This window comes from Homalodisca vitripennis, chromosome 8 (assembly GCF_021130785.1).
Source record: "Homalodisca vitripennis isolate AUS2020 chromosome 8, UT_GWSS_2.1, whole genome shotgun sequence".
Taxonomy (NCBI): Eukaryota; Metazoa; Arthropoda; class Insecta; order Hemiptera; family Cicadellidae; genus Homalodisca; species Homalodisca vitripennis.
In genome coordinates this window covers 102,648,725-102,720,813 of record NC_060214.1, presented here as the reverse complement: position 1 = coordinate 102,720,813, position 72,089 = coordinate 102,648,725, and the positions used below count along the sequence as shown (strand labels likewise).

Genomic DNA, 72,089 nt, shown 5'->3' with positions numbered 1-72,089 from the left:
TTTTTATTTTACCTTAGTTTAAAAATTGAACTTGCAACTAAAATAATACAATTTTTAATAAAAGTGTTCACATGTTATTGAAATAGGACTTGTACATTCAAAATTCTGAGTAGGAAAATTTCAGCAATTTCATTGTGAAAATAGATATATGTGTTACAAGGTTTTGCATATAATTATTATGGGTTTGACAGTAGAAAAAACACAAAATGGAGTTTTATATTCATTGTTGCTAGATGTATTTACATATGCATTATTCTTTTTATTGAAATAGGCTTTGCTGCATGAAGAAAAGTAATTTATATATTTCAACTAGTGACTAACTAAATGTAATTTTTTTTAACAGTAGCACTTTGGAAACTACTGTGTCATTAAAAATGATGAGACACTTCCTGTATAAACCCTTTGAATGCCATAGGGTCTTGAGGGAGTCCCAATAATAATGGGTTATTCCAAGGGTTTTGATCCCTCCTTATGTATGTGACAGATTCTTAACAAGATATTTATTATTCTATTTATCATATACTGGCTGAGATTAATAACTTTGCCATACTGAGTGGTATTGACTAATGGTACTGAGACTGATACAGTAGTACTGTATGTCTGTCAAAATAAATGTATTAAAGTATTCAAATAAAAGTGTACATTCACTTTTTAACGTGTTATTCTCTCTAAACATCATCATATGTTGAATCCCCAAAAGTAGTTATAGTCTACAACATTAGGGACATGGTATATTTAAATATGCATGAGGATGTTTTGTATCAATTATCAGGTGCTCATGCTTTATTTACTGATCGGATTGATTTTCCCAAGATCGTTATGTAATTTATTTACTATTTTATCATTTTTATTCAATCTCAGCCTCAAATGATATTTTTATTACTACTAAAAGTGAAAAATGACAAGTTTTTTGTTGGTTGGTACAGTACATTGTTCCATTTTGAATTGGAAATTTGTAACTGTCTCAAACAAAAACAATACTCTTGTAAAGTTATTCCAAACTTTTCTCATCATGCATAAAACATTATTGGCTGGCATATGTACACCTTTTCAATATACATCAAAATATATAATGCTATGCAATTGCATGTTATATTGAAGCTTTAGTAATAAAGATCAGATCATGAATCTGAAGTGTTCACAGATGCTGTGAACTATGGTAAATATTTACTAGTCATTTCACATTATTTAACCTCAATGGTTCTTTTTTACCTTTGATTATGTTGTTTTTCTGATTTTTTACTGTTTTCATATAACACTTTTATCACACTTCTTTCCCTTTTTTAACCACTGTCATTGCACTATCAGTGTTCGTGTCATCATCATGCAAAGCCAATCGACTATTTATGCATCGGATATTTCCATGGTACAATAAGCACTAGAAATAAAACACTCCAGGGTGGGTGACATATTATGACAACACCACATGGTAGCTATCTGCATTGTGCAACTAAAACGTACTCATCAAGGTGAAAAAGAGGATGCTCATGAAAGAGGACCTAGAAAGTGCTGACATCTAGTAGAGAACACCAGAACTACTTGCACGACACAGTTGTCATAGAAATGCTTCTTGTGCAATGTTACAGCAGACAACATAATAAAACAGAAACAATATAACAATCTGTTATATTACATCAGAGGTATACTTTTACGCAATTACTACAACAATAGTGCTTCAAAAACCATGAAGAGGTTCATGTTTTTCCACGTGGAAAATGCTTAGAAAGCGTGTAGAAAAACAACAGAAAACAGTGCATAAAGCCTAAAAAGAAAACCTTTAAAAAGATGGTGATGAACAAAAAACATCTCTCAAGATCAAACGTATCAGCAACAGACCAAACTTCTGGAAGGGTATGATCACAAATGTGTAAGAGAGCTAAATATTACAATTTACCTTACCGTAACGTCTTAGATAAAAATAATCCTTCAAATATGTTACTAATAGTGTAATTGTTGGTTTTGAGAGCCTAAAAATTTGTTGTGAAAATGCAAGTATACTACTATAACAAATTATTAAAGGTGATTTTAGATAACATAGGAAAAGTAAATTATACTATTGAAACTATTGGTTAGGACCACTAGTAATACATCACTTTGTAGAATATGAATGGTCAATTAAATATTTTTACTTATTACTGATGGTATTTATCTACGAAATTTTAAACTAAATTCCACTTTTTGCTGGTTTTTAACACATCCATAACCCAACAAAAACAAAATTATATTTTGGTATACAAATCAATGTACAATACATTTTTTATATAGTATTTTCACTCTGTTAATAGCTAAAGAGTTAGTTGTACTTTGACTGCAGTATTGTTTACAAATTATACTCAAATAAAATTCATTCTTAACAGTTGATGACATTTTTCCATTTAGCGGTAATTTTACTCTCAACTTTGTTGAAAAGAGTTTTCATATTCTCTTTGTTGTGCATCACGCTCATACCGTCATAAGTACTGTAAATAACATGTTGATTTTAAAATTTGCAAATTATAAGATATTCCGAAAATGGACAATGAAACACGTTTAGAACGAATTAGGTCAAAATTGAACAACTTTTATAAAACGGGGGTCATCATGGTACCCCACAAAGAGATGTCTTTTTGGTGTAGACAGCACAAACTTTTCATGACCTTTTTGTCCTTGCATATAGATTTTCATAATAACTGTAAGTTGCTATTATTAGTTTTTATACCCCGACATCCCTAGTCATGTCTTGAGTTTTTTAACTCCCCTCCAAAGTAAGTTGGAGGGTTAAAAACTGTTTATTAATTTTCAAAAAATAGATATTAAAACAATTTTATTTTTAATTTGACAAATTTTTTTTAGGACAACCCACCTAAGGGAGTAGTAAAGGAGGATAAAATGTACATTGTATACCTACTGTTGGCCATAGCAATACGCCTGAAAAATTTCAAAAAGTTGAATCATGGGCTAATCCCCAGAGTCTGAGGTTCAACAATATAACTATTATTATAAATTAACTAATATTTTTCTTTTATATACGTAAAGATTGCAGAATGGGAGTTTTAATATGTGATTTTGTATTATTTTTTAGCTTTCAAACATTTGGGTTCATGAGACCCTCTTGAGTTTTTTATATTTTTCTAATAGGTACTATCTTGAGGGATGTTTTATATTATTCGCCATCAGGGGCTGCCAGCGCCAAAAGCCCGTACTGAGCTGCAGCAGCATTTTAGGTGCTGACTGGTAAGTCCATTCAACAAGAGTTATTTTTATTGTTTTAACATTTCTGAAACTTGTTTTGTTCTAAGCCTGCCTATTCACTTTCTAACATTATTCCTTTTGTAAAAGAAACTATGAATGGAACGGGTCAATGGTGACAAAAAAAAAAAACTTCCTCAAGATAGTACCTATTAAAAAATTTCCAAATTCTAAAGGATCTAATCAGCTTGAGAGCTAGTCATGGCCAGGTCAGCAGTAGACTTACTTGGCAATAGGGATTGTTAGGCTGCAGAATAAGTGGCCACCACGAATCGTATCATCGATATTTCCAGTTATCTAAACTACCCAACAGCCAAATTTTGATATAAGTATTAGAAATTAAAGTATAGTTCAGCTATATTTTTTAATAGCTAAAAACTTAATTATATAATGATGAATTGAATATTGTCCATGTGTATTTATTATATGTAACAAGCAAAACATTGTAAAACTTAGTTACTATTTTGAAGTATAATGAGCAGCTTAGATTAGTGAAAGAGCAATGTTTGTTTATGTAGATTCAAAGATTCAAAATTTCTTTATTTACATAATCGTTAAGATTAGTAATGGCGTCAAATACAAAGTTACTAACTATTACAGTGTAGAACATTAATTAACATATTATAAAACATGTAATGTTACATGATCAGTGATTATTACTTGACACAAATGTTAAAACTGTTAAACATTAAAAATAAAGCAGTGTTAAATGAATACAATCTGGCTGCATATGAAACTTCTACAGAGAAAAATGTACATATGAAATAGAATGAAAAAATCTAAAGTTAACATTGACGATACAAAATGAAACAAGTTGGAGTTAAAAATGGACATGTCAAAGTTTGTGTTAAAATGCTCTATCAAAGTGGTAAAATAATTTCAAGTTAGTGCTAGTTGAAATGTTGTTTCCAGTTATAGAACTCTGCTAGGCTGTAGAAGGGTCGGTCCTGAAGCCAACTCTTCAGGCGGCGTGGAAACTTTTGTACTTCTGTCTTCTTAAGGTCTTCTGGTAGAGAGTTCCACATTTTGGCGCCAGTGTAGCTGGGTTTCTTCTCAGTCCTACTAAGATGATGCACAGGAAGGCAGTAGTTGGTTGCGTGCCTGGTGTTATAGTGGTGGATCTGTGCTCCATTTCTTGCCGCGTCTGGCGCCTTGATGTGTATATAAGTCACAACTTCTAGAATGTAGATGCTTATGACTGTGAGGATCTTCAGGCTCTTGAAAGTGTCTCTGCATGTTTCTCTTGGTTGAAGGTTCCCTAGAATTCTGATTGCTCTTTTTTGTTTTAGGAAGACACGTTGTAGGTTAGTGTTAGTTGTTCCTCCCCATACAGCTATTCCATAGCGTATGTGTGACTCAAAGAGTGCATAGTATGCAGTCTTGGTAGTTGTGGTGTCACTTATACTTCTCACTCTTCTCAGCACATACAGTCCTGTGCTAAGTTTCTTGCAGAGTAAGTTGATATGTTGTGTCCACGATAAGTCTTCGTCAATTGTAACTCCAAGGTATTTGGTGGAGCTAACTTCATCAAGTTCTGGTATTCGTGTGACAACTTCTCTGTTTCTTCCTAGTACTAGTTGTTTTGTTTTCTTTTCATTGAGGACAAGGTCATTATTGTGGCAGTATTGGATTGCCATATTTATGGCTGTGAAGGAATCAATTTCTAGTTGTTCTGTGTTTTCTCTGCCAAGTAATAACACTGTATCATCTGCGTACATTAAACAGTTGCAATAGAGCTCAAGGAGTTTAGGAAAGTCGTTTGTAAAGAGTATGTATAGAACAGGGCCTAGAACCGAACCTTGAGGGACTCCTCTTGTGATCTTCTTCGGATGTGATCTTACTAATTCTAGTTTTCCATTGTTATAGTGTTTTATCTCCACCAGTTGTTTTCGGTCTGTTAAATAGCTTTTAAACCACTCTTTTGTTGTTCCCCGAATTCCTAGTGATGACAGCTTTTTAAGGAGATGTTTGTGGTCAAGACAATCAAAAGCTTTACTATAGTCAAGCAGAATAGCAGTAGTTGTATTTCCTTCTTCCTGTTGGTCAATGATGAATTCCACCAGACTAATCAAAGCAGTGGTTGTGGATTTTCCAGGTATAAAACCATGTTGGTATTTTGTCAGAAGTTGATTGTTTGTTAGGTGTTTTAAAAGACGAGATAGAACTATTTTTTCAAAAACTTTTGATATGGTTGGAATTAAGGATATCGGTCTATAATTAGATGGTTGTGCTGTACATCCTTGTTTGTGTTTTGGATATACTTTTGAAAGTTTCAAAGCTGATGGAAAGGTTCCAGTAGAGAATGATTTGTTAGCAATATGAACTAAAGGCTCTATAAGGTCGTCTTTACACAATTTTAATAGCCTAGAGGAGACTTCATCATAACCTGAGGAAGTTTTTGGTTTAAGTTCATTGATAATTTTGGAAATTTCCTCTGGATCAGTTGGGCTTAGGATTAAGTTGGGAATATTTCCCTGTGGGATTGGTTCTGTTAAGTGGTTAGTATTTGGGTTTTTACTTGCTATTGTTTGATCGGCTGCATTAATAAAGTAGGTGTTTAAGTGGTCTACCATTTCCAATGGTTCAGATACTATGTTTCCATTTATGTTGAGATGTGTTAAGGCACTGTTGTCTGATTTTGCTTTTCTTTCTAGATTAATAAAATTCCATATTGATTTTGTTTTGTTTTCAGCCGTTGCAATTGTTGATATTGTGTTTTGTTTCCTCAAGAGACGTAGTTGGAGATCGTATTCCTTCTTTAATAATATGGCAGTTTGCCTATGTTCCTCCCTACCTGTAGTATTATAGATGTTTTGTGCTTTGAGGAAGTCCTTTTTCAACTGGTATGCTGTGGGGTCAGACAGAGCATAATTCTTTTTCCTTCTTCCTTGTCTTGATTTTATTTTTGGACATGCTTCGTTAAGGGCGGTAAGAAGGGTGCTACTAAATTTAGTGTAGGCTTCATCAGCTTCGTCGGTATGTATGAATTGTTTAAAAATACTGGTCAGGTTTGTTTTAAGGATTCATACAGAGTTCTGAAATCAAGGTATAAATGCAATGTAAGGCAAGCCAAGCGAGCTCATTATGGTAATAAAGTTAAGAATGCTATAGATAAACCTAAAGCAATCTGGTCAATTGTAAAAGAAACCTTAGGTGCTAATGAATGTTCCTCTGTTAATAAGGTTGATGTAAATTTAACTAGTAGTGGTTTTAATAATTTTTTCGTAAGTAAAGTTGAGTCTATTGTCCAAGAAGTGCCTCAGCAAATACATGATATGTCATACTATCTTGATAAGTTAAGATTAACAAGTGTCATTAAAGGTAATAATGTAAATTCAACTTTTTCATTTGGCTGTGTTAGTGTTGAACAGGTTCATAAAGCTATTTTATCTTTGAGTAATAGTTCATGTTTAGATGTATACAATCTCAACTCTCATGTTTTAAAATTGGCATCACCATTTATTGCTGAAATTTTGTCATACTTGTTTAATATCTGTATTGAAGGGTGTATTGTCCCACAATGTCTTAAGTTAGTGAAGGTTGTTCCCTTGCATAAGAAGGGCTCAACAGGTGACTATGTTAATTATCGTCCCGTGTCAATAGTACATGTTGTATCTAAGGTTATTGAAGTTCTTTTAAATAACCAAGTAATTAAGTATTTTGAACATAATAATCTTTTTTCCAATAGTCAGTATGGCTTTAGACCAGGGAAGAGTACCAGTATGGCGTTAGTCGATTATGTGAAGGAGTGTACAATTAATGTAGACGCAAGAAAATTTGTGGTTGGTAGTTTTTACGATATGTCGAAGGCCTTTGACACTATTGATCATGTGATACTTTTAAATAAACTCAAATTTTATGGATTTGATGAAAAGTCTGTTAAACTTGTTCATTCATATTTATCTGATAGGTTTCAATCAGTGTTTTATAATGGTTGCTTCTCTCAATACTTGGAAGTAATTACAGGTGTGCCACAAGGGTCAATATTAGGACCAACTATGTTTATTGTTTATATTAATGACTTGCCCTCTGCCCTTAATAATGTTTGTGTATCATCTTTTATGTATGCAGATGACTTAGCAATACAAATTAGTTGTTCAAATATAAATCTAGTAAATCAAATAATGTCTCATTTTAATTCTGTAGCTGAGGATTGGACTGCGGCCAATGGTTTATGTCTAAATAAAGATAAAACTCAATGTATTAAATTTAGTTTGAGTAACTCTATTGATGTCAATGATGTTAAGTTTTTGGGTGTGTTGTTGCAGTCAAATATTAAATGGGAGGCTCATATTGTAAATGTCTGTAATAAGATTTCTAAAGGTACCTTTATGATTATAAGACTGAAACAATATGTAACTCTAGATGTATTATTGTCAGTATATTATGCATACATACAAAGTCATTTATCTTATGGAATCATTGTTTGGGGCTGTGATAGTAATATAAAAAAACTTTTAATCTTGCAAAAGAGAGTTTTAAGAATTATGTGCAATGCTAGCTGTAGGACTCACTGTAAGCCTTTATTAAAAGATTTAGGTATTCTGACTGTTACATCATTGTATATACTACAGTTATTATTGTATGTTAGTTTTAAGAATTATGTGCAATGCTAGCTGTAGGACTCACTGTAAGCCTTTATTAAAAGATTTAGGTATTCTGACTGTTACATCATTGTATATACTACAGTTATTATTGTATGTTAGTTTTAAGAATTATGTGCAATGCTAGCTGTAGGACTCACTGTAAGCCTTTATTAAAAGATTTAGGTATTCTGACTGTTACATCATTGTATATACTACAGTTATTATTGTATGTTAGTTTTAAGAATTATGTGCAATGCTAGCTGTAGGACTCACTGTAAGCCTTTATTTAAAGATTTAGGTATTCTGACTGTTACATCATTGTATATACTACAGTTATTATTGTATGTTAGGATAAATTTAAATGTTTTACCTACAAATAGTTCAATTCATGATCATGATACTAGACAAAGAAACTTGCTTAGAATCAGGCAATGCAATTACCAAGCAACCATTAAATCAACATATGAAATGGGGATTAAAATTTATAATATGTTACCTAGGGAAATTAAATGCTTAGATGACAATAAATTTAAAATTAAGCTTAAGTCATTGTTGATTGAATTAAGTATCTATGATGTAAAAGAGTTCATTTTATATTGTACTAATTATTAAATACATTTATTAGTATCACTGTTTAAATATTGACGATGTCATACATGTATACAATGTGTTTATGGCAATAAAGAATTTTACTTTGACTTTGAAGTAGGCCTATAAACATGTCTGACAGCTTAAGGAAAATGACGCATGTTCATTGCTATTATACTTGTGAACATTACTCGAATATCATACAAATTATTTTACTTTGCTTAAATTAATTTTAAACAATACTATTATTTAATTAATTTAAAATATGTGGAAATAATTAATTGTACAAAAATTATAGTTAGACTGTTCTTGTAGTTTAAAGTATTTCTAATTAATAATTTAGTGTTAGCTCGATTGTCATAGTGGCCACATATTGTACTGCAGCCGATTATTATCCTCGGTTATCAACAAATACCACAGGGTAAGATAAGTGGATCCAATTTTTTCTATATAGATATAACAAACAATACTGAATAATTACACCCATCGATATAATCAACCGATACAATTAATTTTAATAATAACTGAAAACATCTTAGCTGATAGTTCTAACTTCTTCCTTTTGAGCTTCCTAAAATCTGAAAGCTTTAAATTATATGCACATACTAAATACATTTTCAGGTTATACACACAATTTGTATATTTAATATCACAAAAGCGACTTCATCTAAATAAAAAAATAGTTAACCTTAGAAAAATAAACGGAATAGCGCTGAAAGATAACTTAATTAAATTTTTTTCTAGGTTTCAAAATCTTTGATTTCTTATATTCTCTTTATTATTTAAATAACATTCTTCCTACCAAATGGCCCAAATGTTTGATTAATGGTTATAATTCTTTATTATTCATGGCTTTATGTAATTGTATACATTAAATTATTTTTTCTCAAAAATCCAATATGATTTTTATTTAGTATTTTTAATATGTTAATAGTTCTGTTATACGATATATAAATTACTGATGATTATACCAAGTGATATAAGAACTGGGTCCGCTTGTACTCTGCCCAATACCTTCTTTTTTTCAACTTTTATTAAAATTTCATTACAGGTTTTCTCCTGTGAAGCAATGATTAACCGTTTTCGAAACGTTGTTGAAGCATCTTCTCTAGAAAACCGTACTTCTCTTCTGCATAAATACTCACAGAGATGATCTGCAAGTAGGTTGGCTGATATGCAACTTTTTAAACTTTGTTTCACAGTTCTCCACAAGTTCGACTGTCTGTTATTATCTATAAAAGAAAATACGTTTATGATACGAAAAAGTATTTATAGTTGATACAAGTTAGTTACTGGTTCTAAAATTAGTATTGGTTAGTTATATCGAAAGTTATAATTGAGTAATATCATTTGTCAATATCGATATAAGAAACCACGTCCGCTTATCTTACTCTAACCAAAACATATCTTAAAATGAAAAACATTGTGTGTGATAAGTTAATTGCCTCTATATGACTAATTGTACATATCACACGTTAAGTGTTGTCAATCTGGCAACAATATAATAAGCGGCCACCACTTCAATTGAATCATCGATATTTATTATTATCTAAACAACCGAAACCAAAATGTCAAGCCAAATTACTTAAATAGGTATTTTAAATTACAAAATAATTCAACTGTTTTTAACTCTAAAATGTATTAATTTAATGATAAATAAAAAGATTACCTAGGTTATGTGTATTTAAAAAATTAACAAAAAAAGCAGTGTACATAACATTTAGTTACTTTTTACTATTTTTAAGGATAAACATATTAACAACTTGTGACACAAATAACACATGGGGTAGACTTTAATAAGTGGCCTACACTCGTTATTTGATTGTTATTATCGAATGGTTCGATTGTTTTTATCCGAAGGATAATTCAATATTACAATTTATTTAACTTAGCATATGATTTTAATTTATTAGTTATAGTAATTTTAATGTATACAATAAACAACAAGAAGTAACTTATATTTTGAGACTTTGAATTTTGTAAATTGCGATGAATATGAGGAAAATATGTCAGATATTTATTTACGAGATTGGTTTACATGGCTTCAATATGTGGTTTTGACTGCTGGTAACACATGGGAGAATTCTATCCTCCATTACACAAAAGTGGTTACTTATTGATATCTAGCTGGGCAAACTATGAATATTGTAAGGTTTCTTCAATATCTAAGTCTAGGTCATAGTTGGTTTTATTGTTTTGTAATGTTATTGTAAAATTTATGTATTTAAAATTGTAATGTAGATATTTCTTATTATTACGGTAATTTATTATAAATCTTATTGTGTATGATTCTCACATACACCGAAGTTGGATAATATATTGAATTGTTCGATAACAGCAATCCAATAATGAGTGTAGGCCGCTTATTAAAGTCTCCCCAACACATGTAGGGTAGGGTACGATAAGCGGACCCGGTTTTTTATATCGAAGAATGTAGTCTTCGAAACCTAATATTCGCATTTCAAATCCTAGACTCTCAATCGATATAAAAGTATCTATAGTCCTCAATAACAATCATATGCTTTAAATAAAAATATGAATTTAATATTTTGTAGTGATCAAACACATGTTGAAGCCACAAAAACAATATATTTTATTTATGTCATCATCTTTCAAAGCAATGTGTTGTGGTTTTCTAAAATTGACTGCCATTTTTATTAATTAAAATTACTTATGTAAAATTGAAATATTACCCTACGTGTATTATTTTACAGTGTTTACAGCTGTTGATATAGACTATTAAAGTTAATAATTCAAAATAATTAATCAGTATCGATTGATTATATCGATGGTTATGATTAATTAATATCGCTTGCCAATTTCGATATAAAAAACGGGGTCCGCTTATCGTACCCTACCCCACATGTATACATCACCATTGTACATGTGACCATAACTCAAATAACATACGAATGATTTTATTTTAATACCGATAATTAATTGTATACAACTATTATTAGAATGCTTTTTTATACAACAGTTTAGGTATTTCTAATCAGTAATTTACACAGTGATTCGATTATAGTGGTGACCGCTTACTACACTGTAGCCATCAATCCTACAACTTAAGTTTATATTTTGGGCTCAAAATATTGAAAACGCACTCATTCATACATATTTATTGTATAAGTAATCATACAAGTATTTACAAGCATTTATGATTTGTTTTAATTTACAATTTTGGACCACTCCAATGAGCTAAAAATCGTATTTTCGGTCAACTTCAACATAATCATATATCTAAGTGTTACGCCTACATCAATTTAAATGATGATTTCTGTGTCTCCAAGTTCTTCATCTGAAGGTAGGTAAACAGTTGATGGGTCAACATAATTTGGATCAATCAAAGGTAATCCAAGCTGTTCTCTCCTTCTAAGCTCCAAATAAGCTTCCCTTAGAGCCCAATCACGCATACTGGTACTGGGTTTGTAATATAAATAAAATCCTGACAATACGAAACCAATTGTTATATATGTGAAGAACATGGCATGCATACGATTGTGTTCCTCTTCTTCAGTTTTTCCGGAAAACCCATAATCATAAAAGAATTTCTTTTTCGTAGCGACTGCAGTCTTTTTATCCTCAGCCTGAACTGCAGTTGGTTCAACAGCCGTAGTCGTATCGTTCTTCTTGTTCGAAGTTGATATGGCACGTACATTAGATAGGCACTGCGGTACACTTGATATTCTTCTAAGAACATTAAACTTACATACTCGACTTAATGAAGACATATTTAAAAGTAGCACAAACACTAATTACAGTGAACTTGAGAAATAAACACTTCGGTGCATACAGCAGCAGAAGTCAACTAGGTTGAAGGAAGGCTGAATGAAAGACAAAAACACGTCTAAACAGCTGTGAAAAGTGCCAGGCCGTCTTGATTCATTACAGCATTGCGTAGTCCTAAACTACACCAAAAACTAATATGTATCATTGACGATATAATTGAAATTGTATTCACTTATAAATGTGAATTTTTCTAATATTTATACTTTGATGGCTTTTTTAAAATATTTAAATATATATGTAGGTGGTATTAAGACGTTATGTCATGTATAAATTATGTCAACGAGTAAAGATTGAAGTAATTTATAAATAAATAATACACACTTTATATACAATAAATATACACTTCATTTAATATACATTAACAACCTTCGTATACCTATAAAAAATTCTCTAGGACAAATGTTTTTTCATGTATTCGTTTTAACAATTTATATATGGCCACCACAAATCGGACCTATTTGTAACATATGTTGTATTAAATATCACACAACTCATTTCATATCAAACAATATGGAAGCAAGCACATGATATTGCACCCTTAATGCCCTTAATTACGCAAGCACCTCGGTGCTTCGTAACATCAAAACCCTCTGTTTATAAGTAAGTAGGAACAATATGCTGTGTCCATTTTGCTTCTGGATGGTATTACGTTATACACTTTTTATTATAATCAACCAGATCACATAGATTGAGGCATGTTACAAAAATTATACTTGAGATACGTCACGAATATCTAAAAATAGCATTACATACTCTGTAGAACCCTCATCACCATCACTTTTTGTTGTTTTTTCCAGTTAGTATAACATTGTATGTACTTCTACATAACTATATAGGCAAAAATCTGTAACTTCTCAATTATTATTTTCTGTAATACGCAATCAAATGGTTTGGTAGCAAAAGTCAAAACAATATTAAGAAGATATTGTAATATATCATCGGATACTTATTTCACTGGCCAGCTCACTCAAGTAGTAACAGTCGACCTAAAGTCCATGCTCAGAGGTTATATTTCCCTCAAATAAATTTACAAACAACTCTTAATTTATTTTTTCAGACTTTTTCTAATTGGCGAAATTAATCAATATTGCAAGCCGAAAGTTGGATAGATAAATGAAATCGCCTTTTCGGGACTTGAGCAGTTTGGGTTTGTAATTTAACTAAGTAATTTATGTTTGGTCAACAGTATAAGGAAACATATCTAAACTTTCCCCTATTGTTATATTATTTGTTAAATTATAAGAGCCATCCCTTAATTACGCAACTTTAAAACAGGACTTTTTAGAAACCCCTCTCCACTCTTGTAACGGTAACACAAACCCTTTTCAATAAATACGTACTGATGCTACCAACACATCCCCCTAATGTATGTTATTCTAACAATTATGATATACCAAAGGCAAATTTAAACACCAACGCGAAATATAATTTATTAATATAAAACTACAATTCCTCAAATTTAAAACATTGTTCTGAAATGGGTTAATTTTTCATTTATGTACTTTTTAGTACTTTAAAATAAATTTTTGATACAGATTTTCTCTGTCTGGATTTTTTAACATTTTAACTTCAATCTAAATGCAACCTTAACGTAACAAGGCAATCACTATATCATTACACGGCATGGGACTCGTTGTACTATTAAAGCCGTATATATGAACCGAAAACCGCAATTTTGCCCAGCCTAACTTAACGTAAGTACAGTACACTAGCAGATGTTTTGGCACTTAATATGCGCCAAATTTCGGTGTGTCAAACTAAAAGGGTGTTTTTTAGGAAAGCGGAACGATCATCCATTTTGATTTTGTCAGTTAGTTTCGAAATAGATGAAAAAGAAATCGTTTGTGTCGGTGCACGACATTTGCTGAGTTGTCTTCACGATGTGGTTAGGTTTTGATCTGCATAGCTTCAGTCTTACATCAGGCCTTTCATTTTTATTGCTGTATTTCTTATAGCTGACATTGTACTAAGCTGAACGTTGCTCCTCTTCCACAGTACACTTCAATGTATCGAACATAATATTTTACAAATAAAACTACATCACAAAAAAAAAAAAAAAATAACATTAATTTTAGTACACATAAAGCAGCTATGGTGGCAAGGGCTGATTCGATGCGAATGTTGAGTTTAGCTCCAGTTCACCTTCCTCTTACGTGCATCATCTGAAATCTGATGATGTTTCAAACTTTACTCCTGAAATCGTCTGAATGTTCGTCTGAAGTGATCCACAAATTAATTGGCGACGAAGAACGAAGTAGTGATGCAATCTAAGTGAAGAGGTATTCTCATTGTCTCATCAGGTGCACAATTGAGTACACTACGATGTTTTCTGATACGATCCTAAAGCACGGTAGAGTCTTCAGCCCGGCATTTGACGTCATGACGTTGGGTTTTTTCTCTATGCCATGTACACATTCATTATTAAAAAAAACTCTCCCTGTTGAGGCACGTGGTTGACAAGTAAACAAAAATATTGTTAGACTATAGATTCATTTTATAAGTAATTTACTAGAAAAGTTGTGTGAAGTGAGGATAGGAAAGAAAGCATTGAGGTAAGACAGCCTACTAACAATATGTTTGTTTGATATTTTGTTAATAAATAAAATTAGTACTTATTACATTTTAGTTACTTTTAAACGGTACTTAAAGATTTTAGGTAGGTTTATGTTATATTGATATTTGGGTTAACCGTGTTACTAATAAATTGGTCTAGGTTAGGCTAGTTTCTGTTTATACTTTCTTTGATAAGATGCAATTATCAGTTTCAAAAGACATGTTTTTGACAGACTTCCACAATAACACTAAGGTAGAATAGAATGAAAAATAATTTTTATTGCACATATTCTTGTAGAAGGGAGCAAAGATAATAAATATTTGTTACAATTGTGTATTTGTTGGTGTTTTGTCAAAAATAGTGTGTCATCTATTGAACAAACTCTTCAATAGTATAGGTTGGACACTCCAGCAGCCAGTTTTTAAGGAAGTTTTGAAGGTTTTCTCTAGAAATCCTAGGGATTCGGGTAGAATATTGAAGAACATTGCTTCTCAATATGAAGGTTTCTTCTCAAATAGGCTGAGATGTAGGGGTTTTTAAAGTATCAATGATTGTCATAAGCTTATTTAAAAACCATTTCCGCTTAACTTATTGTACTCTGCCCACTCTTTGTGTTTTGTTGTCCCCATTACCCATTTTGTATTACAGTTCCATGAATTTGGTTACAACAATGGAGTTACTTTCTACAAATGTATTAGATAGTTTAACCTGGATACAATATTTGTATTGGTGCTCTGTTTGATTGTGTTAGAATGAAAAGTTCAGATATTGTGTCATTTTTAGTTAGACATAGAATTTTACATTTCTTTTCTTTGTGGCATCCATTGTTGTCAATATCCTCCTCTTCATTAGATAATCTGTGAGATATAATCTGTATATATATATATATATATATATATGTGTGTGTGTGTGTGTGTGTGTGTGTGTGCGCGTGCACACATGTGTGTGTGTTTTTCTCTCTGCTTCAGTAATATTTGCTATTTTTTTTATGTTATTGTTTCTTGTGTGGGCCAGTTGTCTCCCGGATATGCCACTTTTCCAAAGTCAGATCACGTTGGACTAACTGAGCACTCGAATTTTGGTATTATCTTGAGAATGTTTCTTTTTTTGCCAGAAGTGCCTGCACTGATGGCCAAGGGTGTTTCGGATCGGTACCATTACGACGTAATTTCAGTTATTATTTAGGTTTACATTCTTTGGGTATGGTACGATAAGCGGACCCGATTTTTTATATCGAAGTTGACAAACAATATTACTTAATCATAACCATCGCTATTATCAATTGATACTGATTAATTATTTTGAACAATTTACTTAAATAATCTGTATCAACACCTGTAAACACTATCAAATAATACAAATAAGGTAATATTCAGTTTTACATAAGTAATATTTTTTTATTACAAATAGCAGTCAATTTTAGAAAACTACAAGACATTGCTTTGAAAGATGTTAAGAAATGTTTTTCGTGAGTTCAACATGTTGGACTCGTACTGAAAAACTCATTATGTGAAATTTGTGGGAAAGAAACAACTGTAACTGTGAGAGGAGCAAATATAATTGTTTGCAGTTTTCCTAATAATTTGTTTGATCACTGTAAATATTAAATTCATATTTTTATTTAAAACATATGATTGTTATTGAGGACTATAGATAACTTTATATCGATTGATAGTCTAGGATTTGAGATGCGAATATTAGGTATCGATGATTACATTCTTAGATATAAAAAACGGGGTCCGCTTATTATACCCTACCCCATTCTTTTAATATCTATTGTACTACATCCCTATACCTTTATTTTTTTGTTTTAAGTTGAAATTTTAACAAATAGACTTGTTCAGTTGCAGAAATTGTCTACAAAGAATAGTTGTGTTTTGAAATTGCTTCTTCCAGAAAACGTGAGTTTTGAAATTTTTCGATTAAATTTTTAATTTCTGGCCGCATAATTGATAGCATTTGTAAATTGTCATGAAATTATCGTTCAAATTTTTTAAAAATGTATTGCTTAAAAAGACCATGCATAGGGGATAAAACTTCGACATCAATGATATTTTCGGATTTTTCATTAAGAGTTTTATCTATTTCTTCTATCATTTCAGACTTAGTTTTGTCGTTAGTTTCAATAGACAATTTTTCAGCTATTAAGTGAATTTTTTCATCATTAAATAATTTCAGATCTTTTTTATTTTCCTTAAAGCCTTTCTTTAATTCTCGTAATTTTTCTATACTATATACATGTTTTGGTGATCAACAATTTGATTTTCTCTAGCCCAATTCCTTAAATAATCTAGCTCCTTTTCAGAAATATCTTTATTTTTGAGATAATTTTTTGATTTGTAATGTCTTGTATAGTGTTGTTTGAAAATTTTGGTACTTTGGGATTATACCGACCACACCCAGACATGAATTGTTATTTGACATTTTGTTTCTACTGATTACTAGATTAGTGTAGAACAATATTTCGTCAATAAAAAACAGGTATTGTCTTATCGCAAACCCCTCCCCATCCTCAGACAGAGGTCAAAGTCGAGCGGTCTAGTACATAGGCCCTAACGTGATTGCAGAGTCTCGCCGCCCGTTCAGCTGGTGCGTTGCTTTGTTGTACTTCTGTGCTTTACCCCTACATTTCTCCAAACACAAAAATTCAACAAAAACAAACATTATCAAACAAAAACTAAACTCTTTGTTGAAAAAAACTCACAAAACTTGTTCTTATTCTTGATCACACTCCGCCACCCAAAATGCGAGTGCCTCCAGCCACCTTTGGTGCTGCCGAAGCCCGCGCTGATGTCAACGACAGAAAAACATCCCTCGAGGTAGTACCTATCAGTAAAATATCAAATTCTAGAGGGGCTGATCAGAAATATAAATTGAATTGTAATGGAAAGGCAATTATGTACCGTGCAAAATTGAAATAATCATGTGATGCTGCGTGGTCTGCCGTAATCGGGATTCTCGAGAAAGATAAGATAACAGCGACAACAATACCGATCACAATACCTGGAAATGCTTGTTGATTGGTGGAATGTTAGTTCTGTTAGTCAACTACATCGTTTTATAACGTTGTAAGTTCATTGAAAAAAGTTTAAGCGTTGGGGGTATATAATGGAATCTGATCCCATTAACAATTGATAATCGTAAGTTTGTAATTTTGTAATTAAAGTTGTTTTTTCGTTCTATTATGTTTGTTTCTATAAATTTATATTTTTGTGTTCTTCATACTGGTGTGATCGGTATAATCCCAAAGTACCAAAATTTCTTTTTTACAAAAAGGGCATGTTATTTTACTTCGCTCCATTCTTCTATTTATAAAGAAAATATTTCTTAACTAAGAATTTGAGAAGTTTGTCTATTTAGTAAAATATTTATTTATTTAAGAAACATTATCAACTTTTAAGCTAAACGTTCACAATAATTAGAGATAATTCAGTAGATTTAAAAACGTATGTACATTAAAAAACCGTGATTTTGGCCTCAAAACACAGTTCTACTTCTAAAAAACACAAGAAAAACCAATTAGGATTCTTAGTTCCTTGAAGGCTGCTCAACGTGTGCCCAATGGTTTTAGTCCTTTTTGCTTTGTTGTTTTTCTCTATTGACTATGGCTTTCATGGATGTTGGCAAATTCTTCTTTAAATGCATTCTTTCAGCATCAGAAGGAGTAGCTAAAATAAGTTAAGTTTCTGGAGTGGAAAGAGGAGTGCCATTTTTTAGGAATAAGGTAGAAAAATGTTGTGGTAGTAAAAGGGTTAATTATTTCAACTACCTTTAATGTAAGAAAAAAATCTGACATAGGTTTGTAGATCTTCTGTGACGTACCGACTGCAAAAGAACTGATGTCAATGCAGTATAAAGTTTATTTCTGTATATTTATCATTGTAATATTTTTTTTATGTTTCAGGTTACTAAACTTAAATATGGAGATTGAACAAGAAAGGAGAGTCTTGGCAAGACTAAAATCCGAGACTGGGGATGTGACAGGAAATCTGCTGGATTTGCCATTATATGTGAATGTTGAACACCTCACATTAATCTGTAACAGTCTTTTGCAACAGGTAAGAGTCACGTATCTTAGTTTATTCCTAGTAATTTATTCCTAAAACTGGTATGGAAATTTCTATACTTTGGTATTATTTGTATACCATTAATTTTGGGAGAGTTTTACTTACAGGGACCTAAAAACTACATTATTAGAAAGACTAGTACTTGACTTACTGTGAAAATTACATGACATGAGGATCGGTTCTTGATTTCAGACTCCTAAAAGGAAGATGCCGGCGAAAAGTAGCCACTCCCTCCCTATATACTTCATGTTATTAAGGTATATAAGTAGGTTTAGAATAGATTATCATAAATATGATACTTCTAGTACCGAAGTTAATGATAACCTTTACAAGTGATTTGTGATTTGAGCTTGAATTTGGGTACTATCTCAATGGATGTTTTTCCTTTTTTCACCAGAAGTGCAGTGTGGTGCTGAAGCCTGTGCTGATGGCCAGGGGCATTTCTGAACAGTACTTTCCTGACCTCATTTCACGTCCTAGATCGTCCAACTTTTCCAACGTCAGATCACGTGATCTGAGGATGGGTAAGTACTGATCGGAAATGGTCCTGGCCATCAGTGCGGGCTTTGGTGACATCTCACACCACACTTCGGGCTAAAAAAGAAAAATATACCTCGAGATAGTACCTAAATTCAAGCTCAGATGAAATGACTGTTTGTAATGTCGACTTGAACTTTAGATAGTTGATGTGGACAGAGTGGCCTCCTTCTCGCCAACATCGCTTCCTTTTGGAAGGGAGAAAACAAGAACTGATTGTCATAATAATGTGTCATTTTTACAGTAAGTAAAATAAAGTCTGTTCTTTCTAAAAGGTTTTTTAGGTCCTGGTAAGAAAAACTGTTAAAATATAGGCTAGTGGCCTCCGGATAATAGCAAAATACTGAACTTTTTTGTAAATCTGCATTATTTTAAGCTTACTGGTAGTTTTTTTCCAAAAAAATTGTTTTAGCCTCAACTAAAGCTCAATCTTAATAAAATTAAGTATTAAAATATTCAAAAGTAATCATGCTTAGTATTTCTGTTTGAAAATTTATAAAGATTCAGATAGTTGACTCTTCTGTATGGTGGTTTCTTTGAGAACATGTAAACAAGGAGTTTCATCCTCTCATTTTTATATGGGAAAATTTCATGTGGGAACGACTTTAGGTATATCACGGAATGCATGATTCTTTTTCTGAACTAGGACAATTATCTCAAAACACGTGTTTTTAAATTCTTCAGTCCCGTATGAGTTTCTAAAACTTTGTTTGCACTGTTTCAGTATGCAACTAGTTGCAAATATTTTCTTGTTTTGTTATTATTAAGTTTTGATTTTAAAAAACTACTACGATGTTTTTGTTTTATAAAGTAGGTTATGTTGATTGTCATGAACTGATTTAGTTAATGTAGTACCGTATAGTTTAAAGATGTGTTTTGTAAAAAAGAGTAAACTTTATATGGTAAATGTTTTGAAATTACCATATATCTAATTCTTTTTTTGTGTGTAAAATGTCAAAAAAATGTTGATTTGAAACAAAACATAGACTTACTTAACTGTATTTAAAAGTTCCCTGTAAGTATAGACAAGAAAATATGCAGGGTTTTTCACACAAGGAGCCTTATATTATAATTAATATTCTTGTTTAAATAGTTCTCAAAAAATAATGTGGATAGACAGGTCATGATGTGGTGTGAACACCCCGACTGGGATAAAACCATTTCCTATTAACATTGGAACATTAGCATTGAACAATTTAGTTGCAACCATTTACATGTCTAAATAAAGTTCATATGTGTTTAACTTTAAGCAAATAATTTGTTTGCAGGAGGAGAGTACAGTTTACGCGTTCTACGTGAATGATAAAGAGTTGACAAAGAGCCTAGACAGTGTGTTGGACCTGAACAGCCTTAACACCGAAAGTGTGGTTGATATTGTGTATCAACAACAGGCTGTGTTCAAGGTCAGAGCTGTCACCAGGTGCACAAGGTAAGGGAGACGATTAGATCGAATAGATATATCCTTATAGACATCCTATAGACATTTGTCTGCAGCTGTCATAAAGAAACATTTTATTGTTTGGTGTCAGCTTTTGTTATGTTTCAAGTTATAAAGTTTTAAGTTGTGATTTTCAAACAGTATATAGACATAGAGTGTGGAGAAAATCCTGCTAAGAATAAATACAAATTTTAAAGCTTAAAGCTGTATTAGCAATAATTATTCAAGTGAAATGTAATAAAATAACTCACTTAATTTTTATAGCTCACAGAAAGATGTTTTTGATAACAACATGAAAACTTGAGTTTAACTGTTAAATACATCATACTAAAAATAACACAGACTAAAAAAGTCTTTTTGATTGATAGAAAAGAATTTGTAAAACTAATATTAATTTTAATAAAACTATGCTGTTCAGTGCGTTGATTGTTCTTGACGTCTGTGGTTATCCAGTTTCATTTTCAAGATTGCCAAATCCCAACCGAAAACCAGAACCAGTTGCTTGGGCAATGATTGTACCACCAGTCAAGGTTTAGCTTCTATCTCTGAATGGGTCTGTGAAGCTGACCTGAACTGTCATTCCAGCTCTGATAAGGGAACAAACTTCGCCGGGTTGACTTGGAGTTGATAAGAGCTATCTGACAAATAACTGGATCGATAAACCAGGGTCCTATAGGTCAGTTGGAAAGATCATTGCCAGTATCTGATATCGCCAGATCAAATCTCAGCATAGTTGTTATATTTTTGCTCTACCCTTATAAATATATATTGAGTACATTACTATTCATGATATTTTGTGTTATATCAGAACTAACACATAAGTACTTGATTATACGAAAATGTATAATAATAATCCTTCGATTTGGTTTCACAAGAAAGTCACGTGCGACTTGTTGTGGTTTCATCAAACAGCAATAGTAGGTATCCCAAGTGAGCTGGTTTCACAAGAAAGTCACGTGCGACTGTTGTGGTTTCATCAAACAGCAATTGTAGGTATCCCAAGTGAGCTGGTTTCACAAGAAAGTCATGTGCGACTGTTGTAGGTTTCATCAAACAGCAATTGTAGGTATGAGCTGTCTGCATGTTCAAGACATCTATTCGGGATGGCTGTGTGGCACGAAAACTATTAAAATAAAACCTCTCTCTAAAATCACACATTGAAGTGTGATGAAAAAGTATTTGTAAATATAAAAGGTCATCATGGAACAAATGAACAAGAAGAAAACATTCTTTTTTGCGAAGAAGAAAATATTTTTTAGTATAAACTAGTATAAGTATAACAACTGGTATTAGTAGCAAAGTAGCAATAATAACAGATAAAATAAAATCTGCTCATGCTTATGCTCAGAAGGAAGCTGACGAGTACTGCATCAGAAATCAAGAGGACATTTATTATTATGATCTGGAAAATAAAAATGAGGATAGTTTAAAAAACAGTGTTATAGATATCTCTAAACATAATTAATCAGCTTTAATTCGAAAAAATGGGAGCAGCCGAAAAAGAAAATTAAGATTTACTTGACGAAATATGTGAATTGAAAAAGAAAATGGACTACTTAAAAAATGGAAACAGCTAGAGAGATTGAAGTAACAATCAAAATAAAGCAGAAGGTGAGATTTATCTGACTCAAAAAATACTGGTTAATATCAACAAGCAAGCTGAAATGGAAAAAACCTGTGATGGCCCCTGAAAAATTCGGTTACTCTGTATCAAATTAAAAAAAAAAAAAACTTGTAGAAAAATTAAGAGAAAACGAAATTGCAGTTATAAAACTCAATGATAAGATTGAAGAAAATAGAATGTGAAATAGGATAATGAAGATTACATAATAATTACTGTAAAGGGGAAAAATTACTCTCCAGAAAAAAATTAGACCACCAACCTTCATCATCCCAACTGAAAACAAGTTGGCTTCGTTTGAAATGACATGAAAAATGATAATAATGTGAATCATAATGCTTAATTGCTTAGTCTACATATTTTTTCAGTGGCTTTTGTTTTCCTAGTTCACTTCCTGGCCATGCGGAAGCTGTAATATCTGTAAAGTTCAGTCCGAATGGCAAGCAGTTGGCCAGTGGTTCAGGTGATACAACAGTTCGTTTCTGGGATGTTGATACTCAGACGCCCCATCATACGTGCAGTGGTACGTATATGTTTGTTGTATGTTGTAGGTACTGACCTCACGTTATTCAATCTTTTTTTATTCGCTCTATGTACAATTTGCAGTAGAACATATACTAATGCTGTTAACTGAAAGTTTTCTAAAATATTCTTAAAACAACATTACGTCAATTAACTTTGTTGCTATGTATAACACAAAAATATTTAATTGACAATCGTTTGTAACTGTACAGGTATGTGTAATTAAATAGTAAGGTGAGCGTGCTTGTGCATGTTCTTTTTTACTCATGCTCATGCACACAAACTTTTGTGTACAGGCCAACGAGAGGGGTTACGCAGGGGGCGAAATCCCCGGGGTTCAGGTAGTGTCCGGCATCTATAGAGTGTATTTTATGAGATTATATTATGATTTTACTATTATATAGAATGAAAAATAAACATTTCAGGTTTTTTATGAAGGATTTGATAAGAGTTTTTATCATTCTTTTAAAATTCACAATAGCATAAAAAGTTATAATATTGCGAAACAGAGGAAGTTATTCTGATCGGCGAGTGAGTCAAAATATAAAAGCTAAGCGATGTGGGGCTGGAAAACCTAGAGACATTTCATAGAACAGCAGCGTGTGGGACTCGTACCAGTACTGCTAAGGTTTACTGATCTTGGATTTATAAATAATTCAATCCAAACTGGCTAGAGACATTTGTTTTGAGGCTATATTTAAACGTTTGGTAAAATAGAAGTCAGAAAAACATTGATTTAAGTGCAGATTGATAGTGTTTTTTTATGAAAATGCCTCTAGTTAACCAGGGATGCTACAGGTCAGGGAAATCAGGGAAGTCAGGGAAAAAAAAACAGGACTGGAAATCAGGGAAAAGTCAGGGAATTTTGACGTTGGTCAGGGAAAAATATAAAATCCCTTTACACAAATAAACTTACTGCCGCCTCGCCGAGTCCAAGCCTGCAGACAATTTTGTGATTTTAAAAGTTGATGTTTAAGTTATGTACCTTCTTTAGCTCTGTAATTTCTATGTGCTACTAATTACTTATGGTGCAGTGTTCTAAAGTATTTTACTTCTGTGTTGTAAAAGATCATTTAAGTCAATCTTTTTGTACGTATTAAACTGTGTTCACTTTATTTTTTGCTTTTTTATATTTGCCAACCTGTTAGCCTCAACACCCGCTTTTTTTCTACCCATTAATTGCCAAAAACCCTGGGGATTGCGTCGAAAAAAGTCAGGGAAAATGAAAAATTTGGTCTGGAAATCAGGGAAAAGTCAGGGAATTTCATTATTGGACTCCTGTAGCAACCCTGTTAACCTAAATATTGGAATTACTACTCCCAACTTAATTAATTCTGTTACAACTACACTTTTTTACAATAATAAAAAAATCCCATCAAAATAATATTTGCTTGACATATCAAAATGTAGAAATCTTTCAAAACTATCATTGCTGAGTTTTGATGAGGAAGCATTAGAATTGCTGTTTTGTCTTGTTGTCGAAGAGGTTGGCATTAATGATATGTCCGAGGTTACCGGGCAGACCTGACCCTTGACATTCCCCTCCCACTAAGTTGCCCACTCGATCATGGAATCCTGTATTGTTGCTTCCAATAGGCATACCTTCTTAATTAGAATAATATTTTATACTTACTATGCTCAGCAATTACATCTTATTAGATTTAATTTTCAATCCCTTTTTATTAAGTTGTATAAATTAAAACAGTTTTGTCCTATCACCATTAAACTGTAAACTAAAGCTGTATTAATGTAATTATTTCATGAAACATCAATTTTAAAAACTTTAATGAGGTTTCAGGTTTTTTTAGAAAGTACTATACAAAGAACTTGTGTTCATTTATGACACATTCCTAAAATTGGTTAATTTTTTATGGGAAAACAAATTATTAGTTAATTTATTGATATATCTGAAGATACACTATTTTGTATTAGTTTGTAATGAACCATGCAAACAATTTGTGGAGATAAATACATGAAACATTTTTTAAATCATGTTTTGTTTATTACAGTTAAGCATTATTCATAAAATTCCATATGACGTTTTCATCTTCAAAACGTTAGCCTTCAGGTAAACTAAAAATATTTGTAATGATCTCACTGGTCCTAATGGTTCGGTCCATAGAAATGCTGAGACTCTCGTATGGTCCAGGTGGATAGAGGAGGCCAGAAAGTTAGCATTTCACACTGAAATATATCCCTTGGCCAATGGGTAAAGCAGCTTTTAAGCCTCACAAGAAGCTTATGGATTGAGGAAGATTCTGTTTCAGTCTGCGTGTGATGATTATAGGTCACAGAAACTGGGTGCTGTGCATCGCTTGGTCTCCTGACTCACAGCGCCTCGTCTCTGCCTGCAAGAACGGAGTCATCCTATGCTGGGATGCAGCTACTGGCAAGCAGCTGGGTTCTCCCATGACAGGACACAAACAGTGGGTCACTGACCTTACCTGGCAGCCTTACCACGATGGTGAGTCACACTGTGGATATTACCATGTATACATCACAGTTAAAGTGCACAATGCACTGCACAGTCATTGCCTCTAAATTCAAATGTTATGGATTGAATCTAATCGTAAAAGTTCAGAGCATTAAATAACAAGACAGCTGTTTTCTTGCAGATCCGGAATGTCGCATGTTCGCCAGCAGCTCCAAAGATGGCGACGTGCGAGTCTGGGATTCAGTGCTTTGCCGCTGTGTGCGTGTCCTGACAAGTCACACCCGCTGCGTGTCTGCGCTGCGCTGGGGTGGCAGTGGCCTCATCTACTCCGCCTCCCAGGACCGCACCATCAAGGTCTGGAGAGCTGCTGATGTGAGTTGAGAAGATGAAAAAAAATGGTTTTAATGTAAAAAAAATAATAGAATTAAAATGATAAACATAAATTATGTGAAAGTGTTGTCATTGTTCTGCTTAAAAGTCAGTATTTGATTCAGGGAACAAAGTCAGGAGAAATCCAATAGCCGGAAGCTGTCTCAAAGATGGGTACTTGTCTAATGGTTTTAATAAGGATAGATTATATCTCTGCCATTATCCATCAGCTGTGGCACTAGCCACTGTTAAAATCAACAAGTTAGTATCAGTAAATAATCCATAATGAAGCTTGTGTAGGGATATAAGATGCTCTTTCAATGGAAACTGCATTCATTCAATCTTTTCTAAAACCCTTGGTGTGACACAAATTAGTCTGAAATTAAAGAGATTTCAGAAACCTCTTTTTCAAATCTGAATGATTACTCCAATTTTCCAACTGGAAAGTAACTGTTCTGTCTCAGCGATTTCAGATATACCTTTGATAATGAGTGCACAATATACTGTCAATAATTCCACAGCTCGAACAAATGTTTAGGTTTTTTATGGCAAAATAAGTGGCTTCAATCCATAAAGAAGGAATGTCATCAATTGACATAATATCAAATGTTATGGAATAATTGGTGTTGACAGCTGGAACAAAAGAAAAATCTTTCAAATACTGATTAACATTTTCAGGAATTTGTTGTTTTAGATTTCAAGACACTCAACAGTTCTACAAATATTGGCTTCTGCAGCATTCCAGTTTTACTTCTCAAATCAAACTATACCTAAAAGACACCCATCTTTTCACACTGCTTAAAGTTTCTGTGAGCAGAAAGTTTCTGCTTTGGCAAAATGATTTAAAATATAGAGAGAGCTTAATAGAGCTGTGAGAGATTCAAGTAATCTATAAATCGTAAAGTTATGGTTCAGTTTAATACATTTTTTTACTTTGTTTGTTGTAAACATTATATGAATATAAAATCTGCTTTGTGTACTTTATTGATGCTAATTAATAGTAAAACAATGGTAACTTAAGTTGTCACCGTTTGGCAGGGGGTGATGTGTCGAACACTAGAGGGGCATGCACACTGGGTCAACACACTGGCTTTGTCTACAGACTACTGCGTACACAAGCAGTCCCTGGACCCACTGATTCGGCTGACAGTAAGTTGTCCGCTTTTCTGTAAATAAGGTTTGTTGTTGTAGAAAAGTGTACGTATTATCTATTGATGATTCATGTGAAGATGACAGCTAGAGGAACATTATTTTAATTATTGTTTTTAGCTGTTTTTATTTTTAACTTTCATGCTATTAATTATTCCACTCTTTACCATTCATTACCAGCAGCGACATTTTATCAAGTAACATATGGCCCTTTACAATATTTTTTACCACAAATTAATCTGGTATAGATTTAATTGTCCTTAAAGCTTTCTTTTGCCAAATAAAAATTCTATCTGCATGACTGCTACTACCCCAAAGTGTAATTCCATATAGAAGATGAGAATTAAAAAAGGCATAGTAGGCTGTAATCAACATGGATAAGTTAACAACATTTCTAGTTTTCTTAACAAGTAGTTAACCCTAGATAACTTTTTACACAGACTATTAATATGCAAGCCCCAACTTAACCTGATGTCTTGATGAATGCCAAGTAATTTAACAGGCTTACTACTTTAAATTCAAATTTTTCCCAATTCAGAAAATGATTTTTTCAGTTTTACTATTATTTACCATACCATCAATCCATTTGATCTAAACCATTCCAGAGCCATATCCATAGAATTATTTTGTTTAGTTATCAAATTATCTAAAGTTTTGTCACAGTTTTTGTCAAAGTTTTGTATCATCCGCATAATATAATACAGTTGGACATGGCATGTTAAATGAAAATAGTTTACAGTAACTATAATAAAAAGAAAGGTCCTAATACTGACCCCTTGTGGAACTCCTTTCTCTGTAATTTAAAAATCTAATATTTTCTTTATTTGTTACTATTTGTTTTCTTCCACTTACATATGATTTTATTAAATTGATTTCTTTATTTTTAATTCTATAGTTTTGCAGTTTATCAATGAGTAGGATATGTGAAATACAATTGAATGATTTTGTTAAGTCAATCAAGTTAGCAGAGGAGATTAGTTTATTTTCAACTTTTTCTCAATCAATCAATCAATCAAAATCTTTATTACAATTTCTTTAAGAAATGTACATTCCTAATACCTTTTCTACAATATTTTGTGACAGGTCAAATTACGACATTTAAATATTCGCGGGGAATTAGCAGACGGTGAACCAAATGACTGTGACGCAAGTAAATCACATGTTATTGGAATTGAGATTTATTTAATTAATAGTAGAGAAATATGTTAAACTTTATACGGGAACAAATTCAAATAATTAAACTGAGCTAAACATAACCAAAATTTTGTGTTTACTAAAAGCACCAAATAAAACTACGCAAAAAAGCCAATTGTGGGATAAAATGACTTGCGTATTGATGACATCAGAAAGCACATGTTGCAAAAATTTTAATAAAAAGCGATAGAAAAATAGTTAAAGAAAATAGAAAGAAAGACTTAAATTGATCAATTATAGTGAGTAAAATTCGATAATTATGAGAAAAAAATTAACTTATATTCAAACATGAAGACGCTAATTTGAACGGGAGAGGGGTTGAGCATTGTTTGAGACAGTACGCAAGGTTTTGGCCCCAGAATCTTCCTTCTGTTTGGAGAGCTGAAGCAGAGAGGTCATCAGTCTTGTAGATCCACCTGGCAGTGATGCAATACGGAATTGTGCAATAGTGTATTAAAAGTTATAACCGGGCGATGGGATATTGTTTTGAGTGAAAAAATTAACAACAAAGCAAAGTGAGTACAATTAGTTGTTTGTATTACATCAAAATAAATTAACGTATCAAAGTGATTTGCTTTGTTTTAATATGATTGACTATCCCATCTGCGAAGAAGTGTGAGCCTTCAATGCAGTGATATTTAATTTGCACTATCATTTAACCTATTTAAAAACCTGAGATGAATATAGGCCTAGTCCTAGTGACATATAACGTATACTTTCACTAACACTCAGTATACTTCCAACAACACTACATACAATTTCCACAGCATAGGACACATCGACGTGGGAATTGGAAGTTTGAACATTTTTTAAACACCGATTCGGAGAAAAATGACACAGCCAACGTGGGACTACAACACTCTTTAAAACTGATCATATTCAATTGTCTAGAGCCTTGATTGTGTTAAGACCTTTTAAAAATCCAAACTGTTTTTTTGCAAATGTACTCGTTTTCATAAAAATAATCATTTAGTTGCTCTTTAATGCACCATTCAAATATTTTACTAAAAATAGGAATAAGAGAAATCAGCCGGTAACTTGAGGGGTTACATTTTTTCACCCTTTTTTATATACTGGAACAATTTTTGTTATTTTTAAGTTTTGGGGAAAAAATACCTTCATCCAACTTTCTGTTGAAAAGTAGAAGGAGTGGTTCAATAATTAAATTGATTATTTCTTTTACTATTTTGTTAAAAAATCCATAGAAATCCTCACTCTTTGATGTACTTAGTGATGAAACACACTTTAATATACTGCCTTCGGTAATTCTCTTCCAGGTAAAAGGTCTAATCTCTCTATTACAATTCATTATTAAGTATTTGTTTGAATAATAAGCTGCTTCATCACTTGACATTCCTTGAGTCAGTGTTGCAATAGAGCCTACAAAGTACTCATTAAAATCATTGGCCTTTATATTAATATCAGAATATTTTTTTTTATTGTTTGGACTCCCTAATTATATTCCAAGCTACCTTGCATCTATTACTTGAATTTTTTTATATAGTTCTCGTTAAACTTTCTTTTCTCTTCATCTACTTTTTGTTTATACTTTTTTATATTCTTTATATATATATATATATATATATATATATATATATATATATATATATATTTCTACGTACATAATAATTTTCATTCATTATAGGGGATAATAAACTCACATTTAAATAAATTACAGTTAACTTAAACAATTTACAGATAAAAAACATAAGAGAGTAATTATTAAAAACGATTTACATTTTATTTATGTAAAAAAATGTAATTGTATCTAATAAACTTGTCAATTGTAGTTTTTAAAAATGTCAATATCTCTTTTATGTTAGTTTAAAAAAATTTCTTTTCTTAGAAGAAGAGGTAACTAAAATTAAGAAGCCAACATATTGCATGCTTGAACCAGACAGTATTGTACGTATCAAAGTAACTTTTAATTCAAGTGATTATAGAACATTGAATGTCAAACCTGTTTCAATTTTATAGTTGTGAATAGCATAGTTAAAAGTGATACACAGGTGCACTTAAAAAAAAATAATGTGTTTACAGAAGCCAGTCTTCAGAAACTCGCCCGTTTCCGGTATGACAATGTGGTCAAGGGATTTGGAGAGTATCTAGTCTCCGGCTCTGACGACTTTACCCTCTTCCTCTGGACTCCAGAGAAAGATAAAAAGTCAATTGGTAAGTATGTGCTGTATGCATATAAGTGTTTATATGGGAGCTGAGAGTCTAATTCACAATTGCACCCACAAAAAATTAAAATGTATAAAAGCAGGCTCCGCAAAAGAGAAATGTTTCACTCAATCTTCCAATAGTCAAGAAATCTTTATTGTTTTTAAGCATTTAAGACAGTGCAATGGACAAAAATCACTTTTTCTTATAAGTAAAATGGTCTACTCCTGTCACAGCTTTAATATTCCATCCGTAAAACAAGTGTAATAATTTAGACATTAACAAAATTAGGTAAAAGTGTTAGATACATGATGATAACGATAATAACACCACAATTTGCCCATAAAAAAAATTAAATATGGTGTTAGTAGCATATCGTTAAATTGATATATAACATACATTATATACAATATAAATTAAATGGTAAATAAAAAACAATACAAAAAATAAAATAAATCTAACAATAAATAATAACAGGAGATATAAGTATCAACAAATTCACAATTATTAAAAACTTAAAGCACTACTATCATAGGTTATGTAGTCTTTTTAAGAATAAATTGTATTATCAACAAATCAATTACTTACAACATTTTAAAATCTAATAATAGACACATGCCATGATTTATGAGGAAGTTTACTACTAAGTTTTAACCACTACAACAAGATCACTATAAAACTGCTCATTGTTCTGATAATTCTGTAAATTTACAGGATTATTTTTTTAATTACCAATATTATATTTTAAAAAGAAAATATGCACTATTATATATTATTTATTCAGAACATTCCAAATAGTTTAAATATAACCTTAAAAATGACTTACTTACTATGCAGTTTAAAATGTTGTACTACACTTGGTACAATGTGAAAAAGATATTGAAAGTTAATATTTAACCTCACTTTTCCAAATCACTAAATAAAAACTACATACTGTGAAACATTAAATTAATTTTTAAATTATGAATCTATTTTTTAAGTGTTTTTTTTTAACAATATGTATAAGTTTCAGAAAAATATTTATGATATGAAAAAATGTATATAAAAAATAGAACTAAAGGACTAAGCAGAAAATGTCTTTAGTGTGGAATAGCTGCTGCTGTTTGAACGGTTCTTTTTTTGGCTGCTGCTGTTAGAATAGCATAGTTGCTGAATAAAGAGACAATACTAATTTCCATTGGTGTCGATTATAACGCATTTGGTGAAGTATGGACACAGTTATAGCCAGCTGTTTACAATACTATAAAATTGGCAATTTGTGAACTATAACGTTCATTAGCGTAATTTGCTAGCAACATTAATTCAATGAACCAGTGCAGGGTTTAAAACACTTAAGGATGAGTTTGAAAAAATATTTGCGTATCTGATAGAAAGGAGGTGACAAAATCATGCTTACTTTTAAGAAACATTGTGACTACAGCTTTTGCCTTTGGAAAGAACTCTTTGTCAAGCAAACAATTTTGTTTATACAACAGTAAAAAGAATCAACTCTTTATCCTTGGAGTGTAAAGTCTGAGACTATATATTTGAATTGAATTTGTGTTCCACAACTCCAGAGAAATGAGCATTAAAAGTCGGTTCTTGCAAATAATTATCTGTTTGTAAATAGGACAAAAATTAAATTAAATAGTCAGCAACAGTCAATTTGATTACTTAAGGTCAAATTATGTTCTCTTATCCTATAACTTAGATACAGGGTGGAGCGCGGTAATTTGCTTTTTTGCACTGCAGGCTGTGGCGGCACTGTTGATCGAAGAGAGGGGAGAGTGGGCGTGGCTTATAGTGGCTGACGGGAGATTTGTATTCCTCCGCGTTTCCAGTTGCCATCATGCAGTGGACACGAGAGGAGAGGTCGTTTTGTGTTGAAGCGTATTTTTCAAATGCCCACTCGATCATTGCAGTGCAGCGTGCTTTTCGTTTACGATTCGCTGTTCCTCCATGCGGACGTGTTCCTGGTCGGAAATCAATTGTAAATTGGGTAACTGCATTCAGAACAGCAGGGAATGTGTCATGTGTACGAAGGGGAACTCAGAGAAGGATTACAACACCGGAAAACATCGATAGAGTTAGAGCAGCAGTACTGCAATCTCCAAAATGCTCTGCTCGGAAGCAATCACTTGCTCTTGGCATTTCAAGACGTTCTCTCCACCGGATTCTTCATGATGAACTGAGATTTCACCCGTATAAAATGTGCGTAGTCCATCAATTGTCAGCACGGGACTATTTGACACAGCGTACTTCTTGTGAAGACATGCTTGCAACTATACCACGTGACGCAATTGTGTTCTTTTCTGATGAGGCACATTTTCACCTCAGAGGGTGTGTCAACAAGCAAAACATGCGCTACTGGAGTGAAACAAACCCCAGAGAAGTCCACCAGAGACCTCTGCATTCGGACCGCGTCACTGTGTGGTGCGCCATATCACGAGTAGGCATCATTGGCCCTTAATTTTTTCAGGATAACAGTCGTGCCATAACTGTGAACTCCGAACGGTACTTGACTATGATACAGGATTTTTTTCAGCCGGCTCTTGAGGCAATGCAATTAGAGGATACATGGTTCCAACAGGATGGTGCCACTGCACACACAGCGAGGGTTACCATGAATTGTTTGAGGCAAATGTTTCCTGAACGGCTTATCTCTTTGAGGGGTGATGTGAACTGGCCAGAACATGGTAGGTTCACCAGACTTAGCCCCATGCGATTTTTTCCTTTGGGGTTACCTGAAGTCGAAGGTGTATATCAACCGTCCCAACACCTTGGAAGACCTAAGGAACAATATTGAGGCAGAAATTGGCAGAATACCAGTCGACATGCTTGTTAGAGTTAATGAAAACTTTAGAAAACGTATGCAGCAGTGTGTGGGTGCCGAAGGTCGACGTTTGCCAGATAAATTATTTAAAACCATTTAATTTAAAAATTCCCTTACTGTTCAATATAATTAAAATAAAAAATAATTTTTTCTAAGGTTCATAATTTTTTTATTTCATTTCCAAATCAGCAAATTACCGCGCTCCACCCTATAGTTGAATCTTCTCTTATTGATAAAGCATTATGTATTTACTGTTTATATAATAATATTGTATAAGTATTCTTTTTCTTACTGATGAGTCTATTGTAATTCCTGCAAAGAAAGTAACTTATCTAATGCATGATTATATTACAGCCAGGATGACAGGACACCAGCAGCTGATTAACTGTGTGGCGTTCTCCCCTGATGGTAGGACCATTGCCTCTGCGTCTTTCGATAAATCCATCAGGCTGTGGGATGGCAGGACTGGGAAGTAAGTGTAAATGTGATTATTTTGTAGGTAATCTTTCACAATTTTTAGCGTTAATCCATTACTGATAACTGAAAAAATACTCTGTTACAAAACGTAAACAATGACCTTGTAAATATTATTGATTGCTTTTTATTTTGCTTGTACATATTAAATCTTGTCTGCTAGAATGTGTAAGTTCATTCAACTTTAAATTTACAGGTATTATTACCTGTATTATTTGTAAAATTGGATTATAATTTTTGTCTATAATGGCTTAAATTTAATTTAAATATATAAAGTTATTATAAACAATTCAGTTTGGTTACCCGAATAATTAGGTTTATAATTTAGTCTACTGCATGAGTTCAATTGTTACTACATACTATAAACACTTTCTTATACTTTGATAGATATTAACCCTTTAAATGCCTCTGAAATTGTTTAAAGGAAATTACATCAACAAACTATTAATTTTAAACCTATGTTTTCGCTTATTTTATAAAGTTAACTTTTTCATTTTGATACTACCAAAGGATTGTAAAAGTATGTAAACACATTTTTTTGAAATTGTTTGTGATATTTTAATATACAAAAACTTATATAGGTATCTAAATAAGCCTATTTGTTACAATTCTATACAACTTGACCTGTATAATTTTGTTGTATTTCCTTTGTCCAATTGTAAGTCCTGGAAAAATTTAAAATATAAACAATGTGAAAGTTTGTAATAAATAAATATATATATATACACACACACAGTATATAAATGCAATAACTTACTCTGTGTGATACACATAAAAAATCATTCGCATAAAAAAAATGTTTCTTATAACTTTTTATTGCTATTGAATAGTTGAAGTCCTTTTCAATATAAATAAAAGTACTAATATGTATATTTATTGTTAATTTAATCAATTTAATCCCTTCTTACTTTAGAAATTGATATTTCCAAATGAGTATAAATTGAATACACTTGTAATATTGGATCAAATATTTTATCAATAACTCAGGTTAAGTTGCCAAATCATCCTAGTGTCTAACTTGTTTTCCATATGGCTAATCACCACATTTCTGGTGTAGACTGTCTGTAGTTGTAAGTGTAAATTAAGTGTCTTTAAAAGTGTAAATTAAAGTAACAAAACTAGATAAATATCCTATTAACCAATTCATATTTATTCACAAAAATTTCACTTGTTTTCATTTAAACTAATATTTAAGACCGCAATAATATTATTATTATGTGTGGCACAAAATGTTCAAGTTCTAACATTTTATCACATGACTAACAGGTATTAAATTCTTTCCAGGTTCCTCACCACTCTGAGAGGTCATGTACAGGCAGTGTACATGGTGGCATGGTCGTCAGACTCAAGACTTCTGGTCAGTGGAAGTGCTGATTCTACACTGAAAGGTATCTTATTAATCCTCTTAAGATTTTCAAAGAAATTTTGGTTATGGTTTTGCAGGAAAACTTGCAACAACGTCTGTTTTTAAGTTTCGCCACTAAACATTTTTGTTATTAATAAAGTATGCCATTAACTATATGGCTTACGTTTTAGGTATTAAATTGTGGTTAACAGTTAAACATAGTTTTAGTTATGAAAACAATTGTATTTGTTATTTTTAAACTTATGATGACATACTATATGAAGAAAATGTTCCTTATTGGTTGAAATATTTCTTGTGTTTTAGTAAGACATGCTGTCTGTATAGATATGTTTTATTGTGAGTTTAGATATTGTACTGGAAATGTAAATGTATTAGAGTTTTTAAAGACCACTGCTTTAAATGTGTAAACCTGTGTTTCTCGTATTTTGTGACACCACTGGTGAGTTTCTTGCACAAATTGTGTTACAGAATTAGATAACTAACACAGTTTTGAGTTACCAAGTAAAACACAAATTCAACTGGTATTGAGATGAAAAAGCATCATCTTAAACATAAAAGAAACAGCTGCCCCACAGCAAGATCCTTGATAATAAGACATGAAAGAGGCCTTTAGTAAAACAAAATCTTTCTTGGTAGACAAAGCATTAATTGGAACTGGCGGACAACATTTATCAGTTAGGAATATCTTAATTGGACCAAGAAATGACAAGGAAGTCCTAAATATTATATTGAATATGAACTCCTTTTTCAGTCAAATTCTAGTTATCATTAAATTATTTACATCTGTGCTATTTTCAAATATTATTTACCATCTTTGAACTCTTCTGAGGGTATTGTGTTCAGTTAGGGTATATTTCACATCACAATGGATGAAGTTGTGGCAGAATTGTGCAGGTTTGAAGTAAAACAAGTTACATAAAGAATGACAAAAAGTTTAAACACCGGCTGGAGTTAAACACCTCCTAGACCAATTCTAGGAGTCTTTCTGACCTCATCATTGCATCAACATTCTAATAACAAAGAAAGTTACCTTAGCTCCATATCCAATCACATAGTCCTCAGATTTGTATCCAACTCAGGGTTCATGAGTTTTGATTGTTGAGGTTTACATAAAGAATGATAAAAGGTTGAAACTCCAACTGTAGGAATCTTTCTGACATTATCATTACCTCAAAATTTAAATATTAAAGATGGTTACCTTTGTTTGCTCCATATCCAATCATATTGTCCCCAGATTCTACTTCTGTTTCCAACTCAGGGTTTTTGAGTTCTGATTACACTGTGGACGAGCGTAGTTGTGGAGAAAGAAAATTTTCTTGCTGAGTTTTCCCCAACACTTGTTTTGTATTGTGTATATCAAGTTTCAATGTTTTGCAATACCTCTCTGAGACAGTTTGGCCATGTTCAAGGAAATCGATAAGAATCACTCCCTGAGCATCTAAAAATACAGTGGCCATGATTTTTCTTGCTGACAGCATTTGCAGACACTTCCTTGGTTTCTTGGGTGAATGCGTGTGTCTAAGCACTGTCCATCGACTGCCATTTTGTTGTTAAGAAAACTTGCTTTACCCAAGTCTCGTTGCCAATTACGTTACAATCAATGACTTGGTTTCCACTTTTGTCGTAGTTTTCCAAACATATCAGTGCTGTAGTCTATCTCTGTTTTTTGTGGCCTTCCGTTATGATTTTTAGAACCCACACGGCCCAAAATTATTGTAACCAAATTTACCATCCACAGTTTTATGAACAAAACTCTGTGAAATTGAGGGTAAATGTTCCGAGAGTTCCGTAACTGTGAAATGACAGTTTTCATGGATTGTTTTGTTGGTTTTCACCACCAGTTCATCACTCACAAGACTAGGCCTACCATTGCAATGCTCATGGTGAACACTGGTTAATCCATTTAAAAAAATAAATGCACCACTCAGCTTTCACTAATTATTTCTTCATCATATACTTTATAAATCTGGTGATAAATTTAAATTAGTTTGTAATTTTTTGGGTACTTTGGGATTATACCAACCACACCAGTATGAAGAACACAAAAATATAAATTTATAGAAACAAACATGATAGAACGAAAAAAACAACTCTTTAAATTACAAACTTACAAGCATTTCCAGGTATTGTGATCGGTATTGTTGTCGCTGTTATCTTATCTTTCTCGAGAATCCCGATTACGGCAGGCCGCGCGGCATCACATGATTTGCACGGTACATAATTGTCTTTCCATTACAATTAAATTTATATTTCTGATCAGCCCCTCTAGAATTTTATATTTTACTGATAGGTACTATCTCGAGGGATGTTTTTCTTTCGTTGACATCAGCGCGGGGCAGCACCGAAGGTATTCTACGGCCATCAGCGGCCTTCGGTGCTGCCCCGCGCTGATGGCCAGAGGCACTCGCATTTTGGGTGGCGGAGTGTGATCAAGAATAAAAACAAGTTTTGAGTGTTTTTTCAATAAAAAGTTTAGTTTTAGTTTGGTAATGTTTGTTTTTATTGAATTTTTGTGTTTGGAGAAATGTAGAGGTAAAACACGAAAGTACAACAAAGCGACGCACCAGCTGAACGAGCGGCAAGACTCTGCAATCACGTTATCTACTAGACCGCTCGACTTTGACCTCTGTCTGAGGATGGGGAGGGGTTTGCGATAAGACAATATTCCTGTTTTATATTGACAAAATATTGTTCTACGCTAATCTAGTAATCAGTAGAAGCAAAATGTCAAATAACGATTCATGTCTGGGTGTGGTCGGTATAATCCCAAAGTACCATTTTTTGGCCAGCAAAACCCTTATCACAGATCACACTTCAAAACTTCCGAGATTTTCAGTTGTAGAGATTTCAACAGTCCACTGTATAAAAAGTATGATAGTCACGATGCACAATCTACCATGCCTGGATGCGTACTGAATGTAGGAACACTCTGACACCAAGATGGCGGCACTAGTCCCACCCCTTAGCTGCACCATGTCAAAACGTCTGTTACTTCCTGGACAGTGATTGTAGTTTCAATTTGAGAATCACAAAATATATGTCAAATTTAAAAACAGTATTGCTGGTTAACTCATTTTATAGTACTGTACGAGAGAAAAATGTAATCTCGAGATATAAATGGCTTTTAGAACATCTGACCCTATAGACTTTGTATTATGAAGGTTTGCTGTAATGTTTAATGAATAGTTGAATAAATATTGGGTTATTTAATTTTTAACTGACTAACATCAGATAGTAATTATTTAATTCGTGCTCAGTGTGGAACATGAAGACTCGCAAGCTAGACCAGGACCTACCAGGACATGCTGATGAAGTGTTTGCTGTAGATTGGGCACCTGATGGCCTCAAGGTGGCTTCAGGCGGAAAGGACAAAGTCCTCAGGCTGTGAGTATTTATAGTAATCAATCAACTTCATTTTATTCAGAGGGATCACAATTGTATTGTAGAGAGTGAAAGGTGCGGGGGGAATAATCGGAACTGATTCTTTGTTGCCCTAATTTATGCAGTCTTACAAGTAGTTAATTAAAACTGTTTACTTGAATCTCTTGCCTTAGCGCTACTAGACTTGTTAAGCTCGCATAGGAATTTAGTATTCCAGTTAGTTTGGAAAAGCAATATACAGTGAAGTCTCATTGAAGCAACAGTTCACGGCAACATCTGACAACCAGGACTAGTACTAATACAGATGAGCCTAGTACAACACTAGCAGTTTCTGTTGGCTAGTTACTAATCCCAGTGAGACATTTAAGTTATTGATAGAGGTGGGTCAGATGCAACTGGAACCACCCAATTGCGCAATGCTCTGCAACGAATGTCTGCCGTTACAACACAGGTTCCAATACAGCTGCCGTAGCAACATACGTGACCCAATACTTTGCAACAAGTCACGAGAGACTATGATTTTTATTCTCGCCTTATTCCTTCTCTATCCAAATACTACTAGTTATCAATTGAAAATTCATTTTTATTTAAGATTTTTTTAAATAAGTAACAATGTTTTATAGCTTTATAGCCATTTTTCAAAGAAAACATGGATAATAATCTTGTTACTGTTCATTTTTTGCTGGTTTGATTTAATTACATTAAGAAATATTTATATTTGTTGCTTATTTTGTATAAATTTATGTTAAGAAACCAGTTCAAATTAGTTACATTACAATCTTACATGTCAATGATTGTTGCATTGTTTTACAATTTACACAATTAGAGAGTAAGAAACGAAGTGCAAGTTTTCTGGTATACAATCAGAAATAGATAAAACTTATTAAATTATTTTGAGTTTGAAATGAATATGAAACTAAAAATGAAAAAAAGGATTGAAAGCCAGGAATTGTTACTACTTGATAGGAAAACCAGCTTCAAAAGTGTCTTTTAGGGTCCACTGATTAAAAGAACATACAAATAAAATACACATTTTTCCACATATTTAGAAATTTTCAATTGCACTGCAGTCTTTCTCTAGTAAAGAGCATTCTAGTTGTCTATTCACTTTGGGTTGTAGAGTCACTGTGGGAAGCAGGGATGCTAATTCACTTTTTTCTAAACACTTGCATTGTGTTACTGTTGACAATGTATGAGCAGGGCCATACTCAGCTTTGGCGGGGCCTGAAAAAAGTATTTGGCGGCCAGGTTCCGTCATGCCCCGCACACCTTTTCATCGACATCGACACGGTTAAATAGGCTTGTGGCGAGGCGTGGACTGAGGGCTGGTCCTGGTAAAATTGTCTAAAAAAACCTTCTGAGTACAGGCCTGTGTATGAGTACTATATTATGTATCTGTAGAAACTTTTAGCCTGCTGAAGGGAGGGAGCGGAGGGAGGGACTTATCTCAGGTTTAGGTTGGGAGGATTTCTTGATTGTGTTACCCATTGGTATGCTAGCTCCAATATAATAGAGGGGGGATTAGATTCTGCTGATTTTCCTATCAACTAGTAACAATAAAAATGAAAAATTTATATATTATATATATTTTGTCATTTTGAGAGTACAAAAACTAATCAAAAATCGTTCCCAGGTTTCTTTACTGAGTTTGAAACAGGTAACTAACTAATAAGGATCTCACTATGTAATTTTTATAGTAGAGCATTAGTGCAGGTTGAACCATTTAAAATCATTTAAGCCTGGGCTGAAGATAAAAAGCTCAAATTTTAAATTGTTACATCCGCACATATTTTTTTATATTATTCACAATTATATAGGAATTGAAAACATGTTATGAAGATTAATAATATAAATCATTGGCAGTCAGATGTTCTACCACATTGTATTGGATAGTTCGGTGGCTTTGCCTGGGCATTTTTCATTTATGACAATCAAATAATAAATAAAGCAATAATATACACTCGAACAAATAAAACTTACAATTGGGTTGTTTTTATTTTATGTAGCCTAAAACAATGGACACGATAAAATTGTTCACCTAGCTATAAACAACTACATTACTATTCACACAATTTTTCAGATCACCCATGGACTCCTTGTACTCACAGTCAGTTTGGGATTTTTAAATAGCTTCTTTAAGTATTATGTTGTCTTGTAACTGTTGACACATATAGAGACAGTAAGGACCACATATCATGTAATAATGGTTTGTTAATAGTTCAATTTTTATGTGTAAAAAATTATGTGTACAGGACTACATAATTTTTCTTTTAAAAAAATACAAAAAATTTCTGTTAGTAAAAAAAAAAACAATGTTATGTTTTCAGGTGGCAGCACTAGAAGCATAATTTCAAGAAACGCCATGAGATGGAGGAACATATTTTATATGCATATTTTAAAAATTAATTGACTGTTAATTAAAAAAAGTACAGAATGTTTAAGAAAGTATTTAATTTTCCTGTATCTATCCATGAGGGTTGGTTGTAGTGAAACGACCTTAAGTTTTACCCCATTAAGAACTACCCCATTTCAACTTCAAACACTTTTACGTTCTTATTTTTGGTCGTAGAATTATAAAGATCACAAATAACAATTAATATACATCCAAATTCTTTTTTTAACTTTTCATGTAGAGTGTATTCTTTTTGAATATTTATATTATTAAATACAAAACATTTGTGATTTTTTCTGAATAACCAATAAGAATAACTTAAGAACTAAAATGTGCTTAGGTTTGTACGAGGGCTGTTCAGAAAGTAACCTCCGGTTGGTCACAGTGCGGGTAGTGGAGGGGAGTAGCGCGCCATCTGTGCATTCACGCACTAAGCAGGTCAGTCGGCATCAAGCTGTAGTCGAGTGTGAACATCGTACCTGCGCTAGTTTAGTTTTTGTGGCAGTTTGAAATGTGTGCTGCAATAGAAAATACCGCCAAATGTGAAGTGCGTGCTGTTATACGGTTTTTTACAGCCAAAGGATACTCTGCAGCAGCTATTCATCGTGAGCTTTGTGCCGTGTACGGACCACAAGTTATGAGTGAAGGAGTTGTCCGTGAATGGGTACGTTTATTTAAAAGTGGACGAGAAAAACGTTCATGATGAAGAGAGGAGTGGTAGACCATCCTTGGTGACTGACGAACTCGTTCAGACAGTTGATGCAAAAGTTCGTGAAAATCGACGTTTCACAATGGCGGAGTTGTCTACTGATTTTCCACAGATTTCTAAGACTCTTTTGTACGAGATAGTGACAGCAAGATTGGGTTACCGTAAGTTATGTGCACGATGGGTGCCCAAAATTCTTACCGACCACCACAAAACTCAAAGAATGGCCTCTGCATTAGACTTTCTGTCACGTTATGCGGACGAAGGAGAACCATTGTTAAACAGAATCGTGACCGGTGACGAAACCTGGATTAAGTACGTAAACCCTGAGACAAAAGAACAATCAAAGATGTGGGCACATTCAGATTCGCCTACCAAACCAAAAAAAGCCCGGCAAGATTTTTCTGCCAGAAAACTGATGGCAACGGTGTTTTGGGATGCCAAAGGGGTGTTGTTGATTGAATTCATGGAACGTGGGACGACCATTAATCAAGACGTGTACTGTGAAACACTAAAAACATTACGACGGGCTATACAGAACAAACGCCGTGGTATGCTGACTTCCGGTATCGTTTTTTTGCACGATAACGCCCGTCCTCACTCTGCTTGCAGAACAACAGCCCTTCTTAAGTCCTTCAAGTGGGACGTTTTCAACCATCCACCTTACAGCCCAGATCTGGCGCCAAGCGACTATCACCTCTTCATGCATATGAAAGAAATGGCTCGGGTCCCAGCGGTTTGATGACGACGAAGAGCTCAAAGATGCGGTCACAGGCTGGCTCAAGGCACAGGCGGGTGATTTTTATGCAGAAGGAATTTCAAAGCTTGTGAAGAGATACGATAAGTGCCTCAATCGTGATGGAGACTATGTCGAAAAATAGTGCAAAGATGTAGTTGTAAGATGTATATATTAAAATATTTTTACTTAACTTGGTGTATTTTTTTCAATCGACCGGAGGTTACTTTCTGAACAGCCCTCGTATTAATAATATCTTTAAATTAAGATAGATTTAAACTAACAAACATTTCATTCTTATATATTAAGATATTTAAGGTATTAATATATTGTAGCAAACAATAAAAAAAGTGTACAATTTTATGCAATAAGAAAATTGTTAGATGCGAGTTGTATATTTACTTTAACAGATGCATCGTGACAGTGATGGCTTTTAGAGTTATGCGTTCAAGCTGCATGTAACGATTTTCTTTTTTTGTACGTTTTGGTTATGCGGTGAACAAACAAGACAGTTGTTAATTTTGTTTTTCTCATAATTTGTGTAGTTGTTTAAGTCCTCTGTTACAATATGTGTTTATAAGTTAAAACATTTCATCATTGTTAATAGTGGTTTGAAAGTTTTGGCTGGCAGCTCCCATTAACCAAATTTAGTGACAGTAAAATGTCATCGTTGCACTTGGCGTAAGGGTTAAATACAGTAATACTATTTTTACTATTTTACGGTTTTATAATAGACTAGATAATCGGAAGTTTTTGACTGGGAAAACCGGTGAAAAACCGGGAATTTGAAAAAAGGTTTTGAGTGTCCACCCTGTTTGTGTTGATGGTAATCAAACAAAGCCATTTAGTGTGTTATATTGTTAGTTACAAAAAATACAGGAATCGATATCGATTTCAGAATCAAGAATCAAAACCATAATTTTGTGATACTGGAATCAAATTTTGTTATCATCCTAATTATAATGTTGATGGTGCGTGAAAATAAAAAAAATACAGTAGGCCTACATAGGGAAATATTGGACAGAACTGTGGTAAGGAGAGCCCAAAATTCAATAATATAGAAATAAAACTGCTCTAATCACCATTGTCTCTATAGTTTTAACAAAGTTACAAATTGTCTTTATTTTTCTCAGCCAAAATAAATGTTTGCAGCATTTTTATTAAGATGAAAAACTAAAACTAATTTGTCTGTGAAGACTGGCCTCATTAGTAACCATTAATTGGTACATGGGGCTTTCTAACGACCAGAACAAAATTAATGTTCAAAAAAATTAAGGGCATTGTATATTTATATTTTAAACATGCTTACAAATTCTGGTTATTGTGTAGTTTGGGTCTAATTTAAGTGGTAACAATAGGAAGGAAGGAGAACAAATTTTTTTATTGCATTCTAGCTGTTTCCCGCGGCTTCACACGCTTTTTGTAAGCTTTGCCTGTGTATGAGCACGTTCTGGTTCAAGTGAATTAAATTTTCAAAACTGATGTAGAGTTTATCTTGTTGCCGTGATCAAGAAAATCTGTCAAAAGTGTATGTTTATAGCCATTGTACAAGTACATGTACTTTATTATAAAGTGGTCTAACACTCAAGCTTTAAGTTCAACCAGAAATTTATTTTAAAGACAAATATACATCATAACTTAGCGCCTTCAAATAGTGTTTGGCCATTTAATATACATAACTGTCTCGTAATTGCAGTTTATAGTGTGCAGGTGCTTTAAAACTTTTATCTTTTGCAGTGCCGCTTGGTGGTGAGTTACATCAATGGGCATAGCTTATAAACCTTCTCCGTGAAAAAATACATATACATACAAATTTTCATAATGATCAGTCAAATAGTTTACGATTCTATAAAGGACATACAGACAAACATTCTTTTATATATATATAGATAAAACATAATTTCATAAACTGATGTTTTTATTTTCAGTTAAGCTGTATAACAAAGCAAACATACATTTGTACTTGGTAGATTTCATTTAAATCTATATATAATATAAATTAAATAACAAAATGTCAAATGAAATAGTACTTAGATTATAGCAAGCCAGAATAATAATGTTGTCATGAAAGACTCGTTGTATTTTGTAGCTAAATATGTGTCACTTGACCTTGTTGAGCGAGGTTGTCATATCCATTGTTCTCTTGATCTGTGAGACGAATGTTCCATTCACCTAGAAAAGTAATTAAGGTAAAGTTAATTATTGACTTTTACTTAAACAATAGTAACTATGGTGTATGGAATAACTGGAGGTAAGTTGTAGTGAGCTTTATATCTTAAACATAAATCCATATTGGGTCAATTTTGTTTACAAATATCAGCCTATTGCAGTTGTCCTCATCATAGAACTTAAGGAAAATTTCTATATATCTTTACCAAAAATGTCTCTCAGTGCCCAAAACCACCCTCGATTTCAAAGTTTATATTATTATATATTGTTTATTACTATTATGTATTATTATTAATTATATAATTATAATATTATATTTATTTATTTATAATTTTATGGCCTACATTGGACCACTTTAGTCACTTTATATTTTCTAGTCTTTCTTCTTTTATCCACCCAATATTTCTTCATCCTTTCCGAGCGTAATTTCCTTTCCTCCTCCGGAACCACTCTTCCTATTCGTTGTTTGTTTCTTTTCAGCTGTAGTGTAGAGTATTTGTCATTCAATATCTTCAATGTGTTTGTCTTGTGTTTTAAATCCTCTACTGTAATTTGTAACTCTCTCATATCTTCTTTTAATTCTGTGATCCATTTAATGTCACTTTTACTATACCACAGTTTTTCTACTATTTTCCTGCTAATTCTATTTTCAGGTGTTCTTAACAAATGCCCCAGGAATGATATTCGTTTCTTTTTAATTATACTTGTAATGGGTTCTATATTTTTGTAGACTGTTTCATTGGAAGCTAGTCTCCAAACTCCGTCTACTTGATAGTTTTTGTTTAAGCAAGTTCTGACTATTCTTCTCTCCATCTTAAGAACCTTATCTATTGCAATAGTATTTGTTGTTTTAAATAATGTTTCACATTCGTATGTAATTTGTGGCAGAGCAACTGTTTTGTAGTGTCTTAATTTTGTATTTATTGAAAGACATTTTTTATTATACGTATTCTTAGTAGCATGTTTAATCTTAGTTAGTTTGTCTATTTTACTTTGCCAAGATGGTTTTTCATTCAGGTTATAAGTGATTACTTCTCCTAAGTATTTAAATTTCTGCACAATTTTTATATTGTGGTTGTCCAACCTTATTTTATTTGCAAGTGGAGGCTGCGTTAATAAAACTTCTGTTTTTTCAAACGATATCTTTAAACCAATTTTCTGAGCTATATCTTGTAAAGATTTAATTTGCTGTTTTGTTTCCTGAATGTCAGTGGCCAAAAGAGCTAAGTCATCAGCAAACCCCAGACAGTTCAGATTAATGTTGTCCCTTTGATATCCAATCTTTATGTTTTTTTGGTTATTTCTTTCCCATTCCCTCATGACGTACTCTAATGCACAGTTAAAAAGAAGCGGTGATAATTTTTGATAATCTGGAAGGTAATCAGCTGGAGCAAACAAGACCAAAAAGACAACAATGAAATTTCCAGCTGACAGATACAGTTGTTTTATCAACTCAGTCACTTAGAAGTCTTCAAGCCCTAATTTTGCAAGTAGTTTCAGTAGTGCTAGTTTATTTTGCTATGGCGCTTTCCGAGAGAGAAAGAATAACTTTATTAATGATGCGCGGGTTTGGTGACCGTATTAGATCATGTAATGAAGTAAGGCATCTGTTTAATGATACTTTTCCCAGATAAGGAAGGTAATAACCTTACCTGCTGATAAGGAATTTCCAGATAAACAATGCGATATCAGCGTTCTACAATCGATTGGGATATTGTCAGCAAACTGAAGGCAAACACTTTGAACATTTGTTATAACTGTTTTGGTAAGTGATTTGAAGTAAAAGAAGTAAAATAAAAGATTAAGTGTCTCAGTTTTCTCTAACAACCAGAATGTTTGCATTTGAAAAATTCTGTATTTTATAATCTTTGAGTGTCCGCCATTTTGTAATGCGTCAACTGTTTTACGTCAGATTTTCGCCAAAATGTTTCAATTTAAAAGAGCTTTAATTTGATGTACGACTCGACCTATGCTTCTATTTAAGAATTTTCACCAGCCCCTAGCAGGACGACCCCCATAAGCAGGATATCATGGTGAAATACATAAAATAATAGTTTTATATGAGCAAAAGCTTGATGTAAATTTTGGTTCTTATATTGTAATTAGTTCAAAAGTTATTAGACCGTCCCGGGACTTTTCAGCACCCCTGTATATATATATATATATATATATATGAATACCTCATCTAAGTTTGTTGCCTAGCTTGGTACGCTACTGTGTTTCAATATGGTAACCGTTAAAGCTTTAAAAAATTCACAATTCTGATATTTGCCAAATTTTAGGAAAAACAAAAAGTGTTCTGGAATACTTATAACTTTGTGGTGTCTCAAACAGTTTTCAAGATATTGAGTACATGTAAATTACATGACAAATTAATTAATTATATTTCAACTGACACAAAATTCTTTCGAGTGAGCCGGAAGAACTATTTTTTATTTTAACTAAATTGAAAAGATCTAAAAAATAGTACTGTGCCATGTAAATCTTTTTTAAATTTACACGCATCAACAATTTTATCCTGTTATAACTATGGTTTTATTTTTCCTTATTTATGTTTTATTTTATTTTCATTTACTATTTTTATTCTATAATTTTTCCTCATACACCATGAAGCTTATAGAAACTGCAAGGTACAACATTTTTTTAATTTGATGATTCAAAAGTTTTTTGACAATTTAAAGAAAGCTTAAGGTATAAATGACAACGTAATCTACAACTAACCATGACCCACTTTCATTCATAACCTGAATTGCCATTTTACAGTCAGATAATATCTGAAAACAGTCTTTGATTTTATTACATTGTTAAAAATTCATTAAAAAAAAAAATAAGCAAATACTTTTTGTTGACTATAATTTGTTTCTGAATTGTGACTTTGTAGTGATCAAACCTCAAATTTGCTTTTAATATTTTTAAATATGCTTATTTCAAATGAATTTTAAGGGGCATGAATTATGACATAGGGTTTGGTGACTATAGTACCAGTTGTAAACCAACCAAAGTAATTAGGTTGATGGGAGTAAAGTAATGCTTTGCTATGTGGAACAAATTTAGTTAATTTGCAAGGCTATAATAAACAAACACATGAGTTTACTAAATCTTGAATTTTATTAAAGTTTCACTATAAATCACACATAAATATTTTAATTATTGCTACAAGAAGTAAATTTAGAAAACTGTGAACAGAATGAAATCTAATAACTGATTATGAATTTAGTTTCTACTGTCAGCCACATGTGCATGGTTCTAGATTTAGGTTTTTAGATAATAAATTTAATGTATAATTCTTTAAAAAGTTTTGTCATGATCAGTTGAACGTTTAAAGTATTTTTGTTTAAAATTTATAGTGTGGCAAATTGGTTATTTACACAAAATTATACCATATCAAATACTTGGATGTGGAGAAGTGGTGTTCCGGATAAATCTAAACTGAGAAAATACAAAGTTTTAATGTATAATACTGTCTGAGGCTGTAAGTATAATGTCTAAATAGTGTAATTTCAAATAATAAATATAACAATCTGAAGTACTTAATTACACAAAAACTAGTGTATCATTAACAATTTATTCTGCTTTAGATTATTATAACACTATTGTATTGTATTTAGTTGCTTGTTTGAGCTTCTTGAACATTCCATGCCATGATGGTTTCTGTTTTTGAACCACCAAACAAGAAATAGTCATAATTTTAAATATCATTTTCGGGTAAATACTTTTTAATGATTTAATTTGTTTCTAGCTGATCTTGATTCTTTTATAATTATTCGTTCTATATTATTAAACAATATCATGACGTGGTAACAGCTGTTTGTCTGATTCTGCACTTGATTTGAACGTTGGAAAGTTATATGTAATAGAACAATTCACCTTTTATTTTATATACTCTCTTCACATACAGAAAAGAATAATAGGAATACTTTATGCTCGTACTTAGTATCTACGTGGTCTTTGGATTTTGGCTAATTCTACATGATAAAATTTCCCTCAATGGTGAGTGTCCCAACTAAACGTTTTGAAATTGTAACTTCCCTTTGTTATACAATAATTGAACAAAGACAAGGATTTTTGCACAAACCTATGGTCTTTATATTTAATTATTTTGTAAGAATAAAAATAGCATATTAAAAAAATTCATAACTTCTATTAAATATTTTAAAATCGTAATTTAATTAGTTAATTTACTTGTAAAATGTAACATGCACAGGATAAATACTAGTATAAAGATTCTTAACTTCAACTAAGAAATGATAATACAGTTTTAAAATCTGTTTCTAAAAGGTGGAGAATTATAAAGGTGATTATCTTGTATAAAAAGTTCTAGCAGTGCCAAGAATTTTTTCATCATACATAGTTTGTCTCTTTCAAAATAGATTGGAAATAGATTTTAAAAAGTCTGTCATAATGAAAGGTTGACATTTAAAATGTAATCCTCTGTTCTTTGGTTAACACCATTTCGAAACACTAAATTCTTGAAATATTTCGGCATTGTTGTGGAGAGCTATCGTCAGTCAACAGATGTTAAACCAAAACTGAAAATTGTTAACATTGGTTTCGGTTTAACATCTGTTGACAGAAGTTGGATCTCTACAGTGAGGAAAAAATATTTTATAAGTTTAATTGTGTAAAAAAAAAAACTGTTTCATCATTTTTGGGTTTTCTGTTTTCTTTAAAAATTTATAATTATGTGTCCACAAACAATTGTTAACATTTAAGATTTTTTTTAAATTTTGAAGACTTACAATGCTCTACCTTTTGGAGGAACATCACTTAAAAATTTTGAATATTGGGTATGCTATGAAGTAGGTCACATTGACCCTAGTGGTTCACCAAGTTTCTTTTTTCTGTTGGCAATCATTCAATTATTAGGAGTGAACTGTGAATTTGTTGGTAACCAGATATTGTAATAACTGACCATAATAATAAAATAAATACGAACATAAAACCAACTTACCATAAAGCTGCAAGCAATTGATTTTTGACTGGCACATCAAAGCTGTAGCACTAAAAATCTGTACATAAAACTACTCTATTAGCTTCAAAGACATAACTGCAAATAATCACATACTACACCAGTGGTATGCAAACAAACAAGCAGCTATAAGCTACAATTACAAAAACCTAATTAACTTTCATAAAAAAATGGTCACGACAACTAACTTTATTATCAAATATATGAGGTAAAGTCAAACAATTCTTGGAGTTGGTCAATCACAATTTATTGAAATACAGTGATTTTGCCTTATTTTCCTTCAAAGTACACTTTATCTCTCACTTGTTCTGTCTTTCACACAACTTTTTCAAAACATTGGTAGAATTCATTTTTCAAAAGTTCTTTCAGGTGATCATCGCATTATTTCAATCACATCATCTGAGTTAGCACAAAGCGTTTCCTGTCATTTTTAAATTTGTAAAACAATAAAAATCTGCTGGTGGCAGGAAAATAAGGAGGATGTTCCAGATTTCTCACATTGTGCTTGGCAAGGTACTGTCTCACTAGCAAGGCACAATGTGGTGTGGATTGTTGTCTTGCAATGAACAATGGAATGGAATGATAAATGCTTATATTATATAGGTGAAGTCAGGCTTAAAGATCTCTGCAACCAAACCAAGTTATAAGAAACAGTATTCTCATGACAATATCCCTATTTTGACAACTTGAAGTTTGCCAATATAACTGCTGAATTACAGAAAAACCCTGCCTACGACCTTGTCTCAACATATTCCCAAATATGGAATCCCATTAGTCGATAATTACAAAATACAAAATTTAGTAGATCCCTAAAATAAGCTCAAGATGACTTTAACTCAATTGCCTTTAACAAAAGCACAACATTACATATGAGTGACCTGCCAATAAACTCCCCCACTCCAAATGATAACCTTTCCAGTGATGAAGAGAGGCTTATTATGGCTGCTACACCAGGATAAGCTCTTCTAGAAGAAAATACATCTTTAAATTTAAGCCTACAATCTAGGCATTTTTTCAGCGTCTAGGCGTAATCATAATAAATTTTAGAAAAATAAATGGTCTCAAAACTCGTTTTTTCTTAATTTGTGCAGAAATTTTGATCAATACAATTTAGAATGTTATGTAAAATGTTATATAAAATGGTGAACTATTTCTACATAAATTTATATAGAATATTAAGTTAAAGAATACTTGAACTTTCTATACTTTTTTGGGAATTTCCTACACATAAATAGAAATTAATTAGACTAAACTAATAAAACAAATCTTTATTGCGTCAAAAATTACCAGATTGCATGCATGCATCAGGTACATTCCATTACTATATACATCATCTTGCATTGATATAAATATGCAATTGTATAACAGAACTAAGTTTTTTTAATATTTGTTCAATAATTTTTGTCCCAGGGACTCAACATGAACTCTTCAATGGAGTAAAACGCCCTTGACACCAGGAAATATTTTAATCAAGATTTGAATTTTATAGAATCATTAATTTCCTCAGGCAGCTTGTTTATCAATTTCACATCAACTTGGAATGTACTATTGTGATGGAAAATAGATGAATTGTAAGACTACAGTGTTATGCCCTTAAGAAGGCTATATGTTACCACTGTAAAGAATGTATAATATGAATATTAATTATATATTAATTGAAAACACTATCTGTTGTGGCTTGCACATATTATGAAATAAAGCAGTGTGACAATGAATGAGTATAACAATAATTGTAAGTTTGAGAGTGATGAAGCATATCTTTCAATTTCTCTAATACTAATTTATGAGGATTATGCAAATATGTCTGATAATTATTTTCACTAATGTTAAAATGCTTCACTGTCATGTACCTCAAAACAAATGCATTTTCTAATATGTTAACTTATAAATCTGATTATAAACAGTTACTGACAATACAAAAATTGGCTAAAATACAATTTAGCAGGAAGTAAGTTCACTTGTAATTCCATTTATGCACTATACCTACACATAGATTGGTCACTATAGGAAACATTAAAGCGTAATTGCAATAAATATTTTGGGTCCTGTAAATTGGAGATTGGTTGGAAAATTTTCTATCCTATCAGTGTTGCAGGTGATTTGTTTTATTATTAAGTTATGGCAACAGCTAGAAATTCTCTCCGACAATAAATAATGCTACTATGATTTATTTAATGTTTTACATTGACAAATGTTAAATATACATTTTACAGACTAAGAATCCAAACCTGATTATGTAATTAGACAAATTATACATAAAAACTTACGAAAACGTCAAAATGTATACACTTAGGATTAGCGTTGTCACTAATATCTGAAAATAATTGAACTTGAAAGTTGGGAAAGTTTTGTGGTTTTGATTATATCTCACTTTATATTACTATAAAAATGAAACTATGGTCAGTTCATTCAAGCAAAGTCACTTTGACGGACGTCACAAAGCACACAGCACTACTATGGCTAATCTACTATGTCCTAGGTTTGATATCTGTTATGGTCATGTAGACGACAGGACCCTTCTCGCCCTTGCCTTGAGTGTAGCTGTTGATCAGCTGTTCTCTCATCTCCCACCGCTGTCGGTCCCTCTCCGTCTTCTGCATGCGGATCATCTTGGCCAATGAGCACGAGAACGAAACCCGATCAGCTGAAAACAATTATATTCACCTTACACATTTGGCCAATCATTTTATTTATGCAAAAGCATTGTATGTTAAGTATTAACTATTTATAGAGCATCAGGTTAACCTGAAAACACTGATATGGAACTAAAACAGCCTGCACCAAAATAGACATATAAGACTGGTATTGCCATACTGTTGCTGATCAACAGCTGCCCCCGTTATGTCATGGTTGTCAGCACGTACTGTCTGCTTTATTTACGTTGTCTGCAAAATAGATAAATGAAATCAAATTGACGTATATTTGTTTATGGTAATATCTGATGATGTCTGTTTTTTGGCAACAGATGTTGTATGACAGATCAGTAAGTTTTCCTTACATGTAAACCTGGCAACAATGTTGGGTGTGGGTTGTAGTGGGGGGGGGGGGGAGGAGGGCATTTAGATGCATTAGCCACCATTGGACTATTTTTTTTTTGCATGCTGCTGTAGTAAGACCTATAAAGCACTGGTAAAGTTATACCTAATTAGTCATAGTAAATACTGTATTACTATTTCAACATTATTAATGGCTTCCTCAGAGAAGACATGACAGTACAAAGTTAACGCAAAGGAAAGTTAAACTCCTGTCTAATTTTTGCACTGTCATACAAATAGTGCCAGCCGTTGTGCACTGAACAGAATTGTATATTTTTTAAACTGGAAAGGTACTAGGTGGGTTAGTCTATCGGGTATTGAGATCATGGGATTTGATTATTTACAGATGGTCAACTTCCAGTTCCATTTTTCTGATTTGAGAGCTGGGAGGGAAAGAACTTATTATTTTTGTAGGAAACAATTTTTAAAAATGTTGGTTGTTAAGAATGTTGTTGCTGAAACAGGTTTGTTAGGATTTTGAACCTTGCAGTCATGCATTTACAGGGTTTCAGAGGTTCTGCAAGCAACCAATTAGAGATTTCAGCAATGTTGCTTCTTGGATTGTGAAGTAGTCAGACATGGAGTTTCCTAATGTTCAGTGCTACACCCACTTCTCTTTTTTATTTGCGTAAATGCTCTTGCATTCAGTGATTGGAAAGTCTTCTTAGGAACTAAACCTTTTACTGGTGACACTATTCTTTCTGTTGTAAACTATATTTTAATACAATATAGTATCGTTTAGAAGGGAAAGAGATACGCAACTAGATCATGGTCTGACTGATGTATGGTAGTGGAGAATGGTAGAACTCATGCGACAGGTCAGTGTTCAGCCAACCAATCACAATTGGTTAAATATACTTGAGAAACCAGTCAATAGCTGATTTAAAAACATTAAATATAATTTTTTGCTATATCGCTCAATTCTTAGCAACTTAAATAATATTCACCTGTATTAGAGCTATCGTTGAGGCAGTGCCAGCCAGCAGTATAATACTCTCTCGGATGAAGGTCTCCAGCTGGGGCAGGCAGCCTTCGGAGTAGACCTTGCCACAGCTGGAGTCGGAGGTAGTGTAGCGGGGATCACAGCAGGACTGCGGCAACGTAATAGAGTTGTTTGTCTCCGGATATATACCTTCCCAGTCCTTGTAGGAGTTGACACCACAACAGTGGAGCTGTAAGAACAACACAATTCAGGTAGAGTTCTTTCAATTTTACATGTTTGTATAGTATTTTGTAATTATTATAGATCAGCTATTGTAATAATTGTCAAATATTAACCTTTAACGTTCAATGAAAATATTCATTTGGAAGTTAAAAAATTAACAGTTGAGTTAGTTTTGAGATAATGTTCATATTTATTTTGTGTCAGCATCTTCAAAGACCAAAGAAACTGATTTTCACTGAACTTGGCTCAGTGAATTTTGGTGTTATGAAGTCCCAAAAAAATTTTAACATTAAAAAATACTTTTTTTAGGGAAAAGCAGTTTTAGGCAAAGCTGCCATCTGCTCAAAGTAGCCATGAGGTAGTGAAATAGGAATGTTGGCAAAGTCATTAAATGTTGCAGTGTTATCACAAAAGTGATAGGAAAGAGTTGCACAAGTACTACAACTATAAATCATGCAGTTGAATCTTTTAGATTAGCAATCAACTGCAAATCAAACATGGTATTATTTTTTTAGAAATGTGCACGTCAGCAATAGGTTAGCAAGATTTTGCTGCTAATTTGAAGCAGGCAGTTGACTACAAGGGTCATCCAGAATACATTTTGGTCATGCTCATGTGTCAAAAAAGGTATAATGGGCCTTATCACTAATTTTTTGATGGTTCGATTTAATGATTATTTAAATATTTCATTCTTTTATTGTAGAAAAATAAATTTACTTTTTAACACATCAAAAGGTTACCTCAGACTGCAGTACATCCATCATGCGAGCAGAGGAGTTCTGAGAGGCAGATTCATTAAGAGCCTCAGTGATGGTGTGCTCCAACAGTTGGGGAATGTCTTCCTGTAGCACGTACGCAGACACACCAGCCGACAACTCCAACACGAATATTACGGCCAGCATCACGCTGAACTACAAATCATAGCAAGTTAGGATCAACATACATCTCCATCCATGGATGCACTATATGCATCTATACATGCAGATTACTTACAAATTTACCACCACTTGTTTATAATATAAATGCAAACTCTCATGAATTCCGATATTGATACCTTGACTCACTGGACTTGGAAACATGGACTTAAATTAAACGTAGACAAAACTCAGTGTATCATTAATTATAAAAGAATTATAAAAGAATCAGGTTTCTTCATTCAAGATCACATGATTCTTAAAAGTAATTATCCACTGATCCCTATTGTTATACAAACAAAAGTCCTAAAGAGACAATTAGCTAGAATGTTCTATTACTGGAAAGCAATGAACAAAGATATCGAATATATGGCTGTACTAAGTACTGTATGTTTGTTAAAATCTACCAGCTTGGACAGCTGCCATTTGGAAGAGATATAAAAAAGCTTTGAAAGAGTTCATATCTCAACTTGTCAACTTGTAGGGCTAACTTGTCTGGATACAAGCCCTATGACAAGTTGTGTTTTAAATAGTAGATGAATAAATGTATGTCCTTTTAGCTAGAGCTTAAAGCCACCTATTATCAATCTAATCACTACTTCTGAATCAGCCATCATACATTAAAGAAAGTTTTTCTACAGTTAGTGTTAATAATCAGACAATACTGTCATTTAAAAGCAAGACCTACAAAGAATATTGTAGTATAAACAATGGTTCCAAAAGTCTACAGCACATGGTCATTCTTTGACTAAAGAGCTTGAAACAGTTGTACAAATCCTAAAAACTGAATTGATATCCAAGACTTCCAACACAAACTCCCATGGCAACACAAGATTTATGATAAACATTATGTATACGGCTGCAAAACAATGAAGCATTACAAAATGTAGTTGAAACGTTATTGCAGATCTCCACCCATTGTTCAGGTGATCGCTGATGCGAGGAATTCAAGTGTGTGTACAAGCAAGAAGGTACACTAATAATGAGGTCACTTTGCAATTCGGCATGGCCACCCATCAGGCTCCTAATTAAATCAATCTGAGATCGTAAACAGGTGTGTGGAAGATTTACGATTATCGATCAACAACTTGACTTAAGTTATCAGTCTAAATTCAAGGAGTATATGTCATACATAAAAGTTTTTATTTTTTGGTAACAAACTTTTAAGTATTGAAATTAATCTTTACACAACTGAACAAAGACACAGAAGAATTAATTAGTACAAAACTTGTAGAGTAACAAAACTGTTTACGATTAAATGGAATATTTAATGAATGTTGCTATAAGATACTGTACTTAATAAGCTATAAATAGTTCACAACTAAGGTTCATTTAGTAAATAATATCCCTTTTTACATACAGCAGCAGCTTCCAGAGCCATAGCTATATACTACCTAAATCAATATGTTTGACTCTGATCAATCGTTATACTCTTGTTCATACTAAATGTAATATAAGCAATAATAATGTACTTTGAGAGATGTAATTAGTAATAGACCATGTTTTAATTTGAAAAAGTCCAAATATATTAAAAAAACTGCAGTCTTTTACAAAACCAGTTAATCAGTTTACATAACAGTTTTAATATAAATACAGTTTTAAATTAATCAACGGAAAGTGAATTCAACTTCAGTTGACCAAAAGTTATTGCTGGATAATCATTTACTTCTGAAGTAACCTCTGATAACTACCCAGCAGGGATCACTTCTGGCTGGTTTATACCTTCCAGTTGAACCTACCACGGGTCACAGCAAAAAAACCGATGTGTCACTTAAATCTGGACAACCTTATGGATATCCAGGAGCAGCACATCACTACCGCAAATGTTGAAATTCTGGGGTTCGAGGGCAATTTGATAGTTCTAGTCTACTGTGGGAGATGACTGTTGGAGTTGGTGGGGTTTGTTCCCTAACCTCAGAGGTTCTTGCTAGCCTCAACAAGGGTGTGCCACTCCCTGCCTGCTTTGACTGGAAGGGCTGGTTCAGAGCTGGCCTCCCCTTCTTCTGGGGAGACATGACTTTGAGATTAGTGTCCTAATTCTTCTTCATGGATCTCGATAGGAGGTGGCCCCTACCCCCTACCTTACCCATCCTGAATGTCCTGTCACTCTGGAAGCAGTGTAAAAGTCCATATAGGACTAGGTGCAATTTATAAGCTTCTTGTCTTATGAGAACAAAAAAAACCTCTGATAACTAATTGGGTTTGTTACTATAGAAATACTGTTATCTTTATAGGTAGATCATCTGAGAGTTGAAAGTAAAAATCTTGCATTGCACACTGCATTAGAAAAATACAACTTATAACATGTTTAAAACTTTTCACAGAATCACCAAGTTTGTTTTGCAGTACTGTACAAATTTATGATATCCTTGATGTAATAAATAATACAAGTGACTGCTGGTTGCACCTACTATCGTGATCATGCAGGTGCTCTCCCGGTAGGCGCCCCAGCAGCCGAAGGAGGCGACTAGAAACACAAGAACTCCAATGATGATCATCAGCACTCCGGGAGAGAAGAAGTGAGCGTCCAAGAACTCTGAGTACTCGAAGTAAACATAGTTGATCGACCATCCCACAAGGATCAGGCAAATCCCTGTAACCTGAAAATTTAAAACATTTTCGTGTAAATGAAACACCAAAAAAGGAAAATGGGAAACTTTCATTCAATTGTGTTCAGGGATGCAATGTTCCCTTCTTGACTCAAACACCCCCTGATCTACCTTTATGGAACCAACAATAATATATGGAATAGATAAATAAATAGTCCCAAATTGGCGCAATCTTAACCCTTTTATATTAGTCATTCTTTGCTTGTACATTACGTATTATATGGGTACAAGGTACACAATACAGGTGCATCGTTAAAGACATAAATTTTATAAACTATCCTTTTTAACTAAAGCTAAAATACATTTTGTATATCAATCTGGATTTATAACAGCCTATAATATAATACGCCAACAGATAATATAATACAAATAAATAAAAAAGATAAATTATAATATCAAAAACAGGAGGGTGCAGCGAATTAGTTCCAGCTATCAAGCAGGTACTCATCCAAGGAGTAATATGTCTCATTCACCAACTTACCCTTTACAGCCTTTAACATTTGTTTTTGATTAAGGCAAGCGATATGGGGTGGTATTATGTTAAAAAATTTTAAAGGCATATATGATGGGCTTTTTTCAAAAAAGGTGAGATTATAATGGAGATACTGAAATTTTGTATTGTTCCTTGCATTAAAGTGATGTGTGGAGGTAAAGTCATTATATATAAGGCAGGCCTATCACACACTAACTTTATGACTTCATAAACATATATTCCTGTTACTGTCAATTACAACTAGATTATATATTTATTAATTATACTCTTCTGTGCAACCAATATTTTTTTAGTTTTTCTGTGCACCCCCAGACAACAATTCCGTATTGTAAAATAGATTATACACAGGCATAATATACTGCTTTGCATGTTTCTAAAGATGTGCACTGTGACAGAATGCTGAGAGTATATATTCTAGACATTGATTAGGTCCCAAATGGTACACAAAATTAGTCTATATTGTTGTCTTGGTAGAACTGATAGAACATTTCTAATAACTTCACTGAAGATGATTCTCAGAGCCCAAAAGTATAAATGTAAACTTTGGAACAAGAACTATATATATATATATATATATATATATATATATATATATATATATATATATATATATATTGATTTTAAGTGGAATACACTGGAACAACATTCTGGTACCTCACTATGAAAAATAAGTACTTTTGGAATGTGTGGGATACTTTTTCCCTGCACCTCTGAAGTGGATAAAAACTCTGTTTTAAGACCAGATATTTTCAAAACTTTCAAGTGAAGAGACCTCATAGGCGTAGTAGATATTCCTTGTCCTCCTACTATTGAGAAATTACAGTTGCACCACCTTTAATTCTAGAAACTGAGCACTATATACGTGTGTGTGTTATATAACACAGGAAACAATTTAGTGTCCTAAAAAAAGTTCAAACAAGTAACATTTTTGTACAAAGATTTATCTTATAAATGTCTCAATTAAGTTCGTTGGCCATGTTGATACACCAGTCTCTTCCCATATGGCAACTGTTCACATGTTTAAAACATTCATTACTCCGTTATGGACCTAAAGAAAAAGTAAAGTGTTTTGGAATGCATATAATAATTTCTACACTTTTTGTTGTATCTCAAATAGTTTCAAAAATATTGATTACAAGTAAATCCCAACAGAACAATTTGATCACCAAGAACTGACAAAAATACTTAGACATGTTCCAAACTTTGTACAAAAATGTATCTTATAAGTTATCTTGGCTATCGACTGACTAGCTTGGTATACCATTTCGTTTTAATCAAACAAATTCACAACTATGTTAGTTTTGGCCCTAAAGAAAGATTTTTTGTACAAATGTAGTTGAAATCCTGTATTTCTAAAATAAATCATCTTAGTATTTTAGTTGTCATAGAATCTAACTATTTCTTTTGACTGTGCTTGAAGGACTATTAGTATACTTAATATATAAGTATACTTAGATATTTGTATATTTAAAAATATAAATAATATAAAAAATAGTAGCCATTTAATAAAATGTAAATCATGAAAAAGATCATCAATGACAGATTTTATTTTCTTCGGCCATTTGGTAACAGAAAAAATTTGTTGCCATTCAAAAAAAACTCTTCTGCAAGTTATGTGAAATCTGTCCTATTAAAAGGTGACATAAAGAATAAATTTTTAATTCTTATGAAATTTATATTGAATCTGATGCACTTTATTATTATATGATTAACTAAACAATGAGAAAATCATTACTGGGTAGTAACGTAAACAGTACAAGACATTTCACATTTACCTTTCTTGCTTTCTTTGATGAGAATTTGCTTTTAATGTCAAAATTCACGTCATACAGCATTTCTACATCTGCATTTACGTTAAAACTAGTTAGAAATTACAGTTTTCTAATTTGTGGTCCATATGTTTGGAACTATTGGGCCTATGGGTAAAATCTGCCACTGCGGAGCAATAAATGTAAGTTAAAAAGTAAAACTTTGTTTTGACCTGTAAAATTAATTGGTGAAGTTTGAGTCATTAATTTTGAATACCTTATATATTATTAAGGACTCGGCAGAGCCTTCTTAAAATTTTGCTGTCGCCTGTCTGTCTGTACGATAGAAAGGTTCTAGAGACTTCAAGCTAAGGGTAAATAGGTTCATCTTGGTCCAAGGAAGAATTCTATTTTTGGGATAAAAATTATAGGGAAACTAAAATTGTAACATTTTAATATTTTTGTTATGAGTAATCATGATGGAAACAAGAAAATTGCAGAATAAACAAATTTGTAAATAAACTGAGTACAATCATATGACATTGTATCATTAGACACATTAACATGTAACTCATGTGATTTTACTTTGTTGGGCAGGTTGATAAGATTTTTGTTATATTTTGTTGGGTCCCCTGCAATACTCCAATAAATCAATTTATTTAAATAGTGAATCTTGGTTTAGTTATTTTATTATAGATCATTTGATTTGTTTAATGATGAACCATAAGAAATTCATCATTCGTCTTTGAGAAAAGAATTTATCAGCATTGTATTTACAGAAATTAAAAGTATATACATTGACTATTGACTAAATAATTAAATATATATTTAGTTTTGATTAATGTGACTTCCTTTTCTTTAATAATGATAAATTTCATAAACTAGTTTGTACCTAATAAACAACTCTTGAAGTTTTTGTTGAGACAGTATTTAAACCTGGAAAGGGTTTGCACGTGATACATGTGTGCTCATCCATATTCAATGGCTTTCAAAATTGACACTTACGTATTATGTTAATTGGCTCATATGACTAACATACAGAGGCACACTTACAGATCACATGTGTACTAGATTCACTTTCGTTAGGACAATTTTTATTTGTATGATTAATCTGAAGAGAACTGTCTTGCCAACATTGTATAGTTAATTTTATTTCTTTAGCTAATAATCAAATAAAATAGTGGAGGGCAAATTAACATTACTATTATTACTTTACTAGTAGTGTTTTATTTATTAATTGAATTACCTTATTTGTAAAATATCTCTATATTAATAATAATTGAATAACACATTTCAAAACTAATTACTTTTTCAGCAAACAACTTGATTGAATACCCTTTAAAAAATGTTTTATTACCATACATGTGTTTTCGTATTCAATCATCGTTAGTGTACATTAACCTCTAAATAAATAATAAACAACTTAACATATCCATTTGGACCATTTAAACACATTTTAAATTTATATGACTCGGTTGTAATTTTGATTAGTATTCTGTATTTTTATTTTTTCAAAAATTGGTAACAGTTTGGTACAGTTTGTATTATTTTTCAGAATGCTATTTAAAAAGTTACGAGAATCTTTATTATAATTTACATAGATATGTAATTCTTCTTTAGTGTTTAGTTTTTCTCCTTTCCTTTCGTTATCTAAAATTTTCATGTTCTTTTCAACAATAAATTGTCTAGTTATGGTCAGTTTCTAATAATAATAGTTCAGCAAAAGTTGACTATTCATTATACTAATATAAAGATAACCCTGTAATGTGGAGCATGAATTATTATAATTTTTGAGTAAGAAATATTGTAAAAAAAACTATTTTCTTACCACAAACAGGAAGTTGAAGAAGACGAGTATGTACTTGATACAGAGCATGCCTGTGTTGAGCTCATTGTCAAGCAACATGGTGGCTGTGGCGATGGAATGATACTGACAGTCAGAGATAAGACAGCTGCTGGTGCGCAATGGTAGTGGAACGTCACCTTAAGGTTACCTCTCACCTTTTCCCTATCACAGAGCAAACATTAGTAGTAGAGTGCAGACGGTGGCATTATACACATCAACTTACACTTTGCCTTCTCTTAGCACTTAGTCAAATTTCAATTTCAAGAGCATACTGTAATTACGAAATTATGGAATAAGCTAACTATTCAGTTACTGGATTTCTGTGAATTTTGATATGCAGGAGTGGATATATTTAATATTTGTTTTCAAATTTTAGTAATGAGTTAGTGATTTGGAAGAAAGGCCAGATTTACAATGAGAACCTAAGTATTTATTCTAGCTTTATAATTTCCTTGTAAGACAGTGTTTTTGAAAAAATACAAATTAGTGATTTTGTATGTGTTTATTGCAACAATATTAATACTGTACTGTAGTTGGTTAAATTTGTTATAGTCCTTTGTAGTTTATATTCCTGTAATTTGGTGATTGTTTAGTTTATTTTTGTTTAAAATTATAATTTATTTGTTTGTTATATTAATATTTAATTAATTTTAAACTATGTACTTAAATATTTTATTATGTTATATTTTATTTATAATGTTGGTGTTTATGTATAGTTTGCTAAATATTTTGACAGAAGGTTGTGTGTTTACTGCACATTAATTAATCCTTGTGTTGCAGCTGTACTGAAAATGGTTGTTGGGTATTGGCAGTAAATGAACTGCTGTTTTGTTTATGTATAGGTTTTTTTACGTTTTCCATTGTTATAGTTTTTGTTGTGGTTTATACTTAGTATTTATAAACAATATTATTGTTTCTGAATTACCTTATATTTCATTTATGTTATTATATATACTGCTAATAGTGTCTGTGTGTTTGTGTGTGAATGCGTGCACACGAGTGTGTGCAAAAACAACACTCAAACACGCAAAAACTGCTGGAACCATTGTACTAAAATTTTACATAGACATTCTTAGGTTCCCTAGTTAACATATAGGTCTATTCTTATTTCAAAAATTCCCCTGGGCTATGCCCCACTGGTCTCTAAAGTTATGAAAAAACCTATCTTGGTCTCTAAAGTTGCATTACATACAGCAAATAAATATTATTAATTGAAAGACCCTAACTAATTCAACCACCATTTTCAATTTGTTTATATTTATAGTCTTGAAAACATAAAAGCTTTCAATATATAATATAAGCTTGATAGTAACAACACTTCTTATTTAAACCTTTTCTGAAACCGCTGTTGAGCATAGAATAAGAAAATATTCAGATAAGAAAATTAAAAGTTTTAGTAAAAATATACTTTGAACTGTGCATTTAAGCAAATTTTAAATATGCAGTGATTGGTTAGTACTGTTATGCAGATATCAAAGGTAAAGTGACTAGAATAAATTTAGACAGTTACAAAACCCATCTTAGTTGTCTTTTGACAGAAGTAGGCTTTTCAAACCTTTGTATGTAGAGTATATGTGGAAACAAGGCAAAATCAACTATAGCACAATAATACTAGACCATAGTAAATTACAATGGCCATAAACATACACTTTTTGATATATTTTCTTGATAGTGGCAACAAGGAAAACTCAACATTGGTATCGGATATATAATTCACTTGAACCAGAAGTGCTCATACATGTACAAAGGCTATGAAATTGTGTGGGAAGTCGTGGCAACTGCTAGTTTAACATAAACCATTAACCACTGGTCAAGACATTTGGATTTATAAATGTTGCATGTAGATATACATTAAACTAAAATCACAAGAAAAATATAATAATTCCTCACTTTTAAAATTTAATCACATTATTTCTTATACACAAAAATATTTAAAAACTGGTTCCTTCTTAAGTTTATTTCAAAAGTATACATGCAACAATTCCTAACTGAAAGGCATTGTTCCTGACATAACTACAGTTTGTGATGTAGCGAGTCTTCTTTCAGGACAAGCTCAGTCACAGTTGCTGAGCGATTTTGGCTTTTGTACATTTTATAAGGTTTGCCATAATGTCTTAAGACTACGACACTGCTGTTTGCATCTGAAGAAAATTAAAAACTGCTAGAGACCTCATCCTGCTGTTTATGACTTGAACTTTCTATAGAAAGGTTAGAGTGCTAAAAAAAAACTATGGTTAGAGCATAAGCATCAGAAGTGGGAAAACCAGGAATGTGCAATTTATAATTTTATTATAATTTAGCTTGCACAAATCTTTAGTAAAACTGGTCATAATTGATCTGTCCCTATCACCTGTTTTAAAGCTCAATTAAGGAAGTTAAATTATAACTTATCAAGATTAATTTAGCTGAACTACATCTAAATGACGAGTGACAACCCACTCAGCACTTTTTGTCTTCAGTTCCTGGTTTTTCCTCATCGAGATAGCACTCACACGCCATCTCACAGTAAGTAATGAGACTGGGACCCATCTCTCTCATGAAGAACAGACTGGCCGACTGATCTCTAAACTCTGTTCGATGGAAGAAGAGATGATTGTATGTGACTGGTTGACACATTGTCTTTATACGTAACACCATGTGGCAATGGCTATCACAATGGTAAAGTTATAAGTTTCTTTAGTTACAGTAACTAAAGACTTAACTACATAAATTTACTTGTGAATAGCTGATGGCCACATGATCAACTCTAAGATGTCAATCTTTGAATCTGAGTTACAGAAAGCGCAGATTTAAATTCTGTCTGTGACCTTAGAATTTTTTATCATTACCATCGACCTTGTATTGTTTCGATTCTTCTCCTTATTCTGTTTTACATGACCCTCGATACAGACCAAGCGGCCTGGTAGGATAAGGATAAAAAAAATAAAATGCATTGTATTAATAACTATAGTAGGGGCCACGAAAAAGTGCAGTTGGAGGCAACCAATAGAATGGACATGTCGGCGCATAGTGGCCAACACAGACCATTACTACAGTTGTCACAAACCTCAAACTAACACTAATTTGCATTAAAATCTTATCGGTATAAGGGTAAAAGCTCTGCACAAAAATTTTAAACATCTAACACTATGACAGTCTGTTATATTATATTTTGATTAGTTTTACCAACGAACACAGAAAAACATAAGCTGCCCTGATTAACATGGAAGAGTTAGTATACTTGTTTATTTACCAAATGATACAACAATCTTTTCAGATGAGATATATTAACAAATTTTTAATTATAATATGCATTCTGCTATATGGATTTCACCTGTTGCATCCATATTTTGTACTCGTTTGACATCACCAGCGTTAGCTTCATTGGATGTTATAAAAAACAGGTACTATTTAATTTTAGAAGAAAGTGCATTTGTATTATAGAAAACTCGTGATTTATAATATTCTAACTGTTGTGAATTTTATGTTTAAATCACCGAGGTGTGAAAGTAATTTTACGTAAAACAGAGTTAAGACCATTCAGGTACAAAAGATACTAACTATACAATTTTTATAAATTTATGAGAACCGAAATTTGTAACAAAACCATTACAGTAAAAAATTCTCTCTGTTATGTACTTAAGTGCATTTTTGAAAAGGAACATAGCAATCAGATGTATTTGTTCTTACTGTATAAGTTCTTACCAAAGTGAATGTTCATGGAGCATAAAACGATTCTACTATGGAAAACTGTAATGCCATTAATTAATCAAAGATGCTTGTATTTTCTGAGTATTAAATACAGGAAATGAATGTTAATGTGGTATTTTTTATACTTTTCTCTTGATTCATACTACGGCTAAGTTAATACAAAAGTCAAAGTAGGCTTCTCAGCCTACATTGGTCAAAAAGTTTCTACTTCCCAGTCTGTAAAGTAAAAAATCCCAACTTTCATACTATTTAATTGGTCAACTTTTATGCTATTTAACCCCGTTTTACGTCAAACCGTTCTTGAGATAATGTATGGACAAACCTATGGGGACATACAGACACACACATAGGAAGACAAGAACTTTAGGATTGCCTTGATTTATTGACTTCACCTCACTCAGTAAATCAAGCCAATCATCTCAGTAATGTGTAGTGTACAATACTTTCTTATTCCCTCGAAAAGTGTTCTTTGTTTACATGAATTTCTTGAAATTACCACAAATTCATAGATAAATGTCACTTTTCTGTTTTTTAACGTTAGTATCCCTTCCAGTGCAGCCGACAGAAAGGTTTATTTCATTTATGGCTGTCATATTGAAATACGAAACTGGAGATGCATTATTAGTTATGAAGACTAACTTTGTACAATACCGACAGTATTACGACTTTAATGATTGGCATGTTTCATTAGTAACATTTTATAACATATAAAGTCATCATCATTTTGAAATCTTGCAAGATTAAAATCGTTTTGGGTAAGCATTCAAAGTGATTTCTAAAAACGTTGACTTAGTTTGGTTGCAACCGATTAGAAATCATTTTGAAGTTTATTCATTTGGAATGAGTCAATGTTGTATACTCCTCAAAACTTTTTACGACATATTTTGTGTACATATAACATTGTTGGAAATTCCAACACATTCTATTTACTCCAAGATGCCTAATAAATATTGTATAACCGTTCTTTTCAAACTTTGAACGATTGATATCTTCAAACATTAGAAGATATAAAAAGTGTAAGTATTAAAAGTTGTTTTTAATTGCTTAAAATTTCTAAAACAGATTTTTTTTTGTGATCTATGTTATGAAACATTTGGAATACAAAACTAACACAAATATGGTCACTATCGAAACTCTTTATTCGTTGATAGTGAGTGGCTAATGAACTTACACAATCTTTTTATGTAAGTACTATCTCTGTACGAAGAGTAATTTGAATAAATTATAAACTAAGCAGGCTATTTCTGTTACCATAGGGCCACATTATATTACATAAGACCATACAAACACAAATTTTTTGGGTTCTGGAGAACACAATTGGTAAAACTGAAAAAAATATCCCAGAAATTCTGATATTTGTAATCATTGTCACAAGTGACATTGTTTTCATTAAGTGATCAAGTTGTCCCAAACTAACTTTGCAGTCAGTTATGTTTACTGAGAGAAACCCTATCATGATCTCTACTGGCTACTGGCTGTGGCTTGTGACAGCTATATCTGGGATGAGGATAAGAGATTGTAGTTCAGGATTTTAAGACAAAGAAGACTTTTGATATTCGTTTTGTTTCGGTAACCTTTTTATTGATGTCTTTTAATACCCTGTAAATTTACTTCTACTTATTTACAAATTCATTTGAATTTAATCATTTTATGTTCAGTGGGTATTTCCCCACCAACATGTCAGAACATCACTTGGAAGATCCTGTTGGGATCATCCAAAAAGATGACAGTGACAGGGAGATCCCAGAGGCGGGAGAGGAAGATTATGATCCTGCCGAAGACACTCTTCAGATAACTGATATTCATGAAACCACTGAATTTACAAACAATCAAGATGTGTCTGCGAACTTAATGGATTTCAGTTTGGCACCCATGTATCAGCCATCGTTAAAATCACCATTTTCAATTCAGCGACTGTTACCTTAAAATCTCCAAAATAGTGGTTCGGAATTACAAAACTTACAAACCGAATTAGCCTTGCTTGGCTTTAACTATGATAAACAGGCAGAAGATGAAGAACAGCTGGAATTTTGTGAAGAAAATCAATCAAGCAAAGAAATCTTAAGGCCACAAACAACATAGGATACCCTCCAATCCTCTGATTTACAAGTGGTCAATGAACATGTGATAGGAAACTTAAGCATGAAATTACACCCAAATCATTCCTCCTACAATAGTAAAGAGTCATTTGTAGATGAAAAACATACTGATATTGAATACCCCTGCTAAGAAAATACAGATTTCTGAAGATAAAAACAAAATAGCATAGAAGTTCTCTATTTAACTACAGATTCATTTTTGTTGTATCATGCTTACAGCCTAGTGGTTGAGACATGTGGTATCATAGGGGATATTTATTCTGTTGTGTATTAGAGATAATTATTCCATTGAACCCCACAATTTGTTTTCTTCACATCTTTAAAGTACTTTCTCCTTGATAGGCTGAGCATTAACGGAGGGGCTGAATAATTCCATGTTTGTCTGTCTGTCCACGAGATATCTCGGAAGAAACGAACCTACAGACTGAAATTTTGTATCAAGCTTCATTTCTATACAGGCAACATCCAGTTCTATGATGGTGCAATCCCATCCATGGATTTGGCTTAGCATCATTGAAGCCTGTCACTCAATAGACTGGCCAAATTCCTCTTTTGTCTGTCTGGGGACTATGAAATTTTCTTTTCTTTACGATTATCTGTCTGTCCAGAGAACATTTCAAGAATTAAGCAAGCTTGAAATTTTGCACGCAACCTCAGCAAACCCTGTTATGAGACACATTGCATACTCCTAAAAGGCTTATGTTTAAACAAGAAAATAATAAGCACTTCTAGTTTTACTTATAGGCCCTGAAGATGAATTAGAATAATTGATAAGTAATGTCCAAAGAAACAAAGTAGGAGCAGTTTCAGTACTAAACTCTGGTGTATTTCATTTCCAGTTAAGAACCCTTTCACAGCTCATTGCTTTGTCTACAATTTGCTGCCAAATATACTATTGAAACAAGTACACCACTCAACTCTTTATCATCTGTGTCAATGATATTATTAACAATCAGCTCCATATTGACATGAGGCACTATTCGATGAATAAATACATATTTTCAAAAACATAATAACGGTAGAAGCAAAGGCATGTTGTAATCATAAAATAAACATACCTGCAAGTTGTGAAATAATCCTGACCTGAAATACTCAATATGACATACTATCACGTCCACTGACTTCATTTAGTCACTGAACGTTTGAAAGGTGTGTATCTTATCTTTGTGATAAGCTTATCATAAACGCATGGGTTACCTCCCAGGTGATGGGTTTACTTATTTGATGTTTTGGTTGCGGATCTTCACTATTGCTTACATTAGATTTACAGAATTGAAATATTTCTTGTTACAATTTATTTTTTTTATAATGAAAACTAAAATTTAAATAATTTTGAAGAAGTTGTTTTATTTTGAGGATATCTTATTGAATTTAAACCAGGACAACTTAAATAAAGACAGATAACAACAGAGAATATGACACAACTTCTAGTAAAACCCAAGTGATTCACTCCACCAGATTACATTACTATCAATCACAGATTCTATTAGTTATTTAATTAAATAATGAGGTTTTTAAACAAAATAAATTATTTATTACTTTGATGCTTTGCAAGTGTAAATGATTTTATGATCTTGCTGCGAGTTATTTATTCATCCATCAAAGTTTAACACAGTTTTGTCACACTTCGAATTTTCAGATAAATATCAAACAAAAAAGTGAGAATGTTCAGTTCAAAAAAGTTTGTCTATGGGTTTTTTGGATAATACTGATGAATAATTTTACAAATATGAAAAGAGTATCAAATACTAATAATATTCATATTTTAGATGTTTGTAAATCAGGCCATAAAGCACTTCTGATTAAGTCCTATGCGCAGGTGTAATTTTTTTAACCATTAACATACAAGTAAAACTCAAAAACGAAAGTTGAACATTTCAAGTAAAATTAAAATGTTTACTTGAACATTAAATTTGACCAGATGAAGAAAACAACAAATAGAATTTACTAATTTATTTAATTGAGTGTATTCTCTAACAACTCCAAATTCAATTAGCGCAGGACCAAAAGTCTAGACGGCTCAAAGAAAATTTCTGCTAAATGCAAAAACAGTTGCATTTGGAATTAAAGTAGAATGAGAATATCAAGTTTTTTATTATTTCAAAAAAACTTACAAGCAGATTTTTTGTTTAAATTTAGCTACACAAAAATGAAAATTGATATATTCATAAATAAAGCTGAAAACTAGAAAGAAAGTTACTTAGGTAAACTTAAAAGTTTAATAAAATAAATAATATATAATTAAGAAAATTACAATCTGAAATTCCAGTTCATACTATTAAAGAAATTGGCAATTAAATATCAATAACTATATTACATAAATAGTTGACAAATTCTTTTTCTAATGTTGCAAAAACTACTAATTAATATGCAAACCACAAAACAGATGCATTCAAATTTAATAATACTATCTAAATCATAACTCCAATTCACAAGCAACTTTCAAAAATCACTCCTGTTAGGTTAAACATTTTTAGTCAGTTTCAAAAATTAAAAAGAACTGATGAATGGTACATTATGCCAATTTATGTCAATAAAGGAGTATAAACCATAAATTAAAAAAAAACCTTCTCTGAGATTTTACAAACTAATCATTTCCACAAGACATATTTCCAGAAAATTTGCAATAAACAAAAGTGAAACCATTATTAAAAAAGAATAATTAGTAACTATTCTTGCTACCGCCCAATTGCATTACTGCACAGGTTTTTAATCATTCAATATGTAGTAAAAATTCATCTGACCAAATATTTAGAACACAACTAACTTTTTAAATGCTTCATAAAAGCTTCAGCACTAGTAGGGCAATTTTGGACCTGATTGACAATGAGTCTATAGCTTCAGATGGGTCACATAGGACAGAAATGTGTACTCTGTATTCTACCCAAGACCTTATATTGTGTTTATCATGAAGTTCTCCTATCTAAAATACATAAAAAAATCTTTAAAAAAAATTGAAACATTATAAATATAATTGGACTTACCTTAAATGTTGTATACCACAGGGTTCAATTCTTGGGATCCTCTCTTTTCATAATATAGGCCTGTGTTGTTATTGTTAATAGAATACAAATGAAGATTTGCAAGTCTAATAATAACACTACATTAATTTGCCAAACTGGAAGCATTGCCCAAACATATTGTAGAGATTGAACTCAGCGGCTTCTACAATAATCAATGCCTACCTACGTGTTTAAATGTTTGCCTAAATACTGTACACGATACTAAAGATTTATTAGGTTTTCTGATACACATTTGAGATATTTTCTTGCCCAAATAAATTCAGACAAAGACTTGAGGAAAGGATATTCTATTTTTTCACAAATTATTTAGAAAATCAATAGAACAAAATTTTGTAATTTGATCCTAGGGTTAAACAACATACATAAAAAGTTAAATTTATATATTTATCCCATCTAAGGAATCTGTGTATATTATTTAGAACATCACAACTATATGTCTATTTTCACACCCGTAAGTTTATTATCAGTGAAGTAAGCGTAGACTTGGTTTTGTTATTTATTATCAATCACGCTTCATGATTCACTCCTTCCCTCAGCGTAGCAACCGGGGTAGCTTGTCCGAGTTGCCCCCTCCTTAGACAGGTCTGTGATCGGCTGTTGTGAGCAGACGTATAACCAAGGGTAAGAATTGGGGGGTCTGATTTCTCCCCATTTCAATGAAAAAGCAAATGACTTTGCTTCTGGAAAACCAATGTACATTAAGGAAAACAAATAAAATTATATTAAAATTAATACATTTTACTAGTACAAAATTTATCCCTATGACCACCAATTAGTCTGATATAACTGTCATTCAGAAAGCAAATTACAAACTACAGGAAGCCTTATGAAACTGAAAAGTTCTGTGAAGGCAACAGGATATTTTTTAAACATTTCCCATTGTTCGATGATATAAAACATCAGTAACACTATGTTTTCAGTATACATGATATGGAAAAGGTCATTTTTTTTTTAATTCTAACATATTTCTTTCATGTAGGTTTATTACTCCATGGACTCTACTTGTAAAAACAATATTCAGTTGACCTAATTAGTTAGTTGGAATATAATACCCATTTGTATTTCATTTTGCAGTAGTTAGTTTTTGTTACATTATGACCTTTTTCTTGCAGCCCTCTGGAGACCAGTACGGTGTCAGGAGGAATTCAGACTGATGTCTATTATAGATTATAAAAAAAGAAGAATGGCGCAAACTAGAGGTCTCTACTGTTACTCTATCAAATTTGGTGGCCAATTAAAATTTTAATTGTTTTATAAAACCCCCACAGTTTGTTAGATTTAGTGTTATTGTAAGCCAGATAAAACATTCACTCACTAGTTATATTGAGAACTTACGACACATAATCATAACACGTCAGTCATAAAACAGTCGTAATCATAAACTGTCAGTCGACCGCTCTGCAGATTAGGAACCCACTGCTGAACACCTGCATTTTGACTGCTCTGCGTTAGTAATGAAGCATTATAATAAATTGTTATAAAAAAATCTTTAAAAAAAATCTTTGTCATTCTGGACGAGAATGGTGAATTCTCCCAGGAAGACCTGATTGGTTTTTTCTAGTGTTTTATGGGACTGCTCAAATTGTAAACTGGTAGGGTTCACTGCATACTTCAGAGTTACGCAAAAGGCCCTTGAGGCTTCAGTGAATGACAGTAGGCAACCTCTTAGAACCAGACGTGAAACCCTTGGATAGAAGCAGTAAATCAAGGAACTGGTGTGGATATCATATTATTGGATAGATACTATCCAAATTTGGCATACAAATCCTATAGCTTATGTGTTAACAGGTTTGATAACAAACACGTTAGAAGCCAAGAAGGTATAGGCGAAAACTGTTATCGAGAATACTGTTCTGGGAGCTTGTTAAGAGCCGGTTCTAGTGAAACAGTCTTAAAGTTGTGCAATCAATTATGGGTTTGGAAAATATTTTTTTAAATTTTAAATTCATAGCTCTTTAAGATGATTAAAAAGTGGAATGGTTTTATTTGTACCTCTATGTGAAATTACAGACATTTAAAATAGGAAATTTTGGCATTTTGTAATCAAGCCCAAATTAAAAACATGTGAAATCTTTACAGTATGTATATTATTTATAGCTTCAGGAATTGACAAGTTTATTGGTAAATAAATGTAATTTCATTATGAAACAAAATATATTATAACATAATTGAAAAAAATATGTTTAATTAAAAAATATATTTACCTTCAGCTGCTTTATTTGG

General features: G+C 32.3%; 1 protein-coding gene and 1 pseudogene across 1 annotated transcript; one reads left to right on the top strand and one right to left on the bottom strand.

Moving 5' to 3' along the window:
- Nucleotides 1–14,597: 14,597 nt before the first annotated feature.
- LOC124367812 (notchless protein homolog 1) lies at nt 14,598–40,713 on the top strand. Its single transcript, XM_046824939.1, has 12 exons — nt 14,598–14,743; nt 18,650–18,803; nt 20,618–20,778; nt 22,795–22,931; nt 25,218–25,394; nt 25,546–25,736; nt 26,772–26,886; nt 30,069–30,248; nt 33,406–33,523; nt 34,810–34,913; nt 38,149–38,275; nt 40,600–40,713. The coding sequence occupies exons 2-12, from the start codon at nt 18,666–18,668 to the stop codon at nt 40,610–40,612; spliced, it is 1,461 nt and encodes a 486-aa protein (XP_046680895.1). The 5' UTR covers nt 14,598–14,743; nt 18,650–18,665; the 3' UTR covers nt 40,613–40,713.
- An 8,756-nt stretch (nt 40,714–49,469) lies between these two features.
- On the bottom strand, nt 49,470–68,021 carry LOC124368290 (annotated as a pseudogene).
- Nucleotides 68,022–72,089: the final 4,068 nt, after the last annotated feature.

Bases quoted from the DNA above. Each gene is read 5' to 3' on its own strand.
- LOC124367812 (XM_046824939.1), top strand. From the start codon at position 18,666: ATGGAGATTGAACAAGAAAGGAGAGTCTTGGCAAGACTAAAATCCGAG. The intron at 22,932-25,217 runs GTACGTATATGT...TGATGATTATAG, and splicing joins GCCCCATCATACGTGCAGTG to GTCACAGAAACTGGGTGCTG. The intron at 34,914-38,148 runs GTATCTTATTAA...ATTCGTGCTCAG, and splicing joins TGCTGATTCTACACTGAAAG to TGTGGAACATGAAGACTCGC.